This window comes from Pongo pygmaeus, chromosome 19, assembly GCF_028885625.2.
Source record: "Pongo pygmaeus isolate AG05252 chromosome 19, NHGRI_mPonPyg2-v2.0_pri, whole genome shotgun sequence".
Lineage (NCBI taxonomy): Eukaryota > Metazoa > Chordata > Mammalia > Primates > Hominidae > Pongo > Pongo pygmaeus.
The window spans coordinates 10,570,586-10,641,683 of NC_072392.2; the positions used below are offsets into that span (position 1 = coordinate 10,570,586).

General features: G+C 46.7%; 1 protein-coding gene across 1 annotated transcript; it reads right to left on the reverse strand.

The window, feature by feature from the left end:
• Positions 1-26,429: 26,429 nt before the first annotated feature.
• MYH3 (myosin heavy chain 3) lies at positions 26,430-53,761 on the reverse strand. Its single transcript, XM_054457207.2, has 39 exons — positions 53,558-53,761; positions 51,060-51,203; positions 50,128-50,284; positions 49,004-49,031; positions 48,202-48,310; positions 46,866-46,958; positions 45,671-45,734; positions 45,490-45,588; positions 44,234-44,337; positions 44,012-44,150; positions 42,873-42,991; positions 42,640-42,789; positions 41,115-41,285; positions 40,706-41,012; positions 40,529-40,599; positions 39,579-39,666; positions 39,379-39,496; positions 38,856-38,979; positions 38,627-38,763; positions 38,290-38,545; positions 37,857-38,099; positions 37,595-37,771; positions 37,341-37,486; positions 37,170-37,260; positions 36,345-36,734; positions 36,111-36,237; positions 33,641-33,759; positions 33,274-33,470; positions 32,747-32,930; positions 31,925-32,090; positions 31,499-31,623; positions 30,367-30,675; positions 29,709-29,912; positions 29,507-29,632; positions 28,185-28,355; positions 27,989-28,093; positions 27,739-27,834; positions 27,494-27,631; positions 26,430-26,575 (listed from the first exon to the last, which is right to left on the reverse strand). Exons 1-39 carry the CDS (start codon positions 53,759-53,761, stop codon positions 26,549-26,551), a joined length of 5,823 nt encoding a protein of 1,940 aa, XP_054313182.2. The 3' UTR covers positions 26,430-26,548.
• Positions 53,762-71,098: the final 17,337 nt, after the last annotated feature.

The window sequence follows — 71,098 nt, forward strand, 5'->3', positions numbered from 1 at the left end:
AATTAGCTGGGCCTGGTGGCAGGTGCCTGTAATCCCAGCTGCTCAGGAGGATGAGGCAGGAAAATCGCTTGAACCCAAGAGGCAGAGGTTGCAGTGAGCCGAGATCCTGCCATTGCACTCCAGCCTGGGCAACAAGAGCAAAACTCCGTCTCAAAACAAAAAAAACAACAAAAAAAAAACTACTGTATACATTTTTGAAATGTTTAATTTCTTCTTTCAGTGTTATGGCAGTGGATTAGAATATGGAATTATAAAATAGTAAAGATAGGGACCACTTTGTTCAAATAGAGAAACTGAGGCCAATATGGAAAAAGCGCTGCGATGCTCTCCTTCCAACAAAACCAAGACAAATCAGTTCACCCTACGAAGAGGCCAAATTTTTCCTAAACAGCAAAAAGTAGATGCTTTACAAGTGATAGTTCCTAAAGAGGATCCTCATTCTCAGCACTCTGCTGCTGTTAGCACTGCTGATGGCAGTCCAGAGCTGAATACATGTGCAGAGAACTTCCATTTGTTAACAACCAGTCAGGGAACTCAGGAGCCACCCTAACTTCAGAGCTAAGTTTTATTTTTGCCCAACAGCATTTATTAACACAACCCTGTTGTTTTTACCAATTGAATTTAAGTGTCAGGTCCATCCATGACCTGGTGGTGGCCAGAGTTTCATATTGTGTGTGCAATAATACGTAGCTGATGAAGGTGGGAAGAAGAGTTGGGATGAAATGGTAGGGTCCACACCTTCTGGCTTATCCCGTTACCACCTCACAATTACTATCTGAGTGGGCAATGCTTCAGATAGAGTTTGAGCTTAGACAGACACGTTAGTGATGGACCTAATCATTTGACACACCTGTTTGCCGATTGAATTGGAGTCCAGTTTGGGGGCTGAATTCCCCAAATATTTCCTGCTTCACAAGTCACACCCCCAAAGCACTGGCCAGTCGGTAACATCAGAGGGTCTCCTACATCCCAGGACCCATGGTCCAGATGGCTTCTACGACAGGCAACCAATGGACCGTTGTGCAACCACAGTCTGTGGTTTCTCTGGCTGGTGTAGAACCCAGTCTGGAATGAACTGAGAAGCCTCTCATAGCTACATGGGGGCACATTAGGAAGGAGTATTATTTGCCAAGCAGTTAAAATAGAACTCATTGCTATTTGATTTCTACTAATTTCCAGAATAAGTGATATCCTGTCTTTTTCACATGGTCCCAAAAAGAAATATTTGACTATTGGAAGTCAATAGATGGGGAAAGTCTCCTTAAATCCTTCTGAATAAAAATCTTCCTATTAAATCCTACGTGTCACCATAGCCAGTTTTCACGACAAACCTTCCATCTTGGACCACATAAAAATTCATAATTAGGAGTTTCCAATCTAATGCTAAATGTTTGCTCAATGCACTGACGCTGGTTTTAATTTAGCTTTCCCCGTTTATTATTTCATGCTTTGGGTAGTGTGACTCTGAGCCAATTGCTGTGAGCCATAGACTCTGCAAATTCAAACTAAATCCTATGCTACCGTTCATCTCCAAAGTCCTAATTATATTTCCTAATTAAAGCTCATTTTACACATTCACTCATACAATAGACAGGACAATAGATATTTTGAGCCTTCAAGATGCATTTAGTATGATAGGACTGGTACTTACTCACTATGAAAGTGAGTAAGATAAGGTAGACAACTGTTGCCCCCACAGAGTCTAGTGGGAAGGATTCATGAATAAAAAAAGTAGCAAACAGCAATATGTCAGGAGCTAGATTTGAGAGTGTCTCACAGTGTGGCAGGAACACAGTGGGGACACGAAAAGTAATTCTTGCAAGGGTAGGAAAGGCTTCCCTGAAGAGGAGACAACATTGCAATTTATTCTTCAGAGGGATTTGTGGACAGGGAATGGAGAAAGAGCATTCCCAGAAGGTAGAACCACATGAGCACCAGATATCACATGGAATGGTAGGAAACCTTGATAAGTCTGGAGAAGAGTCAGTGGTCCAGGGTGGCTGCTGTATAGGGTATGGCAGGGAGAGTGAACCCAGAAGAATCTGGAGAGATAGGTAGAGGTGGGAGTCAAAGGGTCTTCAGGTAATCCAGTTGTGGACACTATGAAACAGACACAACTGACTAGTAAAACCCAAAGGGCTCTCCCTCCCACTCATTGTTACGGCTATAACAACATTGAAACCCCAAGAGAGGGATGTAGGAAGGAAGAGTGTGGACCTTGGTGCTTGGAAGACTTGAGTGGCTTTCTGAGCTCCAAACCTTAATATTTGTGGTTTTAGCAAATTATTTACTCTCTCCAAACGTCAGTCCTCACTCAGGCTCATTATCTGTTAAATAGGGATAAGTATGGCACCTATGTCTTAAGTAGGAGCAAAAGGAGCAAGTTAAAGAATGTATGTGAAGGACTCAGTGTTGTGACTGGCCCACGGTAAGTAATCAGGAGATGCTGAGTTTGTAATAGTACATGATTGATAATATCTGACAAATAACGTATGATTGATAATAACATTACCTTGATCAGGGTCAGTAGAGAAACCCAGCATATCAGGTAGATCAGCTGAGGTCAGGTTTCCCCATCACTTGGTTTCTGAGAATAGCCCCGGAGGGATTTGCAAGTTCAGCCCCATCCCTTGGCCAGATTTGCAATGTCAGGAGGACATGGCTGGCAGGCTCATTCTGTCCTCAGATTTCTTACCCCATGGGGATCAAGGAGGGGGAGCCCAAGCCTTGGATTATAAAGACATTCTTGCATCTCCCTGTGTAAAATGATAATGCCAAAGGATCCTGGCACTGGGCAAGGGCACGTGGCCCCCAGCCAAGGCTCCTTGTCCCCACATCGATTACTAGGTGCCTACTGATATTAGACCCTGGGGACTGTCTTGGAAGTCCTTGTTTCTTTCCCCTTAATGTCTTTGTTTATTTAAGAGCTGCATTGTACAAGTGGGAATGGTGTGTATTTCTGTCTCCTGGCAGTGGTTGTTGACTTTAAAAAAAATGTTTTAATCCCAGCACTCTGGGAGGCCAAGGTGGGAGGATCGCTTGAGGCCAGGAGTCCAAGAGCAACCTAGGCAACATGGCGAGATCCTATCTCTACAAAAAATTTTTTTTGAAATTTAAAAATATTTTAATGCACTTTATTTTTTAGAGCAACTTTAGGTTTATAGCAAAACTTAGTGGAAAGTACAGAGATTTCCCATATACTCCCTGCCTTCACACACAGCATAGCCTCCCCAACTATCAACATCCCACACCACGTGGTAAATTTGTTATAGTCCATTGACGCATCATTATCGCCCTTTGTCCACAGTGTACACTAGGGTTCACTCTTGGTGTTGCACTTTCTATGGGAGTTGTTGACGTTTTACACTAGTAGTTGTCCTGGGGAAGCCTATCCAAATAGCTCGGGGCAAGGCTGGTGATGCTAATTTATTTCCAAATAACCTGTTTTGGAGAAGGGGTTTAAGATTGAGCAGAAGTGCAAAAGAAAGAAATAAAGGCATGGAGGAAAGAAGGAAAGAGAGAGAAGAGAAAAGACCATCCACTCACCCAGGCCAGTCCCACCCCCAGTCTCTGAAGCTCTTGGCAGGTGAAGGCTAACGCACTTCTTGCCTAAGATGTTCACACTCTTCTCCTGTTCCCTAAATCTGCCTTATCACCCTCTTTCTGGAGTAATAGTGCTGCCTTTTCATCTTTTCCTTGCAGCTTTCTCCCAGCTCACCCTCCAGGGCCGCATGGTGAGTGCCCACCCCCACCCCCAAACTGGTATAGGGTGAAGTTTTATTTTGAGATGCCAGTCTCAGGAAGGGACTGAGGCTCCTCTGGAAAGATTTTTTTCATCACCTAAGGTAACTTATTTTAATTGCTCTTGCAGTGTTCTTGTAAGGAATTCTGAGTAAGCTCCTGCTCTGACAGATGAAGCCTTCTGGGAGGTTGGCTGTCCCGGGAGCCCTGGGTGATGCTGAGATGTCCTTCCAAACAGGGACCCAAACAGCTGAAGGGCTCCAGTTACCCTAGAGGGGAGTGACACGGATACTTCCTTTGCCAGTTGGAGAAAGAGAAGGAGGAGGAGGAGGGAGGTGGTGAAGAGAAGAACAGGAGGATAGTGACAGGAGGGTGGGGGGGAGTAAGGAAAACCGAAGGGGGACATGAAGAGCCACAGCAGTCCCGCAGCCTGGCGGAAGGGAGTGGAACATCCTTTCTTGGCCTGCACCCTCTGCTGTACTCCAGGGGACCAGGGTGGCACCCTTCTTTAAACCTCAGGGTATGAGTAGTGATTTACCAACACAAATCACACCCCTTCTAAAGTGGCACCATTCTGCCTGACTCCCCTGGGGGATCATTAAGCGACTGCTGTAAATGAAGCTAGCCACCTGTGTGCTAGCAAGTGGCATATGTCCTAAGTCTTTGATTCAGGATTTAAATATGTATTTTACCCAAGCTATGAATTAAAAGGCATGCCCGTTTACATTTTTATTTTACCTTGGTTTTACTCACTTGGATTTTCTATATATTTCTATAACAACTATGAATTGCTTTGGTTATGAAAAAAATAATGATTTTTAATTATAAAAATTGAATTGGCCAGGTGCAGTGGCTCACGCCTGTAATCTCAGCACTTTGGAAGGCCAAGATGGAAAGATCGCTTGAGGCCAGGAGTTGGAGGCCAGCCTGGGCAACATAGCAAGACTCTATCTCTATAAAAAGCAGAAAAAAATTAGCCAGGCATGGTGCCTCGTGCCTTTAATCCCAACTACTCAGGAGGCCAAGGCAGGAGGATCACTTGATTCCAGGAAGTTGAGACTGCAGTGAACCCTGAATGCACCATTGCACTCCAGCCTGGATGAGAGAGTGAGACTCTGTCTAAAAAATAATAATTAATTAATAATAATTAATTATTAATTAATAATTATTAATAATAAAATAACATCAAATAAAAATTGAATTGGTTGGAAAATTTCACAAAACTATTTTAGACATTTTTATAGAGAAAGACACAAAAGGATACATGTCCAATTGTTAATCTAGGTTAACTTGGGGGTTGGGGTTGGAATTGAAATGAGAGATGCGATATAGTCTTCTTTAACTGTCTCTGTATTGCCTGACTTGTTGAATGAATACCTATTACTTTTTTAACTTTTTAAGCAAATTCAAGAAAGAAAGAAAGTTAAAAGAATTATTTTGCCATGTGTTTTTAAAAAGCAAGGCTGTTTCATTAAGTGGAATACTTTTATCTCACTATTTTTTAAATTATATAAAATTTTTAGTTGAACTTAAAAAAAAAAAAAAAAAAAACAAGGTCTCATTCTGTCACCCAGGCTGGAGTGCAGTGGTGCGATCATAGCTCACTGCAGCCTCGAACTCCTGGGCTCAAGTGATCCTCCCAGCTCGGCATCCCAAAGTGCTGGGATTACAGGCATGAGCCATTGTGTTTGGCCCTTGGGCTTTATTTTATTAACCCCTTAGCAAATTCCTTCTGCCAATTTTCTTTGTGTCCGCATCCCTAAGAAACATTGAGTTTTGCATTTGTCTCTCAATAGGACAAGGCAGGCTTTTCTGTCATAATCAGATATTTCTACCCAAGGAATTAATGTATATATTTTGACTCAGAGGCTTCAATGGCTTAAATAACTTTATTTTTCAACTATGAAGTTTCAAACTAACAGAAAAGTTTGAAAACATAATTTAACAAGTCTCCATGACCCACTGTCTAGATTTAACAAATGTCATTGTTCATATTTGCTTCAGATCTTTAAAATAATTGCAATAATAAAATACTGTACTTATCTCCTGCCTTCATCCAGGAGCAACTGTTTCCCTAAAGTTGGTGTGTATCTTCCTGCTCAATGCTTTACACTCTTATTATATGTGTTTATATCCATAAGCACTAGGCACTATTGTTTTATATTTTAAAACTATACCAAAATAGTATGGCACTATATATATATTCTTTTTTCTGCCGTTTTTCATCAATTTTTGAGACATATATAATCTTATTCATTCATTTTCATGGCTGTATAGCATTTCATATATGACTCTACCACAATTTATCTATCCTGTTTATCCAGTTGATGGACATTCAATGTACTTCTAATTTTTCTCTATTATAAAAACTTAAGCATTGAACATCTTTCTTTATGTCTTCTTGTGCACTGGAATCAGAATCCATCCAAGGTACTTTCCTAGGAGCGGAAATGCTAAGAAATTAGTTGGCTGAACAGTCTTTTTAAATATAAAAGTGAGATAGAAAAAGAGAAATGAACAAAGTCTTAGGTTTTCTTTAGATTGGTTGGTTTAGATAAGGATTCCAGGTCATCTCATAAATTCTCCAATTCCTTTCATCGCTCTTCTCCCAAATTTAAAAACTGGGAAACCTCTTATTTAAAGCCCTGATTATGGAGAATTTGTTCAAACTCAGAGAACTAACTTATCTTGAAGCTGAACTGAAACAGGCAAATATGTTGTTTTTTAATCTCCTTTCTCTCAGAATATTGAGTATCACTTTAGAATATATTAAACAACCTATCAAGATTAATGAGCTTATTCAGAAAAGAAAATAAGTTCTGGTAATTAGAATAATAAATTTAAAATTCTGAATCTTTAAACCCAGGCTGAAAGATGGCCTCTAGTGTAAGCTGCATTACTGCGCTGTGACTTTATGAGCCTTCTGTAATGGTATTTTTCCCCTCCTGCTAGATCCATTTCAGCATGTTTGCACCAGCAGATTCCAGGTGATGGATAGGCAGCTTCATTTTAATAGTCTGTTGGTACAGGGTGACCTGTAGCCTTTCCAGAAGAGGTAAAATGAATCCTCCAGTTGTCACCCCTTCCTTCCTCGCTTCAATTCCATCATTAACCCCCCTGTTTGAGGATTTGAGTGCTGCCGAGGACTGACAGACTCCATGAGGGTCAGCTGCTGCCTGGTACATGTGGTCACCTGTAGCTTCTTCAGCCCCACATGTGAGTAACTCAGGACAAAGGTCTACAATACCTGCCCTAAACCTTCCCAAGTCTTCCCAGCACTCCCAGTACCTCAGTCTTCTGTCTTTCAAAGTGTGATACATGCACAAGGCGTGATGTACAGCAGGAGCTAAGGTGGTCAACTTCGAAGTCCATCGCATCTTAATTGTTCTTAATTTTAAGGTGTATTTTACAGATTTTATTGCTGAAGACAACGCTAAACAGCATTACATTTTAAAAATCATTTTTTAAAAAAAGTACATGGAGGCCGGTCATGGTGGCTCACACTTGTAATCCCAGCACTTTGGGAGGCCAAGGTGGGTAGATCACTTGAGGTCAGGAATTCAAGAACAGCCTGGCCAACATGGTGAAACCCCATCTCCACTAAAAATACAAAAATTAGCTGGGCCTGGTGGCGCATGCCTATAATCCCAGCTACTCAGGAGGCTGAGGCAAGAGAATCACTTGAACCCCAGAGGTGGAGTTTGCAGTGAGCCGAGATCACGCCACTGCACCCTAGCCTAGGTGACAGAGTGAGACTCTATCTCAAAATAAGTAAATAAATTAATTAATTAAAAGTACATAGAGATGCATGTGACTGTGACAGTGTTGTGAAGATTGTATTCAAATGACTAGATCTAGGAGACATTGACTGAAGCAAAGCACACTCTGACTTAGGGTCCTAGATAAGTCGCTGAATTTATGTGAGTGAATATTGTCTGGGCACATTCTTTCAGTTCTCTCAGTTTAGCCCCTGGAAAATGCAGGCGTTGGACTAGATCAGGGATTCTCAGCCCTGCCTTCACCTTTGAATCACCTGGACAAATAACGAAAAATGCTGGCATCTGGGGGCCCTCTTCAAATCAATTTCATTAACAACTTGGGGTAGGGACAGGGTTAGGCCAGGCATCAGTATTTTTTTTTTTTTTTTTGAGACAGAGTTTCGCTCTTGTTGCCCAGGCTGAAGTGCAATGGTGTGGTCTTGGCTCACCGCAACCTCCACCTCCCGGGTTCAAGTGATTCTCCTGTCTCAGCCTCTTGAGTAGCTGGGATTACAGGCATGTGCCACTGTGCCCTGCTAATTTTGTATTTTTAGTAGAGACAGGGTTTCTCCATGTTCGTCAGGCTGGTCTTGAACTCCCGACCTCAGGTGATCCACCCTCCTTGGCCTCCCAAAGTGCTGGGTTTACAGGTGTGAGCCACCGCGCCCGGCCAGCATCAGTATTTTTTAAAAGCTCTTCCAGTGATTGTCATGTGTAGGTAGCATTGAGAGTCGCTAAGTAAGATGATGTCTGAGGTTCCTTTCAGATCTAAGGTTGACTGATTTTCTGATCCCATAGATAGACTGTAAATGCAAAGTAAGTTCTGATTCAGTAATAGTGACGGAGGCTCATTGTCCCTTTCAGGCTCAGCCATAACTAGCATGATGTTTACTCACACTCCAGGATTGGGTCAACACTGGTCTGGAAGCTCCCTGAGGGCAGAGGCTATGTCCTTTATCTGGCTTTTACCAGTTCCTACCATAGTGCTTGGTAGACAGTAGGTGCTCAATAAATGTTAGATGAAAGAATGACAGGTTGGAGTTCAGGAATGTGATTTATTAGGGCATCTGGAATTAATCAAGTGGTCAGAAATTGGTCCATACTAACCAAACTCGCAAGGCACTGAGTTTTCTACCAGAATTCCAGTTGATTATTAGTTTATTAAGGGAACTCTTCTGGGTCCAGGAAGTGAGACCAAACTCTGTTCCAGAACATTCTCTTTGTGGTAAACAATATCAGAAGGTCACTTGGTGAGCACAGAACAAAAGTTGGATTTTTTTTTTTTTTTTTTTTTGAGATGGAGTCTCGCTCTGTCGCCCAGGCTGGAGTGCAGTGGCTCAGCTCACAGCAACCTCCGCCTCCCGGGTTCGTGCAATTCTCCTGCCTCAGCCTCCCCAGTAGCTGGGATTACAGGCACCCGTCATCACGCCCAGCTAATTTTTGTATTTTTGTAGAGATGGGGTTTCACCATGTTGGCCAGGCTGGTCTCGAACTCCTGACCTCAGATGATCCTCTCACCTCGGCCTCCCAAAGTGCTGGGATTACAGCCATGAGCCACTGCGCCCAGCCAAAAGTTGGAGCTCCTTATGTGCAATTTCCATCAAGCTCTGAAGGTCTGATGGCTGGATCTCCTTCTCTGTAAGCCTGTTTTTATGTAAAGTGTCAGGATCAGTCATCCAGAATCATAGTGGGTGTTGGACCTCCTGGTGATATGCTGATAGATTTTCATTTTCCAACTTCCCCTTTGCAAATACTCATACGACCACTACCTTGCCATTTGCACTCTTGTTACCACAACACACAGTTTCCTAAGTGTTGGATTGTTTTGCTGCTTGCTAATGACACACTCAAGAGAAACACTTTAATCTCCTCTGCAAGGTCACTCCAAATCACTCTGCAAGACGGGTTACTTCTGGAAAGCTGCCCTGTAGACAGCTAATCCCATCCTTCTTGCAGGCTTGACTTACGGAGATGGTATTTGCTGACCTTACATTTTTAAGAGCCATCTTATTTTGAGGGCTATAGCAATTTGCCCACCATCTACAATTACCATGACTAAAAATACCTCGGAGGGTGAAGAATCTTCAAGGAGACTTTGCAAGCTGGAGACCGTATTCCTTCTATTTCGGTACCATATTTCAAGGCAATAACCTTGTTCTTGCATTGAGCTACACATTAGCTGCCAGACGAATATTTCACTTTATAGTTGATTGGAAGCCAGTCTTGAAGCGGAACCTTGTGATTATGTCAACTTTGCCCCCTCGAATGTACCCAACAGTGATTTTCTTGACAGTGATTTTCTTGACAGCGCCTTTACTGCTTAGCCACTGTACGCAGATTTAGCCACCTTCCCTGTGCACCTTGCCACGGCTGCATTTTCCCCCATGAAAATGGAAGCTTCCATCCGTGCGTGTCTGCCGCAATCCTCCACATACCATCTCTGTCTTCCACCACCACCCCCATAGTATAACTTGAGGCCTTCTACATAAACCTAGGATAGGAGAAACAGAGATGTATTTTGTTGCCTAGGAGCTGGTGTTTGTCTGGAGAAAACTGTGGAAGGTGCCGCTGCAGGTTCAAACAGAGCTGTGCGTATGGCACATCTTTTTAGGCCATTGACTCGAGCAGTGGTGTGTCACTCAGAGTCACTCATGTGCAAATAGGTTGCCAACCTCTGATTGCAGGCATAAACATGTGAGGCTCCACCACTCCCTGCCCATTTCTGAGTGTGTTTAAATAAAAGGAAGTGCTTCTACCATGTAAAAATGTTGGAGTATTGGGAGGCCGAGGCAGGCAGATCACGAGGTCAGGAGATCGAGACCATCCTGGCTAACACAGTGAAGCCCCGTCTCTACTAAAAATTAAAAAATTAGCCGGGCATGGTGGCGGGCGCCTGTAGTTCCAGCTACCCGGGAGGCTGAGGCAGGAGAATGGCGTGAACCTGGGAGGCGGAGCTTGCAGTGAGCCGAGATCGTGCCACTGCACTCTAGCCTGGGCGACAGAGCGAGACTCCGTCTCAAAAAAAAAAAAAAAATGTTAGAGTAACTCTGAGGACTTGCTCATATATTCAGGAAGCTCTTCTTTGAAATTAATTTATATATTTTTTCTCCTACACCTTCAGTCTGACTGGACTGTAGGGGAAGTGTGTGTGTGTAGGTACCTGTATGTGAATAGAACATTCATGGAAGAGCACACAAGAAACTGTAAACAGTGCTTACTTTAGGGAGGGGCATGGATGAACTGGGATACAAAAGAGACTGTTTTTATTTTCAGATATTTTGTGCTGTTTTAGACTGCTCTTTCTTCCATTAAATAAGAGATTAGATCTGAATGGCCATGTGATCTTCTGAGTCCCATCTGTAAGAATCTGCATTTCCACGGAATTGGGGGTACGTTTTATATTTTCTTTCTCTAATCTTTTTACTTTACTGAATTCAACTCTGACGATTATATAGAAACACCTCATTTTTCTAGCATTACCTGAGAATGAAATTTCCCACACTGGGAATTCTCCAAGTAAATGAATCTAATCCCTTTATGTTGTTGAGGTTTGAAGTAATTTCTAATGGGATATTTAGAAGCTGTATTACATACCCCCCTCTCCTCTTTATTTTACAGCTTGAGGAGACGCATTTCACATGCCATTAACACTCACCTATTAAAAGTTCAGTCGTTTTTAGCACAGTATATTCACTGAGATGTGCAATCATCACCGCAAGCTAATTTTAGGGCATTTCAACACCCCCAAAAGAAACTCCGTACTCATTAAGCACTCACTCCCCATTCTCCCCTTCTCTCACCTTCTGGAAACCAGTCATCTATTTCTTTCTCTGTGGATTTGCCTATTCTGAGCATTTCACATAGACTCATACAATGCGGGGTCTTTTGTGTTTCCTATCCTCTTAAACAGAGTGCAGTTAGTAGCATGTTACTTTTTCTTTACAATTTAGGATTATTATGTTTGGTGTTGTGCCAAGCTCATGGCAGCCTCAAGAAATATTTAGATAGGGCCCCTGTTTGCCTCTTATAGATTTCATGGCCCATTAATCTGCACGTGGCCCCCTCTGGGCTCTGTGGCTGGGCCACCAGGTGACTGCTGAACACTTTGTCTTCTGATCCTGAACTCTAATGTTAACCATTATTTCCTTTCCAGTCCCCCCATTTCTGCAAAGTTGGTCATAGGTACATAAATGAGATCAGGCCTCAGCCCTCACGCCTTCGCTTGACCCAGCCTCACAATGTCACTCCACTGTGAGCCTCTCTGGTGTGTTTCTGCCTTTCTCCTGGAGTGATGACACAGGCTGAAATCTTTTCTTCTTGCATTGCTATCTTCAGCATCTTATATCATTCAGTCAGCTAAATTCCATCTTTGTGATAAATCCCCCACAAATATTTTGTGATTTCTCTGATCTAAGCAGTGTTAAACCTTTTGATTCCTTGTATCCTTCCTCTCCCCTTTCTTAAAATAGTCTGTAGCGCTCATGTCAAGGACCTGCTCAGCTTCCCTTTCTCTAAAATTGCATAATCCTACAAGAATGTTTTCCCTTCTTTTCCTTGAGGAGCAAACATTCTCAAAACATTCTTAAATGCAAACCCGCAGGCACAGCATGTGTCTATCAACTCCAAGAGCATTTGGATGTTCGAAGGGAGAGGATGTTTGACATCTAACCCGTTGTGGGAAGAGGAGTCTCTGTGAGTATTTCTTTACTTCTTGGTAGGAATAGGGTGAAGGAAGAAGAGTCTGATTTAGGGTATTGTCACAGCTCTGGGTCAGACTCTTATGGGGGTTATTAGAGGTTAGATGAGTCAACTTGGCAGGGAGGGAGTGGTTACTGTTCTGAATTTGGCTAAGGGAGCATGGCAGGGTCCAACTACAGTATAGTATGGGAATTTCAGGTTGGGGGGCTTCTCATCTTATGCCTGTTGTCAGGGTAAGCCCATAAGTGTGGGGGCACCCTTGCAGAGAGTAGCCCAGGTTCATTCTGAATTTGGAGAGACCAAGAAATTTCAGTCTGTGTCAGAGAAACCGACCCTTGGTTGGGCCTGACTTGGGCTAGGGAAGGGATGTCAAGTAGAACAGTGCTTGGCACATAGAGGTACCAGAAATATCTGCTGAATGACGGTGCTGGTGATGTCACTGAGTGGTCGGTAGCCAAGGTCTGGCATGAGACGCTGAGAAGGATTCTCAGGCCAGGCTTGGCGAGAAATGCTGTAATTTATGATTGCTCTGCCACAGGTGCAGGTGAGTGAGTGGAAGGGGCGCGATGCAGGTGCAGGACCTGTGGTGGGACGTCAGAACTGGAGTCTGAAGATGTTGCAGTGACACTCCATTGCAGATGGGAACCAGGGAAGAGTCTGGGCACATCCACTTTTGGATAACCTGAAACTAAGGGACTCTGCTGAGCGTAGACCTGGGCAGATTAGCAGACAGGACACCCCCAGGTTCAACCCAAGGTGGTTAGAATTGAGGCAGCCTCCACGGCAGCTACCCTGGTGGACCTGCATTTGACAGACCATAAAGTGATTCCCCTCATAAGTGACCCAGCCCTGCCCTCTGGTGGTCATTTCCATCAACTGCACCTCGGTTTAAAAGGATTGGTGTGGGAGCTCCTTTTCCTCACCACTTAGTGGATGTCCTCAGCATTGGAGCTTTAGGACTAATTTTACTAACCCACATGAACCCAATTCTGCTTTGATGTGAGTGTAATAAGCAGGAAAAGCCAATGTACTTCAAGACTCCATCTGGTTCCACCCACTGTCTGAGACAATTCAGTTATAGTTATAACATGTGACAGGCATCATGCAGGGCCTTGAATTTGCTTCATAGCAGAAATCTTTTAGGGCAGGTACTATAATTTTTCACATGTTACAGAGAAGGAAACTGAGGCCCAGAGAGGAACTCTCACTCTTGCTGCAAGAATATGACATTCAGCTGGGCGTGATGGCTCACACCTGTAATTCCAGCACTTTGGGAAGCTGACGGGGCAGGATTTCTGGAGCCCAGGAGTTTGAGACCAGCCTGGGCAACATAGTGATACCCTGTCCATACAAATTTTTTTTTTAATTATCCAGACGTGGTGGCGAGTGCCTGTGATCCCAGCTACTGGGGAGGCTGAAGCAGGAGGAACGCTTGAGCCAGGGAGGTCTAGGCTGCAGTGAGCTGAGATGGCGCCACTGCACCACTGCACTCCAGCCTGGGTGAGAGAGTGAGACCCTGTCTCAGATAGATGGATAGGTAGGTAGGTAGATAGACAGATAGATAGATAGATAGATAGATAGATAGATAGATAGATAGATAGGAAGAATATGACATTCAGTTCTGGGTGCCACCAACCTGTTAACAATGGTACCTCCTCGCCTTACCCCAGCCCATCCTTCAGACGGTGGAATTGAGGAGAATGGACAGGGAGAGGCACTTTCTATTTTATGTTTTACAAATGTATTTTTAGTATGAGCATATATTATCTCTATAATTCTTTTTTAAATTGTAGACTAAATTCTGGGTGTCATCCCTGATGAAGGGATCTTGCCAGCCTAGGAAGGAGGAGGCAGGATACAGGAACTGGAGCTCCTTCCTTGAGAGAGCAGGGGTTCATAGGAGTATGGTGGCTGTCTAACGACCCTGGAAGATCCAAGGGAGCAGATTTATTCCGTGTGTTCGCCCAGACCCAGGGCCAGGAGGTGGAGTTCTCAAAACGGGAATTCAGCTGTGTGACAAAGCATCTTGCTAGCCAGGAGGGGCTGCCCTCTGCTGGAAAAAGTGGGATAACTTTGAAAGAGCTTAAGCTGGAAGTTACTGGGATGTTTATACAGGAGTCAGTGGTGGGGAGAAGATTGGGGTTTAAAGTATTAAAGCTATGGCAAGGTGCTGTGGCTCACACCTGTAATCCCAGCACTTTGGGAGGTTTGAGGCTGGAGGATCGTTTGGGCCCAGGAGTTCAAGACCTGCCTGGGCAAGGTAATGAGACTGTCTCTACAAAAAAATTTTAAAAAGCATGGTGGTGTGCGGCTGAGCGCGGTGGCTCACGCCTGTAATCCCAGCACTTTGGGAGGCCAAGGCGGGCAGATCACGAGGTCAGGAGATCGAGACCATCCGGGCTAACACGGTGAAACCCTGTCTCTACTAAAAATAATAATAATAAAAAAATTAGCCGGGCATGGTGGCGGGCGCCTGTAGTTCCAGCTACTTGGGAGGCTGAGACAGGAGAATGGCGTGAACCTGGGAGGCGGAGCTTACAGTAGCCGAGATCGCACCACTGCACTCCAGCCTGGGCGACAGAGAGACTCCGTCTCAAAAGAAAAACAAAGCAGAACAAACAAACAAAAAAAGCATGGTGGCGTGCGCCTGTAGTCCCAGAGACTGAGGCAGGAGGATCGCTTGAGCCTGGGAGGTTGAGGTTGCTGCGGGTCATGGTTGCGCCCTACACTCCAGCAAAGCCTTTGATATGCGGGTCTCCCAGTCTGTGATCCTACCAGTGGGCTGCAGTACCCACTCCTGCCTCTAGGTGACAGCCTTGGCTCTGTAAAACCCAGGCCTGTTTTTGGTGCCCTGGTTCCCACCGTTGGCTGGGTATTGTTTTCATCTGGAGATTTAGGGTATTGCAATCTACTGATGCCTGGAGCTGCACCTCCGGATATCCTGATTTAATTGGTCTTGGGTGGGAACTGGGAATTGGGAATTTTGAAAGCTCCTCAGGTGGCTCTAAGCCAAGGTTCAGAGTGACTGAGTGCTTAGACCCTGCCATTTCTGTGGGTTCGGTGGGCAGATTGTTTCATTTTATTTTCTTTCACTGTACTCTGCAGGGGGAGACTGGACCCATGGAGAGAAAGTAGGAGCATTAAAAGAGATGTCACCAGAAGCTACAAAACATACCAGCTCATTAAGATAGAGACAACAAAATAGGTCCCTCTAAAAACAGGAGAGAGAGAAGAAACAGGAGCTTAAACAGTGCCCATGAAGGAGTTACAGGCCTTTAACTCCCCCAGTAAGTGAATTTACTCCAGCCATGTAGAGGGCAGGGGAATGTTCCAGAAGGCAGGGTGACATGCTGGCTGGGGGCCAGAGACCTCTCTCTTTCAATAGCAGTGGCTTTAGCATGCAGCCAGGCAGTGGCAGTTCTAGAATTCAGGACTCTCTGGGGACCTGTGGGCAGGGGCTGGCAGAAGGGGCTTCACAGGGAGAATAAGGGGCCTGCGGGGAATTGGCTCCAGCCAGTGACAGTGAACTGACCCAGCCCAATGCCTCTGTCCCTAGGCATGGTGGCTGCTCTCATATCTGCCCCAGCCCAGCATTGGGATCTCACGGAGAGAAAGGGTCTTCCATAAGGGCAGAAAATAGCTATTGCCAAACTCTTCAAGATGCTGGGCCACAAACCACATTGCTGCGGCCCAAGCCAGGACTAGAGGGAGGCAAATGAGGCACCCTCTTCGGGCACAAAATCTAAGGGGACTGCAAAAAACCCTCAGTAATCAAGGCCGGGTGCGGTGGCTCATGCCTGTAATCCCAGCACTTTGCAAGGCGGAGGTGGGTGGATCAGCTGAGGTCAGGAGTTCAAGACCAGCCTGGCCAACATGGTGAAACCCAGTCTCTACTAAAAATACAAAAATTAGCTGGGCGTGGTGCCGCGCGCCTGTAATCCCAGCTACTAGGGAGGCTGAGGCAGGAGAATTGCTTGAACCTGGGAGGCGGAGCTTGCAGTGAGCCGAGATCGTGCCACTGCACTCCAGCCTGGGCAACAAACTGAGACTCTGTCTCAAAAAAACAAAACAAAACAAAACAAAACAAACTCAGTAATCAAAATGAATCATATTGTATTGCAATATTTTTTAAAATCAAGGTTAGTGCAAAAAACACCCATGATGAACAAAATTTTAAATGAAGATGGGATGGGTGTTCTTGCCTTTATGAGCCTCAATGTCTTCTTTTGCCTTTACTCCGCTGTGGCACAGCACGGTTCTGGACTTCTGTAAGGGAGTCTTCTATTTTTCGCCCACACCTTGCAGGAGCCCCCAGTCAGCTTTGGCACCTCAAGAACTTTAGCACTCAGGGTGAGGCCAGGCTAGAGACCCTGATGCCTGGCAGAGCAGCAGTGCCACCTAGTGGCTTGCGCCTATAATCCCAACACTTTGGGAGGCTCTAGTGCCAAGGCATGAAGGGTGATGCCAGACAGAGCAACAAAGAGGGCCAGGAGCTGTCCGGGAGAGAGGGTTTTCCAGAGCACAGGAGCACGGGAGCCTCCGCATGGGCAGCTGCACGGGTGGCAGCTGAGGTGGGGCAGCAGGGAGGCTGCATAAACAGATGAGGCAGGAGCAGGGAAGTGAGAGTCAGTGTCGCTGAGACTGATTTTTCCTGCAGGCAGAAAATTCCCATGCACAGTCTTAGCACTGCCACAGGCAGATGGGGTGACTTGGAAGCAGTCGCCCCTCCTTGTCCTCATCTATGAAACAGGACGGTCAGCACAGACCGTCTCTCTGTGGCTTGCATACTCTTCAGAACTTATGCCCAAGTTTCCAGTTCCAGGGACGGGTGTGAGAAATCAGCTTTCAAGCGACAAAACAGCCCCCTGTTGGCAGCTCCAGGCCACTTTTTTTTTTTTTTTTTTTTTGAGACGGAGTCTTGCTCTGTCGCCCAGGCTGGAGTGCAGTGGCGCGATCTCGGCTCACTGCAAGCTCCGTCTCCCGGGTTCACGCCATTCTCCTGCCTCAGCCTCCCGAGTAGCTGGGACTACAGGCACCCGCCACCGCGCCTGGCTTTTTGTATTTTTAGTAGAGACGGGGTTTCACCATGTAAACCAGGATGGTCTCGATCTCCTGACCTCGTGATCTGCCCGCCTCGGCCTCCCAAAGTGCTGAGATTACAGGTGTGAGCCACCATGCCCGGCCCAGGCCACTTTTTTTGTTTTTGTTTTGTTTTGTTTTGTTTTATTTGGATACAGAAAGTGGTGGGGAGATTTTTTTTTTTTTTTTTTGAGGCGGAATCTTGCTCTGTCGCCAGGCAGGAGTGTAGTGGCACGATCTCGGCTCACTGCAAGCTCTGCCTCCTGGGTTCAAGCGATTCTCCTGCCTTGGCCTCCTGAGTAGCTGGAACTACAGGCTCGTACCACCACACCCAGTTAATTTTTGTATTTTTAGTAGAGATGGGGTTTCACCATGTTGGTCAAGATGGTCTCGATCTCTTGACTTCGTGATCCACCCACCTCGGCCTCCCAAAGTGCTGGAATTACAGACATGAGCCACCGACCCCTGCCAAGATTGGGTGTTAAAGTCTTAAAGCTATGGCAGGGTGCTGTGGCTCACCTTCCTTCTTTCATTTTCTCTCTCTCTCCTTACTTCCCTCCCTCCCTCCCTTCTTTTCTTTCTTCTTTCTTTCCTTTCTCAGACAGTCTCACTCTGTCACCGAGGCTGGAGTGCAATGGCATGATCTTGGCTCACTGCAACTTCCTCCTCCCGGGTTCAAGTGATTCTCCCACCTCAGGCTCCCCAGTAGCTGGGATTACAGGCATCCACCACCATGCCCAGCTAATTGTTGTATCTTTAGTAGAGATGGGGTTTCACCATGTTGGCCAGGCTGGTCTCGAGCTCCTGATCTCAGGTGATCCACCCACCTCGGCCTCCCAAAGTGCTGGGATTATAGGCTTGAGCCGCCACGCCTGGCCTCCAGGCCACTTTTGACATGACAGTCCCAGGAGCAGCATCACCGGCCATCACATACCCAATCTGAGGGAGAGGAAGGAGGAAAGGACTTCTCCATGTGGATGTCCTCACCCAGCCTCGAGGTTGTGACTTTCTGGAAACTTTAATAACAAGTGCTGTCTGTGCCAACAGCTTAGCACTTGGTTATATTGTTAATTAATTCCCAGAATCTTAGACACTAGGGTGGCGAATAGGATTTTATGAGTGCCTGAGTGCCAGAGTAGATAAGAGGAAAAAAAAACAGAATGGAGAGGTTTCACACTTGGACATGGAGTTTTGAGAAATCCTCCAGGGCCTGGTTCTGAAAGGGTGGTCCCTGGACCACCAGCATCAGTATCATCAGGGAACTTGCTAGAACCATAAAACCTTGCGTCCCACTCCAGACCTGAGAATCAGAACCTGGAAGGTGGGGTCTGGTGAGGTGGGTTTCAGCCAACAAGCCCTGCAGAGCATTCCGAGGCATGTTCAAGTTTGAGAATCATTGATTTAGAGCCAGGCTTCTCAAACCCCTCTGTGCCTGCTGGTCACCCAGGGATCTCATTAGAATGCAGATTCTGATCCAGCCGCCTAGGGAGGGTTCTAAGACTTTGCAGTTCTGACAAGCTCCCAGGTGACACAATACTGCTGGTCTTTGGAAGACTTTGTGTAGCAGAGATCTAGGCCTGCATTTCCCAGACAAGCTTTATGATGAAAGTCACCTGGGTGCTTATTAACTGTACAAGTTACCAGGTCTCTCCCCTGGAAATTCCTGTTTTGTGGATCTGGCTTCAGGCCCAGGAATCTGCTTTTTAAAACAACTGCTCTAAGAGTTTACCTTTAGGCAGATCATTAGAATCACCAGGGAGCGTTTAAATGCAGATTCCCAAGCTCCAACCCAACCTACTGACTCAGAATCTCTGACGGTGCAGCCCTAAATTCTGAATTTTTTTTTTTTTTTTAAAGTAAACCAGGCGGCCAGGCATGGTGGCTCACGCCTATAATCCCAGCACTTTGGGAGGCCGAAGCGAATGGATAACAAGGTCAGGAGTTTGAGACCAGCCTGGCCAATATGGTGAAAACCCGTCTCTGCTAAAAACACAAAAATTAGCTGGGTATGGTGGCCTGTAGTCCCAGACACTTAGGAGGCTGAGGCAGGAGAATTGCTTGAATCCAGGAGGCGGAGGTTGCAGTGAGCCAAGATTACGCCGCCGCACTCCAGCCTGGGCGACAGGGTGAGACTCCATCTAAAAAAAAAAAAAAGAAAAGAAAAGAAACCAGGCAATGCTGATGCCCAGCTAGGTTTAGAAACCCTTGGAATAGTTCAGATCTCTCCTTTTTCAAGTAAGGAACCGGAAACCTAGAGAGTGAGATGCCAAAGATTGTGAAAGAAACTGGAAGAAAAGTGAAGACTGGAACAGAGATTTTCTCATTCCTACTTGAGTGTTCTTCCAATGACTGTGTGTGTGTAGCTTTGAAAATACAAAGTATTGGGAATAGGAACTGTGATACAAACAAAGGTAGGTAGGACAGTGTAAGTCATGACTGCTACTCAGGGAGAGTAGAGGGAGTTTTTTAAAATGCCCCTAAAAAGGCGCACAAAAGATAGGGGCGTAGCCGCTGGTGGGTGGGGAGGACCAAGACAGCCTGAGGTGTGTTAAGATTTCAAGGGGAGGTGGCCAGGCAGGAGTAGCGAAGGGGAGCCACGTCTGTGGGCACACGTGGAAGGACAGGTTGAGTATTCATCTGAGGCGGCCAGGCGTGGTGGCTCACGCCTGTAATCCCAGCACTTTGGGAGGCTGAGGTGGGCGGATCACAAGGTCAGGAGTTGGAGACCAGCCTGGCCAATATGGTGAAACTCTGTCTCTACTAAAAATACAAAAATTAGCTGGGTGTGGTGGTGGGCACTTGTAGTCCCGGCTACTAGGGAGGCTGAGGCAGGAGAATCGCTTGAACCCGGGAGGTGGAGGTTGCACTGAGCGGAGATAGCACCACTGCACTCCAGCCTGGGTGACAAAGCAAGACTCTATCACCAAAAAAAAAAAAAAAAAAAAAGAAGTATCCATCTCTGAGGCAAGCGTACTAAACTGATGGGCCGGGCGGGGGCATTCACCGTGTCTGGGCAGAGCAGTGACAGGTCAGAGCTGTGTTTCAAATAAGCCTAAGGAGGACTAAGTTGTATTAACTAACTTGAATGGACTCAGCTGTAACATTGTCTGTCTTGAACACTACACACTTTGGAGCCAAATGGCTGGTGAACCATGTGTACCCCAGATCAGCAGCTCTTCGTATCACCAGCCTTTACAAGCCAAAAAGTGGTTTCAGTTGAGTCGTGACATACAGGAAGAGACTGCCCAAAATTGCTTCTTCCTTTTCCTGTAACACTTAATATTCAAACTGTCTTTTTAACTCAGCAACACAGGATGATTTAAACTATAGACCTAGTATTAATATTTCCTTACAGAGGGGGCAACAGCCACCGAAACAAACAAAAAAGCTCATGTTCATCTCCACCCCCATATTTCAGACAGTGACATGAAGGCAATGGATTCTCAGCATTCCAAGGCAAGACAGAACTTGAAGGAAGAAGGCTGGGAGGAAACCAAGGTTGAATGAACACTGACTCTGTGCTCAGCCCTCAGCAAGCAGTGGAAATGCCCCTGGGCTGAGAGCCAGGAATTAAAATCCCAGCTTGTAGAGCTGTTCTGGGGGTTAGAAGTTTGGGGTCCTTCGTTGCTGCACTCATTCCAGGTTTGGAGCTCGTACTGCCCTTCTGACCCCTCCCTAAGGTGGACACAGGAGAAGGAGCGGGGAGGAGAAACAGGTGGCCAGAAGACACCCCATTGAGGGCTCCCTCTGCTTGCAACAGGACCTGCTGAGGTTGCAGTTGAAGTGCTGGTCTTCCCAGAGAAAATAACCCCTCATTTTCAAAGGATGAGAGTGAGCCCCATGGGGCTGCGTGCTCTTGGCCATGGGAGATCAACTGTGGCCACGTCGAGTGTAATCAGTGTGTATTTATGGCTCACTCACTACATGCAAGACCGGGACACGGCCGGGATTTACTGTAGGGCTGAAAGCAAGTCACTTAAAGAGGTAAAAATTCATGTCCTTTTAATCTACTTTTCAACAGGGAACATCATGTCTGAATGCTCGCGGCCTCTGCCTGCCTCGTGGGACGGTGCTGGAAATTATACTCGTGTTTAGACAGCATTCTCTGCAAGTGCTGCTGTTGTCCTTCCATCATCAGCACGGGCAGGTGCTGGGAGTACCCACCTTGGGGTGGGGTGGCAAGAGAGGGCCAGCTTGTATCCGCCTCGTTGTCTTCCTTCCTGACTTGACTCTCTCCTCTGTGGCCTTCTCAGGAGGGGGATGTGATTGTGAGGAGAATGTGTACTTTACCCCTCACCAGTCCAGAGAGGGGCACATAGCCCAAACCTCTCCCCTTCCCAGAAACCTACAAGTGCCCCTGGGTGCCCCTGTGTGATGAGGCAGGCTCCGAGAGCCACAGGCTGGCAGGCCACTAGGGAAGCAGTAAAGGAAGACATTGTATGATTCTAGCTGGAGATAATGAATTGAAAAGCTGGTCTCTGTTTCTGGAAATGATGCCAGGAGGCCCTCAAGATAAACACCCACCTGTCCTTCAGGTCTTAACACCTGTTGCTCTTGGGACAGAGACCCCAGGCCCAAAATAGGCACAGCTGCTGTGGATGCTTGTCTTGCCCTCCTGGAGCCGAGACTAGGCCATGTTTGGAAATACGTCTCCCTCCATCCCCTCCTCCCGTCCTCATTCGGAGCCTTAGGGCTTTAAGACATGAGCTCTTTCCTCGCTCCCCCTCCCAAGTCTTTCTTGGGTATCTCTGCTTCTCCCACCCCCTGTTCCTGGGCATGTCATAGGCAGTTGGTAAATGACAGATGAATGAATACATGTATAAGGAAACACAGATCTGAAATTTCTAGCAGCAAAGTTTGGAGCAGGAAGCTCTGGCTGGCCCTGGGCTTTTTGCTAAGGGTGTCCTGGCTTCGCATGGCAGCACCCCTCCCTGCCGGGCCTTTGCCAGGACGCTGGATCCTCTCTTTGGGCTTCTGAGCAGTGTGAATTGTGAACAGCCACGCCCACTCACCAGGCCAGGAAAACCAAGTTCATGGCCAGGATTGCTCACACACAAAAAAGAACCACTTCTGCCTTATCATTCTCTCTTTATTACCGAAATGCGGAGGCAGAAAGTCAACAGAGAAAGAATTGTTTTCCCTAAGGCCACACAGATTGCCCCAACACTTGACTTTTCCTGCTAGGAACTCAATCCAAGAGATGGGCTTTCTTTTGTTCTCTGACTATAAAAGTGTGTCACCCTGTCACCGTCTTCTATCACACAGGACCCCTATGGGCTTGGTTTGGTTTTGTTCTTTCATCATTATTATTTGGAAAGTTATATTTCCTTTACTGTCCTTGAGGTGTGAGGCTTCACCTCATCTTGTCTCCATATCCCTGAGTCACTGAGGAGTCCTATGTCAATGACACCTCTCCATATGCTTTACCTAAGCTGCCCCTTCTCTCAGCAAGTTCGCGCCAGGCTTCCCCATGAAGGCCACCTAAAGGTGTCTATCATCCCCCTCCTAAATCTCCCCAGGACTTTTGAACAAGGGCCATGTCCCGTTTAATGTCACACAAAGAAGACTCATCAAAGCCCAGGAGTTGGGAGTTGTTGCTCCTCACTGCCACGGAAAGCATGAAACATCTTAGATAAAAATAATCTGTGCCATCCCCTGACTCCGGATGGCCAGCAGTTGGGGCATGAGCGCCTCCAGAATGTCTCGGCATTGCTGAGGGTAACCGGATCACCGCTGAGATCCAGCAGGCAGCCTCAGAACCTCCCAGCCGCTGTGTTCTGGGTGGCTTACTCACCCCACATTCCTAGGCACACTTGTTTTATTAAAGCTCTCAGCTGTCGGGTGATCCAGGCGTGGAGAAATGAAAGGCCACCCTCACCAGCTGGTGGTGGACTGCAAACTGCAACCAGTTTTCCCCCATAAGGACATGTTACTCCTATTAGAAACTGTGTCCCTCACATGTCCTTAAGAAGCGGGCCATCTGCCAATCGTAAATCAAGATCTCAGCCATTCCAAATAAAGAAAGAGTCTACCCTCCTTGCTGACAGCCCTTTTATAGTTGACAGATTTTTTTTTTAATCTTGTGCTTGGCCATGTATTTCTTATGTAATTAAAAAATTATAAAAGGTAATAAAAATACAAATCCACTGCTAAGAGATTTAAGACTCAATAAAAATTTCAGAAAGCCAGAGGTTTCTGGATAGTATGAGGATTACAAGGAGAAGGTTAATAAATTCCATGCCCCAACACCAGAAAAAAAGAATAAAAGAGAAAAAACAAAGCTATTTATGAAAAGGAAAAGTAATTAGAAATGGCCCTTAATGGCTGAGTGTGGTGGCTTATATCTGTAATCCCAGCACCTTGGGAGGCCGAGGTGGGTTGATCACCTGAGGTCAGAAGTTCGAGACCATTCTGGCCAACGTGGCAAAACCCCGTCTCTACTAAAAGTACAAAAAAATTAGCCAGGCATGGTGGCGTGTGACTGTAGTCCCAGCTACCCGGGAGGCTGAGGCACGAGAATTGCTTGAAACTGGGTGGCGGAAGTTGCAATGAGCCAAGATCACACCACTGCGCTCCAGCCTGGGTGACAGAGTGAGACTCCTTCTCAATAAAAATAAAAAATATAATAAGAAATGGTCCTTAATTTGGAGAGGCTCACCCAAAAGTGTGAGCCTGAAGAGAAGGCGCCCTTCATTCTTTTGCCACCCTGTTCTGGAGCCCATATACGAAAGAGCCAGTGGATATTGCAAATGAGCTAAAGTCACCCAAGTTCCTACTGAATGGTCAAAGGTCCTGTCTTAAGAGAGGCTCTCTGAGGATGGGGTGGGCTGAGGTGGTGGACAAGAGGAGGGTTATAGAGAAACACCTGGAGGATGCTAACAGAAACAGTCAGTCATCAAAAAGAAAACGTGAAGTACGCTTTGGGTTCTATCAGCCCAGTTTCAACACAGCTTTACTCCGTGCTCCAGCTCTTTGAGGGATTTCACCTGTCTATGTGGCCAGCTGCCCCGGTAGAAGGTCAGTACTTTGTAGGGTAAAGGAGTCTTAGGATCTAGAGAGAATCCAGCTCTGCCATTTTGACCTTGAACAAATCACTCAGTGTTTCGTCTTCATCTGTAAAGCGGGGTGATAAGGTCCATCTCCTCATCGCCGAGTCTGTGTGCTGAGGGCACGAGAGAGTGCGTGCCAAGTGCACATGGGTGGAGTTCAGTAAATAGTGGCTGATCTCATCCTCCTCCTCTCCACGGTCGGAGGAGACCCCCTCCCCGGCTTTTGTGGCACAGCAGCTCCTGATTTGGAATGGAATTGGTGCTTTCATTTTTCACTTCTTAATAATACAGCTTACATTTTCTATAGTCGTGGGCATCCTTTTTTTATGGAACAAATGAATACTGGTGACTTTGGTCATAATATTCACTCTGAGAAAAGGAATCTTTTCATTTATATCCTTCACAAAATCAGAGCCTAATAGAGATAGTCATAGGTCACTTCCAGCACCAAACTCCGCACCTTCTCCTTTGTGGGAAATGTCACACTTTGCCAATAAGTGGACACAGGGGGTCCCACGGCCCCAGGTATTTTCAAGTTCAGAGGCACTCCAGTTCTGCATAAAATGCATCAGGGGCCTCTTTTATTAACTGTTTAAGTCTTAACTTCTGTAAAATAAGTTTACTTCAAATATTTCTCGCTTACTCTTCCTTTCTGGTCTGTACGTATTTTACCACTTTTTTTTTTTTTTTTTTTTTTTTTTTGACAGAGTCTCACTCTATCGCCAGGCTGGAGTGCAGCAGCGTGATCTCAGCTCACTGCAACCTCCGCCTCCCAGGTTCAAGCGATTCTCCTGCCTCAGCCTCCCGAGTAGCTGGAACTACAGGCAGGCACCACCATGCCTGGCTAATTTTTGTATTTTTAGTAGAGATGGGGTTTCACCATGTTGGCCAGGATGGTCTCAATCTCTTGACCTCATGATCCACCCACCTCGGCCTCCCAAAGTGCTGGGATTACAGGTGTGAGCCACCGCGTCCGGCCTTTACCATGTATTTTTAAAAGATAAGGACTATCTTAGAAAGCATATCACAAAATCACATTAGACCTTAAACTGAACAATAATCTCATGTCACCATCAATATCCAGTCAATATTCAAGTTTACCAGTTGGAGTGTGTGTGTGTGTGTGTGTGTGTGTGTGTGTCTGTTTTTTAACAGCGTGTTTGTACAAAGCAGTATCCTAACAAGGTCCACACAGTGCTGTCGATGGATAGGTCCACTAAGTATCTTTTAATCTACAGGTCTCTCTTCTATTTGTTTTATATTTTTTTCTTTGAAATTTATTTATTGAAAAAGCTAAATGATTTGTTGAGTTCCCCCACATCTGGAGAGAACACCCCTTGGCCTTTCATTCCCACCTGAGTCAAACAAGTTCCCCTAATCTTCTGGAATCAGACAAAGAAGGGAACTTGGCAGCTATTGCTAATAAATTTAATGATGACAATAAACAAAGGATCCCAGGCTAGAAGATGCTCTTTCTAGTAGCAAGTCAACCAGATGGTTATTTGACTTCCTGCCTTCCTTCCCTCTTAAGGTAAAGACAAGATTGTCTTGGGTCAGGGGTGGGATTTTCTGTTGTGCAGCTTTGAAATAGTGCACACTGAGCTAAGATAACAGTAGTAGATTTAGACTGAGCGCTTGAAGGGGCCAGCCTCTTTTTTATTCATTTGTGTATTTTTGATAGCACAGTGCTTACATGAACAGCTGCCCAACAAATATTTACTAGATTTCAGATGTATTTCCCCAGTAGAATGTAAAGAAGGGGAATGTGGGCCTTTGCTTTATAACCCTATTCAACTCAAGACAAGGGCTTTTCATGAGCCTACCTTTGTGTTTCCTTCATGTCATATGAAGAGATGACTCTTTTGAAAAGCTCTCCCTCCCATTCCCTACCAAAGCAAAGGTTAACCCAGAAGTTTTTTTTTTTTTTTTTTTTCTTTTTGATTTAAGCCAAAAGCCATCTCTCCCTCCGCACATGCACACACCAATTGAATTTACCGAGCTATCTGCTTACAAGGCTTTCACCTCTGAGCATACAAACCATCAAACTAGGAACCATTTCTGCATGGGGAAGAGGAAAACAAATACAGCAAAGCAGCCCCAGATTGAAACAAAGCAAAGTTTATCGCATGTGAAAAAGAGTCACATGGACATTGAGTATCAATGGTCAGGAACCAAGAAAATATACATTTTGCATATCTTCTGTCCTGCTCCAGAAGGGCTGGCTCACTCTTCACTCTCGTGGACCACCATCTACGAAGAAAGTAGGCACCTGGAGTCAAGTCGGGTGGCAGAGACACATTCCCACCCACCACTTCTGCCGGCTGGCATCAGAGAGTTGCTTGCCTACTTCAGTGGGACACAGGATATTTTTTGGACCTTGGGAAAATGCACGATTGCACACATGAAGTCACCCCATAGCCTGAGAAACTGGCCCTCCGAAAGAGCAAGCCCTGAACGCTGGACAGCCAGCGACCTACTGTCGGATGCTGTGTGTTCAGCGGGCTCTGGAGGGGGCTCCTGCAGCAGCCTTTTGTTACCAGCAGGGGGCGCGTGAAAGAGCTCAGAGGGACCCGCTGGCTCCTTTTCAGGATGGCGGTTTGTTTTGTTTTGTTGGGATACATGTGCAGAACGTGCAGGTTTGTTACACAGGTATACATATGCCATGGTGGTTTGCTGCACCTATCAACCTATCATCTAGGTTTTAAGCCCCACGTGCATTAGCTATTTGTCCTAATGCTCTCCCTCCCCTTGCTGCCTCCACCCCCCCGACAGGCCCTGGTGTGTGATGTTCCCCTCCCTGTGTCCATGTGTTCTCACTGTTCAACTCCCACTTATGAGTGAGAACATGTGGTGTTTGGTTTTCTGTTTCTGTGTTAGTTTGCTGAGAATGATGGCTTCCAGCTTCATCCATGTCCCTGCAAAGGACATGATATCATTCTTTTTTATGGCTGCATAGTATTCCATGGTGTATATGTGCAGGATGGCGGTTTTTATTGTGACTCACAGACCTGGATTCCAGCGAGGGTCCAGTCAGCTAAGTGACTTTAAGCACTTTCTCTTCCTGAGCCTGAGACTCCCCAGCTCTAAAGTAAAGGGTTCTCTGAGGTTCCTTCCAGCTAAGAAGTTTCTACAGTCCCTGGGGGGGCTCTTCCCAGCCCAGCGACTCACCCTGCTGGAGGTGAAGTCTCGAGTCTTAGCACGGAGCTTGTTCACTTGAGATTCTGCGATATCCGCACGTTCCTCGGCCTCCTCCAGCTCATGCTGAGCCTTTCGGAATTTGGTGAGATGAGCATTGGCTTGTTCATCCTAAAACCAAAGAGCCCAGGCAGGTTAGATCAGCACACGCCTCTCTCAGAACTCACCACGGGAAACAGCCCGGTCTGCCTGCAGCAGTCAGCACCTATCTCACTTACAGCCTCCTCCGCCTGCCTCTTGTAGGACTTGACTTTTACTTGCAGTTTATCCACCAGATCCTGCAATCTCAGCACATTCTTCCTGTCCTCTTCACTCTAAGAATGAGAAAGTGGGAATGTTACTGGAGAGGAGGGGGCAGATTTGCACACGGCATGGGCAGCTTTCTGGGCTAAAGTGTTTCTTCCTGTAGTTTGGTAGAGAATCTGCAAGTCACAGAGGACACGATCATGGCGTTTGCTTTCCGCTTACCTGGTACGTCAGCTCCTTGACCCTCCGCTCATACTTCCTCAGGCCCTTAACAGACTCTGTGTTCTTCTTCTGCTCCGCCTCAAGCTCAAACTCCAGCTCTCGGATCTGGGGGAGAGGGTGGGGAAATTAGTCTGGGGCTGGAGCGTGACTGGGAGACTGGAAAGCTCGGCGCAGGCGGAGTTCCTCCTGCACACACCCTGGTCTCCAGTTTCTGGATCTGCTTCTTCCCGCCCTTCAGGGCCAGCTGCTCAGCCTCATCTAGACGGTGCTGCAGGTCCTTCACCGTCTGTTCCAGGTTCTTCTTCATCCGCTCCAGGTGGGCGCTGGTGTCCTGCTCCTTCTTTAGCTCCTCCGCCATCATGGCAGCCTGAAAAGCACATGGGACTCGCTAGGATGCAGAGGAAGCTCCAGTGCCTCGGAACTGTCAAAACCTGGGGACCTCAGAGGACCAGAGACCATGCTAAAGAAAAAGGACAGGACAGACACGGTGGCTCACGCCTGTAATCCCAGCACTTTGGGAGGCCAAGGCGGGTGGATCACCTGAGGTCAGGAGTTCAAGACCAGCCTGCTCAACATGGTGAAACCCCATCTCTACTAAAAATACAAAAAATTAGCTGGGCGTGGTGGCAGGTGCCTGTATTCCCAGCTACTCCGGAGGCTGAGGCAGGAGAGTTGCTTGAACCCAGGAGGAGGAGGTTGCAGTGAGCCGAGATCTCGCCATTGCACTCCAGCCTGGTCAATAAGAGTGAAACTCCATCTCGGGGGTGGGGGAAGAAAGAAAGAAAGAAGAAGGACAACAGGTGAGACTGTGATGAAGCACACTGTGCCACCCTGGAAGAGGGCCAGAGCTACACGCAGTAGATAAAATAACCTAATCAATGAGGCAATGAGAACTTTAGGGACAGGCTGGGAAACAGTTTCTTCCCTTTCTTAAGCTGGCCTCCTTTGAAACCCTCCCCTGCCCCAGGGAAATTCTTTTTTTCATTATCACCAATATATATTTTCAAAGGAGCTTGAGACTTGGAGTAGTCTGACGGGATACCCAGCCTTATAGATTTGGGGATAGTGAGATTAAGGGAAGTGCCACTGGAGAATTAAGGCTGTACAGGGACAGCAAAATCGCTTCAAGGTAAAGTTCTCCCGCCGGGCAGCAGGTGGCGCCATGAGCGCGGTGGGCCGCTGGGAGAAAGCCTCGGAGACCCAGGGAGAAATGTGTGGGATATTGACACCTCAGGTTCTTGTTTTCATATTTGGAATAAGTCAGATGTTGAAGGAAAGACGTGCACACCTCTCCACAGGCAGAACTACTAGGATATAATCCCTTCCTGCCTTTTTTTCTTATGCCCTTCTTCTAAAGTGCAGGAGGGAACAGGGGAGTTTTGAGCGGAGATGGAAGCGCTCGGGGAGCAGAATGTGCACCAGGTGTGGCTGGGGGAGACCGCACCTGTCTAACTATGTGAGGGCTTTAATACAATGCAATCCTGGCAGCCCGAGGGCAGAAGGAAGGAGACGCCTTACGTCCGTGATGGCCTTCTTGGCCTTCTCCTCAGCGTTCCTTGCATCCCTGCTGGCATCTTCTACCTCACTCTGGAGCTGCATGAGGTCTGTCTCCAGCTTCTTCTTGGTGTGGATGAGGCTGGTGTTCTAGGGCAAGAGGAGGGCTGTTAACCAGGTGCATCTGAGGCTGGAACCTCGCCTGTGTTCCTCTCCCTGCCCTCACCTGGGTGTGCAGCAGCTGCACCCTCTCGTTGGAGTCCAGGAGCTCCTGTTCCGCCAGTTTCCGGGCCCTCTCCGTCTGCTCCAGAGTGGCCCGCAGCTCCTCCACCTCGGCCTGCAGCAGGTTGGCTCTGCGCTCCACGATCGCCAGCTGCTCCTTCAGGTCCTCCTGGCCCCGGAGGGCATCATCCAGGTGGAGCTGCGTATCCTAGCCAGAGAAAAAAGAACATTCTATTTGAAGTTGAGGCATTAGTACCACGAGCCTCATCTACATCTCTGAGTTTTTGTTTGTTTTTGTTTTGTTTTGTTTGTTTTGTTTTTGTTTTGAGACAAGGTCTTGTTCTGTCACCCAAGCTGGTGTGCAGTTGCGTGATCTCAGCTCACTGTAATCTCTGCCTCCTGGAAAGCAATCCTCCCATCTCAGCCTCCCAAGTAGCTGAGACCACAGGCTTGTGCCACCATGCCTAGCTAATTTTTAATTTTTTTGTAGAGATAAGGTTTCGCTATATTGCCCAGGCTGGTTTCAAACTCCTGGGCTCAACTGAGTCTCTTGCCTCAGTCTCCCAGAGCGCTGGGACTACAGGCGTGCACCACTGTGCCCAGCCTACATTTCTGAGTGTGTGAGGACGAGAGAGGCTTTTCCCCGATGGGTTCTCTCAAACCTTCAGCTGTCCCTGGACACTCCTGAGGTGTTTGAGGGTCTCTGCCGCCTGGCGGTTGGCGTGGCTCAGCTGGATCTCGATTTCATTCAGGTCCCCCTCCATCTTCTTCTTGAGCCGGATGGCTTCATTCCTGCTCCGCACCTCGGCGTCCAGGGCACTCTGCATGGTTTCCACTGTTCTCTGGTAGTTCCTCTTCAGCTGCTCGATCTCTTCATCCTTCTCGGCGATCTTTCTATCAATTTCTGATTTCACTTGTGTCAATTCAAGCTGGATTCGGAGGATCTTGGCTTCTTCATGCTCAAGAGCAGCCTTTAAGAAACAGAAGTAAATCAAATAGTGTCCGTGATGGGATGGAGCCGGCTCCACTTCCCTGCAAGGTAACAAAGCTTCAGTGGAATAGTCCTAAATCTAATCCTACAATATTCACAATTCACTTTTTAAAAGTTCCAAATTTGGCCGGGCGCAGTGGCTCATGCCTGTAATCCCAGCACTTTGGGAGGCCGAGGCAGGCAGATCACCTGAGGTCAGGAGTTCGAGACCAGCCTGACCAACATAGTGAAACCCTGTATCTACTAAAAATACAAAAATTAGCCAGGTATGGTGGTGCCTGCCTGTAATCCCAGCTACCTGGGAGGCTGAAGCAGGAGAATCACTTGAACCCAGGAGGCAGAGGTTGCAGTGAGCCGAGATTGCACCACTGCACTCCAGCCTGGGCAACAAGAACGAAATTCCGTCTCAAAAAAAAAAAAAAAAAAAGTCCCAGATTTATCTTCAGGGCAGAAATAAAACTATGTTTCATTGCTTTTTGGTTTTGATTATACTATCAACCAATAATAATGTTTAAATCATATTTCTTAGGGGAATAAAGCATTTTCTAGATATTTTTAATTCATCTAATATTTTGTAAAATCTCGTCTTTAGGCCTATTTAATATGACAGTCTTCTCCAATAAATTTAAGATAATTCACAGATATTATTCAGCCTCACAGTTTTGCTGTGTGACAGGAAAGCAGCAGGCATTAGGACTGTGATTTGACAAAGGCAAAAATGAAGACACAGCGCGGAGCAGCTAGCCTCTCGCCGCGGCTCACCATGGCTGCGTCTGCGCCTGCGCCTGCCTCCCAGCACTCACCTCTGCTTCCTCGAGAGCTAGCTGGATATCAGCCTTTTCCAGCTCAATCTGCTTTCTTGATTTCTCCAGTTCATGGATGGTTTTGCCATTTTCAGCAATTTGTTCTGTGAGATCTGCTATCTCCTCTGTAAAGAAGTAAGTTTCAATTGCATATGAGCGCCTCTGCGTGGGTTTCCAGACATGCAAAGCATTGACTCAATGCTTTTTACCTGGTTTATTATAATCCTAAGGTTTCCTGTTTCCTAGAGATAAGATATTGTATAGAGAGAGGCTAAAACGTAACCCGTCAGATGGTGAACACTTTCTGCATGTGCATTAACAGACATTTGTGTAGGAAACTGAGTGATGAAGCCACACCCACGGAAGCATGCTCTCGGGCAATAGAGCATGAAAGGAGGAGGTTTCAGAGGGTTTCGAATAGCTTACGCTCTAAGTTCTTATTTTCCCGTTTCACAGTTTCAAGTTGATCTAAGGCTTCCTCGTAGGCATTTTTCAGTTTGAAGAGCTCAGTGCTCAAGGAGCGGGACTCCTTCAGGGATGCCTCCAGCTCTGCTTGGCTCTCCTCACACTTCGTCTTCCACTCTGCCAACACCTGAAACACCAGACGGAAGGTCTCTCCATTTCTGAGCTCTCCTCTAGGTTTCTAACTAAATACTAAATAACTAAATTAAATGCAGAGTTAGGGCTACGCTTGGCATCACTTGCCTGGCTCCTTGTTATCGATTATTGGGCTAATCAAGATTTTGTTCCATAAATGTACTCAAGGTAATGAGTCAGGAAAAATTGCCATCTTGAAAAAGCAAATAGATCCTTCGAGAAGGAATTAGCTGGGCATAATTGCCCTTTTCCTAATGCAAAAATGGCTCCGTACTTCTGAATATTTAATTAAAGCATTGGTTCTAATCAACTTTATCTGCCATCTTGAAAGAAGGGCTTCCAGAAAGCCTCCTAATAGGACCTCAGCTTAGACAGACCAGAAGTACAGCAAGGAAAAATGCTTAGGGCTGCACGACATTGTAGAAATTGGTTTGTTTCCACGGACGACATTTGAAAGGGACCTCTACCCCCAGCCCATTCCCATTCTGTTTTGCAGATGAGGAAACTACAGCCCGGTGAAGTTCAGGGACTTGCCCAAGGCCACACTGCTGGTGAGGGCAGAGTCAGGCCCGGGATGCATTCACCTCCTTCCACGGCTGCTAGAAATCCCCTACATCATGGCATTCACCCAGCACACCGCGGACCCCACACCTTGTCAAAGTTCCTCTGCTTCTTGTCCAGAGCGGCGGCCAAAGAATTGGCTCTTTCAACATCAACCATCAGATCCTCCACCTCTCCTTGCAGCCTCTGCTTGGTCTTCTCCAGTGAAGCACATTTAGCATTCACTGCCTCAACCTGTTCCTCGGAATCTTGAAGGCGCTGAGCAAGTTTTTTCCTTAAAGAATATGAAAGAGAAGCAGCTGTTATTTAAGTTTCCATCCACTTGAACATCACTATTCATCAAGTTGGAATCACTGATCTATGTGATTCAGATACCCATGTGTTTTTATACGCCCAGGAGAACTTCCTGTCTACTCAAAATCCGGGATCAATAACTTGCCTTGTGTCTAACCAAGATCAAAGTTGTTTGTTTTAATAAAATGTGCTAATGCCAGGTCCCTCTAATGGCCCAGCACCGCATTTAAAGATACATGAGATGGGGAAACGTCTAGTAATAAAAATAAATTCATCGAATTCATTCCCAAGTAGTTCTTCTAAAAGTAAACAGAGCTGCGCACTTGGCCTCCTCCAGCTCCTCTGTGCGCTGGATGGCGTCTGTCTCATATTTGGTCCTCCACTGGGCAACCTCACTGTTGGCCTTGGACAGCGCCCTCTGCAGCTCGGCCTTGGCTTCCTGCTCCTCCTCATACTGTTCCCGCAGCAGGTCACCGTCATGGCGGGAGGACTGCAGGGCGTGCGCCAGGGCGTTCTTGGCCTGCAGAAGTTAAAAAGAGAAGAGCACCTGATATATTTAGTGCCAGGTGCATGATACAATCCAAGTGTGTCCCTTCTATCACCACCTACTGAATAAAGTTGCCTTTTATTTTTCCTCCTGCAGGTGATATTTAAAAATAAGAGCAAAGAAGCTTTCCTTCTATGATGTACCTTGTTCTCTTCCTCCAGCTGCCTCTTGAGCTCTTCTATTTGCTGGGTAAATGCTTGCTTGCTCCTGGAAAGTTGGGATACTATGCTTTCCTTTTCTTCCAGCTGACGACTCAGCTCACCTATGTCCAGAAGGAAATTGTTTCATTTCATTTATTCACTCATTCACTCACCAACTTTCTATTATGTGTAAGGCACTGTGCTAAGATCTGGGGAGAGAGAAAATGATAAGATATGGTTTCTTCTTGAGGGAGAAGGTATATTGTTCATGAAAAGGAAACTGAAAACAGAACTGATAAGGTCTTGTTGTAGGCCAGGTGCAGTGGCTCACACCTGTAATCCCAGCACTTTGGGATGCAGAGGCAGGCGGATCACAAGGTCAGGAGTTTGAGACCAGCCTGGCCAATATGGTGAAACCCCATCTCTACTAAAAATACAAAAATTAGCCGGCGTGGTGGTGCACGCCTGCAGTCCCAGCTACTTGGGAGACTGAGGCAGGAGAATCGCTGGAACCTGGGAGGTGGAGGTTGCAGTGAGCCAAGATCGCGCCACTGCACTCCAGCCTGAGCGACAGAGCGAGACTCCATCTCAAAAACAAAAACAAAAACAAAAACAAAGATATTGTTGTAAACTACTGGAAGGTGGGATTGACATCTGTCAAAAAAAAAAATCCATTGAGAAGAACTGAAAATGTAAATGTTACCAGGAGCACCTAATAACTCCCATCAGACCTCCCCAGTGGCAGGTGTTTCCAGCTGTTTGTTGATTTGTTATCAACAAATATGTAGAGAAATACTTAGAGCTTTATATCTCTAGTTAGACTCTTGGGTGAATAGGGTAAGTTCAACTTTATATGCTTACATAGAGGTAAGAGAAAAACATGGAATGGGACTTTATGACTCCAGACGTGAATCCCCCAACAGGAGTGTAAAAGTGGCCACCATAGGCCGGGTGCAGTGGCTCACGCCTGTAATCCCAGCACTTTGGGAGGCCGAGGCAGGTGGATCACAAGGTCAGGAGTTCGAGACCAGCCTGGCCAACACAGTGAAACCCTGTCTCTACTAAAAATACAAAAATTAGCCGTGTGTGGTGGCATGCATCTGTAGTCCCAGCTACTCGGGAGGCTGAGGCAAGAGAATCGCTTGAACCCGGGAGGCGGAGTTTGCAGTGAGCCGAGATCACGCCATTGCACTCCAGCCTGGGTGACAGAGAGTGAGACTCCGTCTAAAAAAAAAAAAAAAAAAAAAAAGTGGCTCCCAAACTTCTTTTCTTCATTGTCTTGGCTGTGACTGCCAGCCAAGGATGGATTCACCTGTGAGGATGCACCAGGGCTGGGTGAAGCCACATTTTCTAGGCGAAAATTCCATATAACATTCCCTTAAACTTTTTTTTTTTTTTTTGAGACGGAGTTTCATTCTTGTTGCCCAGGCTGGAGTGCAATGGCACAATCTCGGCTCACTGCAACCTCCGCCTCCTGGGTTCAAGTGATTCTCCTGCCTCAGCCTCCCAAGTAGCTGGGATTACAGGCACCCGCTACCACGCCTCGCTAATTTTTGTATTTTTAGTAGAGAAGGGGTTTCACCATGTCAGCCAGGCTGGTCTCGAACTCCTGACCTGAGGTGATCCACCCACCTTGGCCTCCCAAAGTGCTGAGTTGACAGGCGTGAGCTACCACACCCGGCCTCCCTTGTATTTTTATTATACACCAGGATCTTTAAACACTGGCCATGTTTCTCTCTTTATACTCAAAAACTTGGATGCAGACAATGAATATCTGAGTTAATGTGCAGAAAGAAGTAGCAAGGCCCTGGCTCTTAGTTTCTAGTCTCATTTCTGCCCATCAGAGTCTGTTTGATGCAAGTTTATATTAATTTTGAAAGAGTTTGAGATGTATTTTGTTTTGTTTTGGTTTTTTTGAGACGGAGTCTCGCTCTGTCACCCAGGCTGGAGTGCAGTGGCGCAATCTCGGCTCACTGCAAGCTCCGCCTCCCGGGTTCACGCCATTTTCCTGCCTCAGCCTCCCGAGTAGCTGGGACTACACGCACCCATCATCATGCCTGGCTAATTTTTTGTATTTTTAGTAGGGACAGGGTTTCACCGTGTTGGCCAGGATGGTTTTGATCTCCTGACCTCATGATCCACCCGCCTCAGCCTCCCAAAGTGCTGGGATTACAGGCGTGAGCCACCACGCCCAGCCCCTGAGATGATATTTTGATATCTCAGTTTGAATGAGATGATATTTCTCATTGTGGTCTACTTCTCTTTCTCTGTTATTCTTACTGAACTCTCAATGTTCTCTCCCTTCAGGCTATTTCAAATGGCTCTTTCTATGAGTTATTTCAATTTCTTCTCGCCTGAAAAGATGCTTCCCTAGAGATTCTCCCCCAAACACACCCTGCCCTTGGTTTTGGCCAGCTGCGCCCATTGGGTGCCAGGAGGTTTTGGCCCCACGGGTTTTCTGCACGTGGCTCACCAGCCTCGGTCTGCAAACGAGACTTCTGTGTGGTCAGCTCGCTCAGGCTCCTCTGAATTTCCTCATTCTTGCCTCTGGCCTCACTTAACTGATCCTCCAGGGTTCGGCAGATTTTTTCCAGATTTGCCTGAAGGATTCAGAAAGGGGAGCAAAGTCAGTCGGCAAAGTCAGGTTTCAATGACCACGGAATCTGTCTGATGGAAAGCCTTGAGCCGCCCCCACCCCGCGCAGCACCTTAGATTTCGACACACTCTCCATGCTGCTGGAGAGGTCATCAATCTCCAGCTTGAACTCGCTCTTCTCCTTCTCCAGCTTCTGCTTGACCCGCTGCAGGTTGTCAATCTGCTCCCCAAGCTCGGCCACACTATCCGCATGCTTCTTCCTCAGCGTGGCCACCATGGCTTCGTGCTGCAGGGTGGCCTCCTCCAGGTCCCTGCGCAGCTTCAGGAACTCCGCCTCCCGCTTCTTGTTGAGCTCTATCTGCGTGGAGGTGACGCCTCCCGCCTCCTCCAGCCGCTCACTCAGCTCCTCTAGCTCCCGGGCATAGTCGCTGCGCTGTTTCTCTGTCTTCGCGCGGGTCGCCCTCTCCGCCTCTATCTCCTCTTCCAGCTCCTCAATTCGAGCCTGTGGAGGGCAGCCATTCACCCCGTGGGCAGTCGGTTCCCCACGGGGACTCTGATTGTCAAGAACAGGCCTGGTTTCCCTTCCCATTAGACAAACTGAGTCTTAGACTCCCCTCCAATGAATATTGCGAATTTCCTTTCACATGAATTTTTTTCTGCCCCAACATGGTAATTACTCCTGCAGTGACCAAATCTGAACATTTTCCGCTCAACTATATGTTAACTTTTAGTTGTTAACTTAAATACTTTAATTATGGATTTTGTCAGATGTTTTGGGAAAACGGTTCATCATGGCCAGGCCAGCCTAGCAGAAAGGGAACCATGAGGCAGGTGGCCCCACAGTCGTGCCCACTTTCTCTAAATGACTTATAGCAGACAGCACCCAGCTCACTGTAAGTGGCCTCACATGGAAGAGAGAAACGCAGAGGGCTCCTACCTGCAACTCTTTGATTTTCTTCTGAAACTGGAGGCCCAGTGTCTGCTCATCTTCCACTTTGCTTTGAAGTTGACAATATTCAAAATCTTTCCTGTGAAGAGAAATGTAGAATGCATGAAGACAAAATACACAGTAACTTGCAAAATGGAAGCCAGTGGTTGAAGGGCATACTTCTTGAGCCTTTCGTCCAGCTGTTGCTTGTCATTCTCCAGATCTAATATGGACTCTTGAGCAAGCTTCAAGTCTCCTTCCAATTTCCTTTTGTTCCTTTCCAGGTCTACGCGGAGCTTCTTTTCTTGTTCTAGGGAGCTTTCCAGCTGAAAAAGGCACCATTTCCTTTTGGGAACAAATGCTTTGCAAGAGGACCCTTGAGGGCTCTTCCAACCCTGGAGTTCTAGGACTCCCGATGAGCATTATTTACTTACGTCTTCCACTTGCTGTTCCAGTTTGCTCTTGGTTTTGTTCAAAGAATTGACTTTGTCTTCTTCAGCTTGGAGGTCATCCAAGGCCTGCTGGTGGGCCTCTTGGAGGGCCTTCTTCTCTCTGGTTAACTTTGCAATTGTTTCATCTAACCCGGAGAGTTCCTCAGTAAGGTTTTTAACCTAAGAAGAATCCGCAAACAATTATAAGCTTAAAGTTTAGTTTGCAATGACTATATCAAGCTAGACACACCTACAATAAGAATACCTTGTTCTCTGTGGCATGCTTCTCCTTCTCAACCTTGGCCAGGGTCAACTCAAGGTCATCAATGTCTTTCTTGAGCTCTGAACATTCATCCTCTAGTTTCCTCTTCTTGGCTGTCAGCTCAGCATTGATCTCTTCCTCATCTTCAGCTCTCTCTGTCACCTCCTTGATCTTGGCCTCGAGCTGGAATTTGGCTTTGATCAGCTGATCGCATCTTTCCTCAGCATCCAACAAATTTTCGCTTTCCTTAAAAAAAAAAATAATACCTTCGTTGAATGATATAAGGTTTGTGACATTCCAGTATTTTGCTATATATGAAGTTCTTTATGAAGCATTTCAACTAAAAAGCAAAAATCCCCACCAATAACCCAATTTTTCTAAATAAATAATCAAATCTAGAAGAGTTAAAAAAAAAAAAAGGTTGCTAAACACATACAGCTTGTACTTGGAGCTGCAGGTCATTCTTCTCTTGGACAAGAGTCACCAGTTTTTCCTCTAGCTCCTTCCTTTTTGCCTCCGACTTGGCGAGTTCATCTTTGGTTTTCTGGAAGTCTTCCTTCATGGTGGCCATCTCTTTCTCGGTCTCTGCACTCTTGAGGAGGGGCTTGATCTTGAAGAAGAGTTTCATCCAGGGCCAGTGCTTGACGTTCATGAATGAGCGAATGTTGTACTGGATGCAGAAGATGGACTCCCTGAAAACAAGACATTGCTTATTTCTGAGAGAGACTCCCCTTCCCCAAAGAGCTCATGTTTGAACAAAAACCCTGCTGGACCTCCTCTGCACCATCTTCTGGAATTCCACACGCATGAGGAACCCTCTGCACACAGCTTGTGTCCGGGTGATTAGTTTGGCCAGGCGGTCATCCCGCATCTCTTCCAGGGTTCCCAGCAAGCCAGCCTTGAAGAACACCTTATGGGGCAGAAGGGTGACACAAGTCAGTTTCCTGAAGAAGCTGCATCAAGAGGACGAAAGGCAAGCATCTGTCAGGACTGATGCATTACCTTGGTATGTCCAAATTTGTACTGAGTGTGGTCAATATCGATGGATGCCAGAAGCTTTTCACAGGCTTTCTTGCTGTCAATGAATTGTCCCTCAGGGATTGCACTGGCATTCAGCACTCGGTATCTGCATTGTAGACATGGAAATCATCACAGACTGTTGGCAAAAACACAAACCTTGGAGAGCATGCAGTTCAGGCCACTCTTCCTATAGGCAGAAGGCCAAGGTCCCAGGAGATGAGGGAACTAGCTCGGAGTCACACTGCTAGAGAGCAGTCTAGAATCTAGATCTCTTGACTCTTCGGCCAGAGCTTTTCCTGCCATTTTATATATCAGATAAATTCCAGAGAAAAACATGGAAGAAACAAATATATATAACTTGGCCAAATGGTAGGTTGTTCAGTTTACATGGAGGTCCATAACTGTTCTTTTGAAATGGGTCTTTTCATTACCAATATTTCTCCCTCTCAAATTCCAGTGTTCGTACATCTCATCCCCAAGCATATAGAACATGTTTATTACACACCTTTGTTTAAAATCCCCATAGAGAATCCTGTTTGGGAACCCTTTCCTGCAGATGCGGATGCCCTCCAGGACACCATTACACCGCAGCTGGTGCAGGACAAGGCTGTGTTCCATAGCCCCTGGGAACAGAAGCGAGATATCAGACTTACACAGAATTTCTTAAAAACTGAGCACCACCTAGCAAGCCAGCAGGTGTCTCACCTGGAGTTTTGGTTTCATTGGGAATTATACAACGCACAAAGTGAGGGTGAGTAGTTCTTAAATTTGACATCAGCTTGTTCAGGTTTTCCTAAGAGAAAAAAAAATGACATTTGCCAGCCTACTGTAGGTTTTTATGAAGACAGAGATCCATTGTAATGAAAATAAGGTCTATGTTTAAAATTTATCATAAGTCCTTTAGAACTCATGATAACTTAGATTTAACTCTGTCTTTTTTTTGTTTTTGAGACAGAGTCTCGCTCTGTTGCCCATGCTGGAGTTCAGTGGCTCGATCTCGGCTCACTGCAACCTCCACCTCCTGTGTTCAAGCAATTCTCCTGCCTCAGCCTCCTGAGTAGCTGGGACTACAGGCACGTACCACCAAGCCCGGCTAATTTTTTGTATTTTTAATGGAGACGGGGTTTCACCGTGTTAGCCAGGATGGTCTTGATCTTCTGACCTTGTGATCTGCCCGCCTCGGCCTCCCAAAGTGCTGGGATTACAGGAGTGAGCCACTGTGCCCGGCCTAACTCAGGCTTTTAATGGTCCTATGGCTGGAGGTGTAGGCTGGTAACTGATACAATTGTCTTTTGTCTCCCAGTGAGCCAGAGGCTTGCCAAGTACAAAATGCTTTCTGAAATCAACTCAGGTGATGGATCCACTGGGAGCGTGAGGTCTATTGCTGGTGTCCTTTAGGAAAATTGGAGAGTTTGTGCTGGAAACTCAGACCAGCCAACTCAGCTATCTTTGGTATAAGATAATAGTGATATTCTCATCCCACATTGGTTAGACTGTATTTATTATATTTTATCATCTGTCACTTCACCTCAGTAAGTGACAGTAATCAGATTAAGACAACACTACTACTCTCAAATCAAGTTTAGAATCTCAACATTGCTCATTTTGATATGACTTAAACCAATCATAAGCAAATAAACTTGTATTTTTCTTACCCTGAAAAGGGCAGAGACAGTTTGGAAGGAAGAACCCTTCTTCTTGGCAACTTTCTTCTTTCCACTGTCAGCTGAAAGCAATAAAGGAGGGCACGTGCTGTAGGTGCATCTAAAAGGTTTTTTGTTACTGTGGAACAAATGGAGGGAAATCACATGAACACAAAACACTCCTCTTACCATCCGCCGTGGCAAACGTGGCATAGAGGTGTGCCAGGAGCCTGTTGGAGGACTTCTGGTACAGCCCGACCACGGTCTCATTCAGAGGGTCCTTGTTCTTCTCCAGCCAACCTGAGACACTGTAGTCCACGGTGCCCGCATAGTGGATCAATGAGAAGTGGGCCTCAGCCCTGCCTTTGACCACCTTGGGCTTCTGGAAGTTGTTGGACTTTCCAAGATGCTGGTCATACAGCTTGTTCTTGAAGGAGGTGTCTGTTGCCTTGGGGAACATGCACTCCTCTTCCAGGATGGAGAAGATGCCCATAGGCTGGATTGAAGGCAAGGCAAAGTGCAGAGAGGTAAATATGAGCTGCAGTGACGAGCAGAAGAGTCTATGAGAAGAGCTTACAGTGGGGATGGAACTGGATACCTTCTCAATGAGCTCGATGCAGGCAGCCAGGTCCATCCCGAAGTCGATGAATGTCCACTCGATGCCTTCCTTCTTGTACTCCTCCTGCTCCAACACGAACATGTGGTGGTTGAAAAACTGTTGCAGTTTCTCGTTGGTGAAGTTGATGCACAGCTGCTCCAGGCTGTTATACTAACAACAAAATATAATGTTCATGAGAAAAGTTAGACTTCTTTCAAAATCAAAGACCATCAACATTCCTCCTCATTGCCCCAGGTTCTTGTCAAACACATTAATACTTTCAAATACAGTCACAATCTTCAAGGCCTGCCTCAGACCACATCTCCTCCTTGGAGTCTTCTGTAAACTTCCAATTAAAAGGTGTTTCTCCCTCTCCTGAGTTCCCAAGGTCTGGGCATCTCTTGTGTACTTTATTTTGTAGTTACTCTTCAATGTGCCATATAGACTTCTATTTCTTCTCTACTAGACTACAAGCTCATCTGTTTTTTTCACCTGTATGTCTTGTACCTGGGAAACCTAAATATACACTTTGATGAGTGGCTATGCACTTTTTTTTTTTTTTTTTTTGAGACGGAGTCTTGCTCTGTCACCAGGCTGGAGTGCAGTGGCACCATCTTGGCTCACTGCAACCTCTGCCTCCCAGGTTCAAATGATTCTCCTGCCTCAGCCTCCAGAGTGGCTGGAACTACAGGCACACGCCACCACCCCCATCTAATTTTTGTATTTTTAATAGAGACAGGGTTTCACCATGTTGGCCAGGATGGTCTTGATCTCTTGACCTTGCAATCTGCCTGCCTCAGCCTCCCAAAGTACTGGGATTACAGGCATGAGCCACCATGCCCAGCCGCGGCTATGCACGGTCTAACACAGAACCAGTGGGATATTTATAGAAAATAGTGCGTGATTAACTTATCAAATTCTCTGTATCTCTTTTATGGCAGTCCCTAAATCAGTGATTGCATTTTTTTTTTCTTTTATCCATTTGAAAATGTCCTTTAAAATTCCACTTGATAGACATCTTCTCCTCTTTTAAAATAATACAAACCCAGCCAGGTGCAGTGGCTCATGCCTGTAATCCCAACACTTTTGGAGGCCGAGGCGGATGGATCACTTGAGGTCAGGAGTTCAAGACCAGCCTAGCCAACATGGTGAAACCCCATCTCTTACTAAAAATACAAAAATTAGCCAGCCATGGTGGCACACGCCTATAATCCCAGCTACTCAGGAGGCTGAGGCAGGAGGTTCACTTGAACTCAGGAAGTGGAGGTTGCAGTGAGCAGAGGTGGTGCCACTGCACTCTGGCCTGAGTGACAGGGTGAAACTCAGTCTCAAAAAAAAAAAAAAAAAACAACAACCCTAATACAAACCCTTCTGATAAGTACCGCTCCTCTATTCCATCCACTCTCCGTCTAGTTTCTTACAGGAAACTAAGACAGCCGCCACCTTGCTATCTTCCCTTTAGGATCATGAAACCAATTTCCCTCATATGAAGCCATATGAAAATATGAATATAAGTAACACAAACCTCAAAGATTTCAAAGCCTGCGATGTCCAAAACACCAATGAAGTGTTGTCTTGGAAGCTTCGTATCCAGTTGCTGGTTAATGCGAGTGACCATCCACAAGAACAACTTTTCATAAACTGATTTTGAAAGAGCATTCACAGCATGGTGAACCTATCAGGGGAAAGATCAGCTAGTGGGTATAAAGGCAGTGGCCAGCAGGGTCCTGCACCCTTTCCTGGCCTCGAAGCAGTTACCTGATCCACAGTTTGACCTTTGGTAACGTACTCATTCCCAACTTTCACTCTAGGAAAGCACAAAGCTTTCAGGAGGTCCGAAGAGTTCAGTCCCATCAGATAGGCTGTTTTGTCAGCCACTGGCAAGAAAACAAGGACAGTGCTTAGAAAAGTAGAAGAGCTGCTTTGAAAATCATCCAGAAGTTTCAAAGGTTGGCTAAGTTCATCTTGGTACGTTGTGCATTCCCTGTGGCTAAACTGCATGTACATGGCCAGTGGAAGCTAAGTCACTCAGAGAATATAACAGACTTTAAGAAAAGGCAGGGCTGGGTCTCAGAAAGCCCTGGTCATCCCTCACTGCATCTGAAACAAGACTATTCGAGTGATTCAACAAAAGCGAGTGGTAACAATAGCTATGGGCATCTGAGGCCCAGAAAGGGTCATTCACTTCTCCGGATGGAAGGATTAATCGCTTCCATCCATTTTGTTTTGTTTTGTTTTGTTTTTGAGACAGTCTCACTGTGTTGCCCAGGCTGGAGTGCAGTGGCGCGATCTCAGTGCACTGCAACCTCTGCCTCCTGGGTTCAAGAAACTCTCGTGCCAGCAGGGCACAGTGGCTCACACCCATAATCCCAGCACTTTGGGATGCCAAGGCAGGCAAATCATTTGAAGTCAGGAGTTTGAGTCTGGCCAACATGGTGAAACCCCGTCTCTACTAAAAATACAAAAAAGTTAGCCAGGCGCGGTGGTGTGTGCCTGTAATCCCAGCTACTCGGGAGGCTGAGGCAGGAGAATCGCTTGAACCCAGGCGGCAGAGGTTGCAGTGAGCCGAGATCATGCCACTGCACTCTAGCCTGGGCGGCAGAGCAAAACTCTGTCTGACTCTCGTGCCTCAGCCTCCTGAGTAGCTGGGATTACAGGCGTGCTCCAGCATGCCCAGCTAATTTTTTTTAGTAGATATGGGGTTTCACCATGTTGGCCATGCTGGTCTCGAACTCCCGACCTCAGGTGATCTGGCCCCCTCAGCCTCCCAAAGTGCTGGGATTACAGGTGTGAGCCACTGTGCCTGGCTGGATTAATTGCTTTCAAAAGCAGCACCAAGTGACCTCAGCGGATCAGCCACCCGCTCTGGTTTGTGGCCTGTCACACTGATTTTGTACCTTCTGTGCCATCTGGCTCAGCCTGCTCCTCTCGCTGCTTCTGCTTGAACTTCATGTTCCCATAGTGCATCACGGCTCCCGTCAGCTTGTAGAGCCCAGATTTCTCTTCTGGGGTGAAGCCCAGGATGTCAATGGCGCTCTGGCATGGAAAGGGCAGCACATCAGTCAGTTGGCCCCGGTGATGGAAGAGGAACACCCACCCCTTCTGTTGGTTCCACTTACATCTGTAGCCAGCAGCTCCTCCGCATCATCTATGCTGGCCACCAGGATCTCCCCCTGGCTAATGAACGGGTAGTCGTAAGGGTTGGTCGTAATAAGCAGCAGCTCTGAAATGACAAATAGTTCCAGGAGGTCATGCAGATGCAAAGAAAAAACCCACCCAGTGGACTTGAGCTCCTGCACCCTGGGCTGGAACTTTTACCGCTGGATCCTAAATTGAACTTAGAATTAAAAATCTTTTAGACAGCTCCATAATACTCAGGCTGTCATGGAAAATATAGTCCAGGCAAGACTTTTCAGTCTCCCACACAATGGAGATGAAGGACCCTAGAGAGAACCTTTAAATTCCCTTGCCTTGCACGCTAATGGTGCATATCAGTGTCGGCTGGGAGAAGTTAATAGGGAAAACCAGCTGAGCGTGGGTCAGGACAAGAGCCAACCCAGGTGGTTTGGTATAATCATAGCCTTTTCTAAAATCTGTTGAAAAGCTGCAGCCTGTTGCCAAGCTGGAGACCAGAAGGCTGAGCAAATACAGCCAAAGAGCAAAGAGACCTCTGTGTGCATGGAGACCTCTGTGAGGGGCAGACAAGGGGCAGCGTGCAGTGCCTGCTTGGGCTTGATTATTGTGTTTGCTTTGGCGTCGCATTTGGCCATAGGTTGTTTCTGTGCCAGAACACAAGGGGGCGCCAAAGGACAGTTAGGTGTTCAGTTGCTCAGAAGGTTTTTATAAACCAGAGCTGGTCTGGAGTGGTCTAATCTTGTTGCCCTCTATTTGATTAGGTTTTTCAAATTGGCATGTCACTGCCCAGATAGTCACATCCCATTTCTAAAATAAACTTTTCCTGGCAAGGTGCAGTGGCTCACGCCTATAATCCCAGAACTTTGGGAGGCCAAGTCGGGCAAATTGCTTGAGCCCAGGAGTTCAAGACCAGCCTGAGCAACATGGTGAAAACTCATCTCTACAAAAAACACAAAAAGTAGCCGGGTATGGGGGCATGTGCCTGTAGTTGCAGCCACTCAGGAGGCTGAGGCTGGAGTATTGCTTGAATCCGGCAAGGTCAAGATTGCAAGTGAGCTGTGATCGTGCCACTGCGCTCCAGCCTGGGCATCAGAGTGAGACCCCATCTCAAAATAAATAAATAAAATAAAATAAACTTTCCCTGTTGACTGTAGAGTCACTATACGTAGATACAACTCTCCTCGGTCTAGTGATCAGAGTCAAACTGCCTAAAGGCCAGCCCCACTGGTGACTTCCTCACCTATGAGCTCAGGCTTCTTGTTAGAAAGAATCTGGTAGAAGATGTGGTAGCTTCTTTCAGCCTTCAGCTGGAAAGTGACTCTTGATTTTTCCAGCAGATCTGGAACACAAACACAGGACTCTCTTTCAAACTGTTCCCAGTTAACTCTGAGATGCCATCGAATCCCCATGGATCTACTTACAAGTTTCAATATCTGCAGAGGCCAGCTTCCCAGTGGTTCCAAAATGGATTCGGATGAACTTGCCCTGTATGGGGCGGGATTCAGGGGGAGACCAGATTCTACCATGGACCAATAGTTCCTATTCATCTCATGGGTAATGTGAATAGGAGCCTATTCCCCCTAAAATTTTTGTTTTGTTTTGTTATGTTATGTTTTTGAGATGGAATCTCACTCCGTCGTCAGGCTGGAGTGCAGTGGCGCGATCTCGGCTCACTGCAACCTCTGCCTCTCGGGTTCAAGTGATTCTCCTGCCTCAGCCTCCCGAGTAGCTGGGACTACAGGCATGTGCCACCACGCCTGGCTAATTTTTGTATTTTTAGTAGAGACGGGGTTTCACCATGTTGGCCAGGATGGTCTCGATCTCTTGACCTCGTGATCCACCCGCCTCGGCCTCCCAAAGTGCTGGGATTACAGGCGTGAGCCACCACGCCCAGCACCCCCTACAGTTTGAAATTAGAGATGTCCTTCCTCTTCTCCCTTCTTCTTCTTCTTCCAGTTTGGGGTTTCTCCTTATTTCCTTTTGTTTATCCCTTTTATTCTATGCTCCTCCCCCACCTCAACATATCTAGTCAACAAAGCAACTAGAGTGATTGTTTCAAGGTGTAAATCAAACCATATCACTCCCTGGCTTATAGAATCCTTCAGTAGCTTCCTGTTACACTTCGAAAGGAATCCAAACTCCTTCTCATGGCATATGGCTCCCACATGAGCAGGTCTCTGTCTCTGTACCACCTCATCTCATGGAACTGGCCCCCCTGCCCTCCTCCCTACACCCACACAGACCCTCTGTAGGTGCCCTGACTGCACCAGGCCCTTCCCCACGTCAGGGACTGCCCTTGCCCTTCCTTCATCCCCCCTCCTTCCTGTCATTTCAAATTGGGCTCCTTCTCATGCTGCAGCTCTCAGCTCCGGTGCCAGCCCCGCAGAGAGACCTTCCCTACCCACCCTGCGTAAAGCAAGCCTGGCTCCCAGTTCCTCTCTTACATACGCTGTTCATTGAACTTGGCCTGAATTTATCTTTATGTGAAATGGTCTCCTTGGGTTGTTTTGTTTTTCTTCATCTGTCACCTCTGGTCTCTACACTCTTTGAGGACAGGGCTCTTGCCTATTTTCTGAAGCACAAAGCAAATTCCATCTTAACCAAACTCAGACTCACAAAACGGGAGGAGTTGTCATTCCTCACAGTCTTGGCATTCCCGAAGGCCTCCAGCAGGGGATTGGCACTGATGATTTGATCTTCCAGAGTCCCCTAATGTAAGAAATTGAGGGAAGAAGAGGAAACTTTTTTTTTTGAGACGGAGTTACACTCTTGTTGACCAGGCTGCAGTGCAATGGCACGATCTTGGCTCACTGCAATCTCTGCCTTCCGGGTTTAAGCAATTTTCCTGTCTCAGCCTCCCAAGTAGCTGGGACTCCAGGCATGCGCTACCATGCCTGGCTAATTTTGTATTTTTATTAGTGATGGGGTTTCTCCATGTTGGTCAGGCTGGTCTCGAACTCCTGACCTCAGGTGACCCGCCTGCCTCGGCCTCCCAAAGTGCTGGGATTACAGGCGTAAGCCACTACGCTCAGCCTGAGGAAACATATGTATCTATATTTTTTCTGAACGGAGTTTCACTCTTGTTGCCCAGGCTGGAGTGCAATGGCACAATCTTGGCTCACCACAACCTCCGCCTCCCGGGTTCAAGTGATTCTCCTGCCTCAGCCTCCCGAGTACCTGGGACTACAGGCATTGTGCTACCATGCCCGGCTAATTTTGTATTTTTAGTAGAGACGGGGTTTCGCCATGTTGGTCAGGCTGTTCTTGAACTCCCTCCCTACCTCAGGTGATCCACCCGCCTCGGCCTCCCAAAGCGCTGGGATTGCAGGCGTGAGCCACCGAGCCCAGCCTGAGGAAACATGTTTTTAAGCCACAAAATGACCGTAAAAAATGCTCACCCACTCTGTGACTCTGGCTTGCCCTGATAAAGCCCCACCCTCCTTGACTTTCCAATCCAAGGACCAACCAAATCAGCAGCACGTCTTACTCAAAACACTTTTGCCATTTTGTTATATTTGGCGCTACAGTTGGGGATCTCTTGACTGAACATTCCTTTAACACTTCAATCCCTTGATTCTCCAGTCAGTTGTCCGTATTCATTTCATGCTGCTATAATACATTTGTTTCAAAAGCCCAGGATATGCTGTGAGTCACTCACATTGGTATATGTGATTCTGCCATAAAAGAACAAGCTCTCTGAGCCGTCTGCAGATTGACCTTTAACGTTTAGCCCTAGAGCCTTGTCTTCTAAGAAATCCCGGGATCTAGTCCTACAAGACCAACTCGACACTGCGTTGTCTAAGGTGACTGGCTGTCCTTCAAGATAGTAAATCCTAGCCTGTTCTCCATTCTCTGAAGAGGGGGGAATGTGAGGACATTTGGCCCCCTCATTCTGAGGTTAAGACCACGGTTAAAAGTGGAAGCAAAGCAAGCCTTCCTCTCCCATCTATACCTTCATTTTGGAGTCCTTCTTCTTGGCCAGGTCCCCAGTAGCTGCAATTGTTGCAAAGTACTGGATGACCCGTTTGGTGTTCACAGTCTTTCCTGCCCCGGATTCTCCGCTGTGCAGAGTGATCAAAAGAGAGAGAAAGAAACAAGTCTGTTAGTATAAACAGGCTTTCCAGGATGTCCTACTGAGGCCTGGGCATGGTCTGAGCCACCTCTGACACACACCCACCACACTAATGTGATAGACCACTTGAGAAGGCAGAGGCCCAGGGCACAGGTGCTACAGCCACTTGCTCAGTTGACCCAAGGATGGGTAATTCCATTTTTCTGAGGCCTTATGTAGACCTTCCTCCCCATCCCCAAATCGATCTTTTAATTTTATTTTTATTTTTTTCTTTCTTTCTTTCTTTTTTTTTTTTTTTATTTTGAGATGGAGTCTCGCTCTGTCACCCAGGCTGGAGTGCAGTGGCGCTATCTCGGCTCACTGCAAGCTCTGGCTCCTGGGTTCACGCCATTCTCCTGCCTCAGCCTCCTGAGTAGCTGTGACTACAGGTGCCCGCCACCACACCCGGCTAATTTTTTTGTATATTTTTAGTAGAGACGGTGTTTCACCGTGTTAGCCAGGATGGTCTTGATCTCCTGACCTCGTGATCCACCCGTCTCGGCCTCCCAAAGTGCTGGGATTACAGGCGTGAGCCACCGTGCCCAGCCTGGTCTTTTTATTATAGACTGTGCTCCAAACACTTTCTAATGAACAGAATAGAGTCAGTGGAGCTATGAAACCACTCTATGCCATGGGTACTTACGTGATCAGAATGGACTGGTTTTCACGATCTGCCAGAGGAAAAAATAAAATAGAGTTGATGGCAATAGAAAAAGAGCTTCCCGATTCTACCCAACTCTCAAGTAGCCAGCACAATTCCTCTTCCTTTACATTTTTTGTTTAGACTTTAGGTGGGAATCTGAAGAGCCTCCATCTGCTTTTTATTTTATTTTATTTTTAATTGACAAACAATATTTGTATATATTTATAGGGTACAACGTGATGATTTGATATATGTTTATATGGCAGAATGATTAAATCAAGCTAATTAACAAATCTGTCACCTCACATACTTATTTTTTTGTGGAGAAAACATTTAAAACATACTATTTTAGCCATTTTGAAATATACAATGCATTATTACTTATCGGAGTCACCATTCTGTGGGACAGATCACCAGTACTGATTTCTCCTGTCCAGCTGTACCCTTGGGTCAATATCAAAAACCTCCTTGAGACTGAGACTCAGAGAGGTCAAGTCTCTACTCAGAATCAGCCAGTGGCAGCCGGGTGTGGTGGCTCATGCCTGTAATCCCAGCACTTTGGGAGGCTGAGGCAGGCAGATCACGAGGTCAGGAGTTTGAGACCAACCTGGCCAACATAGTGACCCCCGTCTCTATTAAAAATATAAAAAATAGCTGGACATGGTGGTGCATACCTGTAGTCCCAGCTACTCAGGAGGCTGAGGCAGGAGAATTGCTTGAACCCAGGAGGCGGAGGTTGTGGTGAGCCGAGATCACACCACTGCACTCCAGCCTAGTCAACATAGCAAGACTCCATCTCAAAAAAAAAAAACAACCAGCCAGTGGCTTCTCATCGTTCTTGTTGTATTAGGCTGAACTATATAAAATGATCAGTCTTTGGTTTTGACCCATGAAAACATCCATATCCGTTTTGCATGTTCTAACTTGCATTAAATCCAAACTCGTCACCTTGGCATGTGAGACCCTACATGATATGGCCCCTTTCTGCCTCTTTTGACTCCTTCTTCCTCCTTTCCATGTGCTATAAACACCAGATGTGGTCCGGCCTGGGACTAAGGGGCAGCTGCCGCTCGCCTCATGCAGTGCCTTCTCCAGCACCCCATGCTTCCTCCTGGGAGACTCACCAGTCAGCATGAACTGATAGGCATTGTCAGAGATGGAGAAGATGTGGGGCGGGGCCTCCTGGCGCTTTTTGCCTCGGTAGCCCTCCACCACCTCGGGGTTGTACACCGGCAGCCACTTGTAGGGGTTGACGGTGACACAGAAGAGGCCCGAGTAGGTCTGTGGGAGGAAAAACATATATGTGTGTATATGTATGTATGTGCATATGGAAAACCCCTTGCCTTTATTATTATTATTATTATTGTTATTTTATTTATTTTTATTTATTTATTTTTTTGAGACGTAGTCTCGCTCTGTCACCAGGCTGGAGTGCAGTGGCTCAATCTTGGCTCACTGCAACCTCCACTTCCCGAGTTCAAGTGATTCTCCTGCCTCAGCCCCCCGAGTAGCTGGTACTACAGGTACACGCCATCACACCTGGCTAATTTTTGTATTTTAGTAGAGACAGGGCTTCACCATGTTGGCCAGAATGGTCTCGACCTCTTGACCTCATGACCCACCCGCCTTACCCTCCCAAAGTGCTGGGATTATAGGCGTAAGCCACCATGCCCGGCCGCCTTTATTATTATCTCATGTTTCTTTGGGATAAACTTATAAAGGGGGGAAGCTATCATTCCTATTTATAGTGAGGCACTGAGACTCAAAAAGGGGAGTAGCGACCCTCCCACAGTTGGTAAGTCACAGAGCCCCGTGACCAAGCCTGGCCCCAGCTTCCCTGCTCTCCGGCTCCTGGTCCTCCTTCCCACCTTCCTTCTTCCTGCCGCATCCACCTCTTGCTTTCTTGCCTTCTTTCTCCTCCCTCTTTGTCTTTTGTTCATCAGCTAGGCAAGCACTCATCTTCCAGAATCCCACGGCCCACACACATACCTCTGCCTCCCTCCCCCGCCCGCATATCTAATGCCCCAGGGAAACGACGGCGAAAGCCCTCGCTGACATAGATCATCCAGGATGTGTAACGGTCCTTCAGGTTGTATAGCACGGCTGGCTCATTCAGGTGCGTCAGCATAGCCATGTCTTCGATCCTGTCGAACTTGGGGGGGTTCATGGCATACACCTCCTCTGGTTTGACCACCAGGGTCTAAAAAGGAAGAGGCACAGTGCTTCACTAAGATTGTCTGCACGTCTTTTTTTTTTTTTTTTTTTGAGACGGAGTCTTGCTTTGTCGCCCAGGCTGGAGTGCAGTGGCGCAATCTCGGCTTACTGCAAGCTCCGCCTCCCGGGTTCACACCACTCTCCTGCCTCAGCCTCCCAAGTAGCTGGGACTACAGGCACCTGCCACCACGCCCAGCTAATTTTTTGTATTTTTAGTAGAGACGGGATTTCACTGTGTTAGCCAGGATGGTCTCGATCTCCTGACCTCGTGATCTGCCCACCTCGGCCTCCCAAAGTGCTGGGATTACAGGCGTGAGCCACTACGCCCGGCCTGTCTGCACGTCTTGTCTGCTGCCCCCACCAAGAGACCAAGAGACTCGAGCTGAGATGGAAGGGCCGAACCCTAGAACAAGCCCAGCTCACAGTGAAAGGAGGAAAGGCTATGGGGCGGCTTGTGGTGGTGCTGATGGAATGGGGTTTGTTTCTGTTACTCAGGGTGGCTTTTTCCTCCCCAGTGGGCCTGAGGTGAGAGACGGATGTCAGAAATGAGAAAAGAGGATCTGTGTGGGTGGATATGGGTGATGGTGGCTGGGAACGGGGCCAGCAGGAACCTTTCAGCTCAGTCAGTAACACTGCCTGGACCAAAATCCAGCTCCAGCAGCTGACTCCAGCAGCTGGCTCTTTCCTGTCTACTGAGAGAAAATGACACGTATGTCCCCTGCAGTCGTGAGGCAGGGACCGAAGAGAATGAGGGAGGGGCATTGGATTGCCAGGCTGGTGCCCACAGACTGCCAAGATTCTGAGCTCTCTGAAAGCAGCTGTCCAGCCCCCGGCCCACCTCTTCCCCCTTCACCACCCAGCCCCAGCATGCTTAGGAAAGGGCCCCTCAGCTGCCCTCCCCACCCCTTTCCTGCCCTTTCTGGGGTCAGAGTGTTATAAGCCAGGCAAAAGGCACCATGAGGCAGAGCAGTGGTTCCGAGCACCTGCACTTCTCTCAGCAGGAGAAACCCCCACAACCTCGGGAAGCTGGAGGACCTCAGGCACAGGGGGTGGGGAACTTGTCTTCCCCTCCCCTGCCATGTCCTCACCTCCTTTTTCTCTGTAACCTCCTCTGAAATGGTCAGTTTTCCTGGTTCTGTCTCTGGGCAGTGTGGATGGGAAACCCGCCTTTTCCCTGCCTTCAAGCAGGGATTCATTCAAACCATCCCGGCCAATGGGCCCTGGTTGTCTATGATGGTTTCTTAGGTTCGTCTTAGATTATCATTCACTGTATCTAGCTTCCTCCTTCCCTAACGTGTTAGGAGCCCATTCTTAGCTCCTTATCTGAAATACACAGACAGCCACCTTCTCGGAGCTCCAATGCTTGGTAGCACTGAAGGGCGGTTCTGTTTTTTTTTTTGTTTGTTTGTTGAGACCAAGTCTTGCTCTGTCGCCCAGGCTGGAGTGCAGTGGCGCGATCTAGGCTCACTGCAAGCTCCGCCTCCCGGGTTCACGTGCAGGGCGGTTTTTAATGCCTTTTTTCCTTTATGCCCAACCCAATGATACTATTTCCTTTACTTGTCTCTTTTCTTTTCTTTTCTTTTCTTTCTTTCTTTCTTTCTTTCTTTCTTTCTTTCTTTCTTTCTTTCTTTCTTTCTTTCTTTCTTTCTTTCTTTCTTTCTTTCCTTCCTTCCTTCTTTCCCTCCCTCCCTCCATCCCTCTTTCTCTCTTTCTTTCTTTCTTCTTCCCTTTTTTTTGCTTGTTACTTTTCTTGGGACATTTCCAGATCCTCCTGATCTGGACTTTAGAAACTAGTGAGGTCCAGAATTCCTCGCAGCATCCCCACAATGGCTTGGGCCAGAATGTAGTGGGCTGCAGTGCTCATCCCCTTCATGATACAAGGAGGCTGCTATTTCACTGAGCTTGTGGTCCCCTAGGATCCCTAACACATTTTCCTTACTTCCTTGGTTAGATGGCCATGGCTAGAAGAATTTGGGACAAATCTAGGCTACCAAAGGAGAGTGTTCTGAAACAGCACTCATTCGTGTTGAACTCCCAACTCCACACCCTTGGGACATGTGGAGCTGGGCCCCTCTGGCCTACAGTGAACATGGACAAAAATACCTGAAAACTAATTGTTTTAATCAGCCACAGCCAGATTCTGTTCCCACCCTGGAACCTGAGGCCAGTATTCACTCTGCTTTCTCTGAGGACACCTGGGAAGCCCCAGGCTACATGGTATGCGGCATTCCAGTGCTGGAGCCACATCTGGAAGTGGCTGGGGTTGGGCAGATGCATACCCCAGGCAAGCACAAGGACCAGGTGGAGGGCCAGCAGCCTGTGGAGGGTACAGAGTCTTACCCTGTTGTCCTCGGTTTCCACGGTGACCTTCCCATCCTGAGAACTCTTGATTTTCCCCTTGGCATATTCTTCCTTTGAGTCCACCACAAAGCAATACGTCTTGGCATCAAAGGGCTGGTTCTGAGCCTCGATCCGCTCCTTTTCTGACTTCCGGAGGAAAGGAGCGGCTATGCCAAACACTTCCATTTCAGTGTCACTACTCATGGTGTCAGCTGGAAGGCAAACCCACCCGGTGAGCTCAGCTGCCCCCTTGCCAGGCATCCAGCAGCTCCAGGCCTGTCTCAGCCTCCGCCCTGCCCTCCTTCGACTGCAGGAGCCCTCAGAGTCAGGGCCCCAAGAACCAGGCTGTCCTCATGCCTGGAGAAGCTCCACCCAAAGGGCTTCAGTGCTGGGAAATCACACAGGTGCATATTTATTGAGGGGCTTCTTATGCGACAGGCTTACAGCCTGTTTAACCCAAGCTCCTGAAGCATCTGAGGCTTGAATTGGCAATAAGGGGCTTGGAAGTGAGCACCACTCTTGGGACCACCTTCTCTGCTTCTATGACACCCAGGTGTTGCTGAGGGAACATTTAAAAATAAACACCATTAAAAAATAAACACCGTCTTCAAAGAGAGTGTGCTAATGGCAAAGAGCATAGATATTTTTGAACCATTTCAATCAACGTGGCTACATGCTCGCATGCGGGAACGTGCCTTTTGCTTCCTTGGGTTGCTACGAACAAAAGCAAGCATCTGACATCAGCATCTGTTTGACAGTCCCCCAAATGCCACCTCCTCTCCCGCTTGACCTGTCCTTGTCTTTTTCTTTTTGAGACGGAGTCTCGCTCTGCACAGGCTGGAGTGCAGTGGCGCGATCTCCGCTCACTGCAACTTCTGCCTTCCGGGTTCAAGTGATACTCCTGCCTCAGTCTCTTGAGTAGCTGAGATTACAGGCACTTGCCACCATGTCCTGCTAATATTTGTATTTTTAGTAGAGACGGGGTTTCATCATGTAGGTCAGGCTGGTCTCGAACTCTTGACCGCGTGATCCGCCCGCCTCAGCCTCCCAAAGTGCTGGGATTACAGGTGTGAGCCACTGTACCCAGCCATGACCTGTCCTTGTGTAAACGTGCTAGTTCCCCTGTACCTCTGTGCCCTTATGGCCGGTGGGAGGAGGGAGGAAGGAACTGGCAAGCTTGGATTGCCTGGAGACCTCCAACAGCCAAGGGACAGGGCCCAACTTCTCACCTGAGAGTCCCACCTGCAGGATGAGAGCAGAAGAGAGCAGCAGCCAGGAGATCCCAGACCTGGAATAATACGCCCAAACACAACTTAGCGGCACTTGGGGTGGCTGCGTCCATGTAGAATCAGCTTCTGATGAGTTAACTAAAAAGGATAAAGGGGCCCGGCGCCGTGGCTCACGCCTGTAATCCCAACACTTTGGGAAGCCAAGGCGGGCAGATGGCCTGAGGTCAGGAGTTTGAGACCAGTCTGGCCAACACGGTGAAACCCCGTCTCTACTAAAAATAAAAAATAAATTAAAAAAATAGCTGGGCGTGGTGGCAGGTGCCTGTGATCCCAGCTACTCTGGAGGCTTAGGCAGGAGAATCGCTTGAACCCGGGAGGCGGAGGTTGCAGTGAGCCGAGATTGTGCCATTGCACTCCAGCCTGGGCAACAAGAGCAAAACTCCGTCTCAAAACAAACAAACAAACAAACAAAAAATACTAATACTTTAAAGAAGCAGGCTGGAAGAGCAGATGGGAGGTGACCCACAGGAAGCCAGGCAGGGAGGAAAAACCCTCAGCTGTGCAGAAATCTGGTTTCTCCCAGCCTGCACTGGCACCTTCTTCAGTATTCCTGACTCCCGTTTGGAATCGGACAGCAGGGGCCGCATCCCTGCTTAAAGCCAACAGTTTGAGGGCAGGGGCAGGTCTCCTTGTCTGTGAACAGACGATATCTCTGAGATTAATTCATACGCAATGCCCACAGCCAGTGTGGTCTTGAGAGGACAAGACACCTGGCAAATGTACAGCCCAGGTAGGGAAGGTAAGGGGAGGGTGAGGCCCCCAGTCCTGTTGACCCTTCATGGTTCACAGAGGCAATGGGAGAAGGTCAAGCCATGGCAGCTGGGCTCACAGGGCATCCAAAAGGATCCTGCCCAAGAGGACACTTGGAGAGGAGTACAGGGGAGAGTGAGAGGAGGAGAGAGAACCTGCAGGGCTCCTGCTTGGGGGAGGTGCTGGAGCCAGAGGGTGCTGGGTGTTTGGGCCCAGGGAAACCTCGCTCTCTACACCTCGCTTATCCTAAGAAAACTCAGAGAGGCATGAGGCGCCACCTCACCAGAGCCAGGCAGGGCCAGGGAGCCATGCACGGGGCTCCTCACCAGAGCCAGGCAGGGCCGGGGCGCCACGCACGGGGTGTGGATGTGCTCACCGGGTGGGTGTGCTCCAAGCAGCTGAGACCTAGAAGAGGAGCCTGTGACTTACCTCCACCCACAAGCGAGCCACAGAGGGCTGGCCGCTCCCCGGGGCTTTTATAGGCCATTGGTAACCCCCATGGCTCATTCCTTCTCTATATTTGGAAAGAGGATGAGTGGCCCCCCAAGCTGAGAACCAGCTTCTTCCACATGTATTTTTGTCGTTGCCAAGGGAAAGGTATAATTAGAAATGAGCAGGATCCATCACCATTTTCCGACCGCAGAATGTCAGGAGCTTGGGATGCCTTTCTCTGAACTTGGGGCCGGTGCTCCCTCACCTGATGGGATGGGATGGCCTCACTCTGGGGGGAAGTGAGGGGGGGCAGCCGCCTCCGTTCTTAGGTGCTCATCACACCCTGAAGGCAGCGTGAGCCCCTAGCTATTGGGCACCAAAGACTGAAGTCGGACGGCTTACTTAGAAATCTCATCATATGGAAAAGTGAATAAGACTGAAGGTGAAAAGTTGAAATCCTTTTTGAATTTTGAGCAAGATTTTGTCACAACCTTGGGTTGTGATTGCAAAACCTGTGCCAGGAATAATTAATAATAATAATAATAATTAATAGTAATAATTCCCCTCCCCCCTTGCCCTCTTCTCCCTTTTCCTCCTTCTATTCCTCTCCTTCTTTCTCTTCTTTTCTCCTATGCAACGTTCTGTCTCATTAGTATCATTATTAACTTAGTTATTTCTTAAGCTCTAATAAGACCAGCAAGTTAAGTTAGTGACGTGGAGCTATGCCGCCAGCTCGTATTCCCAGCGACAGCTGCCTGAGGACCCGTGGCTATTAAGATAGATTACCAATTAGGAAAGACCAGCTGCTGGCTGGGATGGGGTAGGGGGAACGGTGGTGGCCTGCAGAGAAAGGGCGGACAAGGGGGGGCTGTCTAACAAATGTGGTCATCTCTAAATCAGGAGTGGAAAAATAAAGCCTCAAGAGAAGAGTAAAGTGTGTCGGACGCTTTTGCCCATTCTCGTTCTACTTTTTTTTTCTTGACAAATCTTTGGGAGGATGGCTGGGTGGGCATCCTGTGGTTGCTTATTCTAAATAGAACTGTTTGTCCATGTTTCCCATAGAAACTGCCCCTTCCATACACAGCAGTACCAAGCCCCAATGTGGAGGCCACTCCATGAGGTGTGCGTGGGACCGGGGAGGCAGGGCTGCGGTTTCAGGGCAAAGGCACCTGTATGAAACATCCACTGTGCTCTGGCCCGTACACACAGTGCTTCGAGAAGACGCAGAGGAGACAGAAGACGCAGCCTTTACCCTTAAGGGTTTGTATTCTAAATGATGAGTCCCGTGGATGCTACAGACGCATTTACAAAATTGAGGTGATTTCACATCGAAGCAACACATGTTTATGAAGCTCCTGTTCCGTGAATGCCAGGCAAGGCCAGCGGCCGCCAAGGGAGTCAGTTGGGCAGGGCTCACTCACCCCTTGCCTGCCCACCAGCCACTGAGCGTTGCTCCCGCCCACCGCCCCTCTCCCTCCAGGTGAGACTGACATGTCCATCCTTGGAGCCCCTCCTCATCCAAGGAGAGGGTAACTGTCACTCCTAAAGTGTCCATCCATGTCGTGAAGGGAGTGGTCCCCTGGGGCTCTGCCCTATTGGCCCAGTGATGCAGTGGCAGAGGCTGCTGTGCGATTGGTGGGCTGTCTCCTTGGGAGTCCCGGTCAGGACAGCCACGGACAGGTAAATATCACCGAGGGGAGCAGCAGTGTTAACAAGCTCCGTGCAGGGGACAGGGCGAGCGGTCCTGGCTACATCTCCAGCAGTGGTGTATGCAGGGCAGGCTGTGGGTGGGGCGGGGGTAGGTATGGGAACTTGCAGTTCCTATGTCAACACCCAGACCTGTTGACAGGAGGAACTGTGTGGAAATGAAATAGGGGGCAATTTTGCTTTTTCTCTTTTGCAGTGACCAATGTACTCATCTATCTATGTAACTACATCCATACTCACCTCCAGGAGACAGAAAAGAAATATTCCCTTCAACATTTCTTTTAGTTCCTTTAAGAGAGCACCCATATCACGTTAGGACCTAATACAAGCTTTAAAATGCTGATGGCTTCTTGCCTGGCTTTCCGCACTGTCCTTGCTTCCTTCCTTGTCTTCATCAGAATTCTTCATCTTGAGCAAACAAATATAAGTGAATCTAGGAGAAAACGTCACAGACTCCTAGAGTGTTCAGCTGTGAGATCTTGGCAGTTTCTTTTAGTCTGGATCATTCCTCCTATCTTATGTATTTATTTTTCAGTAATATAGACATCACTGGACACTTTCTATGTGTCAGGCACAGAACCCAGAACTTCCAGGGTGATCCACATGGAGATGGCCTGGTCCCTGCCTTCAAAGAGGCGTTCGTCTCTAGGGGTGAGAAGAGGAGGACACATTCTCCCAGATGAACTGTGTGGTAGAAGAGCAAAGGTGTTGAGTAGACCAGAAAGGCACCCATGCTGATGGCGTTTGAATGAGGGAGAAAGAACATCCTGCTGAACCGTCTCCTTGGCTGAACTGTCTCCTTTTCAGATGAGGAAACCGAAGGCAGGAGCCACAGGAAGCTTGCTGGAGGCCGTGAGAAGAGGGCCAGCATCAGGGATGGAGGTCAGCTCTCCAGGAGAAATCCCGCAGTGGCTGGAAGGGAGGGCACCCACGGCAATCTGGAGAGCAGTTGAAAAGCTGGATATCAGGAATCACAAAGCCTGGTCATTTGGAAACGTATCTTTAGGAGAGGTGAGAACTGCGTGTACTTCCACAGCAGCAGGTTGGAGCAGGAGGAGCATGGAGCTGAGAGTCCTACAGGCCTGGGTGTGGATCCTGGCTTGCCTGCTCGCACACCACGTGATGGCAGGCAGTGTGCTTCTTTGAGCCTTTGTCTTCTCCTCTGTAAAATGGGGGTGACATACCTGCCTCCCAGACTAGTTATGTGCATTCAGCGGGCTAACCCAACATTGCACACACCATGCCTCGCGCTGTGTTTGGTACGTTGCAGGTGTTTGCCAGGTGTAAGTTTTCTTCTCTACCTGCAGATTATGGCACAGTATGACTGGTTTTCTTAATGAGAACCCTGAGTAAATTACACTGAATGTATGTCTTATTGAGATGGGGAGGGAGAAAGAGACATATGTAATATTAAAAAAAAGTTTCTGGCCAGACGTGGTGGCTCACGCCTGTAATTCCAGCACTTTGGGAGGCTGAGGCAGGCAGATCATGAGGTCAGGAGATCGAGACCATCCTGGCTAACACAGTGAAACCCCGTCTCTACTAAAAATACAAAAAAAAAATTAGCCTGGTGTGGTGGCAGGTGCCTGTAGTCCCAGCTACTTGGGAGGCTGAGGCAGGAGAATGGTGTGAATCTGGGAGGCGGAGCTTGCAGTGAGCTGAGATCACACCACTGCACTCCAGGCTGGGCGACAGAGTGAGACTCAGACTCAAAAAAAAAAAAAAAAAATTCTATCCAGCCGGGTGTGGTTGCTCACGCCTGTAATCCCAGCACTTCGGGAGGCCAAGGCGGATGGATCACTCGAGGTCAGGAGTTTGAGACCAGCCTAGCTAACATGGTGAAACCCTGTCTCTACTAAAAAAAACACAAAAATTAGCTGAGTGTGGTGGTGGGTGCCTGGAATCCCAGCTATTCGAGAGGCCGAGGCAGGAGAATTGCTTGAACCCAGGAGGCAGACGTGCAGTAAGCCAATATTGTGCCACTGCACTCCAGCCTGGGCAACAGAGTGAGACTTCTTATTTTTTTATTTTTATTTTTTTTGAGACAGAGTTTCACTCTTGTTGCCCAGGCTGGAGTGCGATGGCGCTATCTTAGCTCACCGTAACCTCCACCTCCCAGGTTCAAGCAATTCTCCTGCCTCAGCCTCCCGAGTAGCTGGGACTACAGGCATATGCCACCACGCCTGGCTAATTTTTGTATTTTTGGTAAAGATGGGTTTTCACCATGCTAGTCAGGCTGGTCTCGAACTCCTGACCTCAGGTGACCCACCTGCCTCGGCCTCCCAAAGTGCTAGGATTACAGGTGTGAGCCACTGCACCCAGCCTGAGACTCCATCTAAAAAACAAAACAAAACAAAAAAAACAAAATTCCATCCAAAGAGAAAAATCTTAAAGAAGAGAGTCTCTTGCTGCTTCAAGAGATAGCTTCAGGAGTGAACTGGATCCTCTCTTGGAATTCCTCCTCTCATGAACAGGGGACAGATGACTTAGTGGTATATTATTAGCCGGCTTTTGGGAACAGAAGGAGCCCTTATTCTTTCAGCCATCACACAGCCAGGGATAATCCCCACAGCCAGGGCAGAGCTGCATTTATCCCTTGATGGGCTGGAAAATATATGTATTGTGTCTCAAGAATGCAGGCCGGCTCAGCAGGCAATGACCAGGCGGCTGCCCCCTCCTTCACGATGCTCGGTCACTTCCTGCCCAGCTATTTTCTCCACCGCCGCCATTTGATGTTCAGTCCTGAGAACGGACACTGGGGCTCCCAGCCTCGCAGCAGCATGCCCAGGACCGCTGTCTGCCAGAGCATGAAGTCAGCCTTGGAGAGCACATGGCTCCTGGATCAAAAGCCTTCTCCATGCCCCCACTGTGGTGGGGATTAGGTGTCACTAGAAATGAGGAACCCGGTTATCCTGAGCCAAGACCATTCCCTGGCACTGAGGTGAAGGGTGGGGGTCCTAAGCCAAAATGCCCAGAGTCCCAAGAAGAAATTCAAGAAGAGAGAGGCATAAATCTCCTTTTAGTTCAATTCAACTATATGCACCTTCCCCAGCTTTCTTTCTTTCTTTTTTTCCTTTTTTTTTTTTTTTTTTTTGAGACAGGGTCTCACTCTGTCACCCAGGCTGGAGTACAGTGGCGTGATCTTGGCTCACTACAACCTCGGCCTCCCAGGTTCAAGTGATTCTTGTGCCTCAGCCTCCCAAGTAGCTGGGATTACAGGGAGGCGCCCCCATGCCAGGCTAATTTTTGTATTTTGAGTAGAGACCAGGTTTTCCTACGTTGTTCAGGCTGGTCTCAAATTCCTGTCCTCAAATGATCCACCCGCCTTGGTCTCCCAAAGTCCTGGGATTACAGGCAGGAGCCACCACGGCTGGCCCCCAACTTTCTATCATGAAAAATGTCAAGCATATAGGTAAGTACAAAGCATAATAAATGAACACCCATATCTAAATGCGACCACTGTTAACACTTTGCCAGTTTGCTTTCTCCCTCTCGCCCTTCTCTTTCTTTCTCTGTAGCTAAGTCTTACTTTGCTGTGCCATTTGAAAGTAGTAGACATTATGCAAATTCACCCTTAAATATTCAGTATATATCTCCTAAGAAAAAGGACAATCTCCAAAATGCCATTGTTTTACCCAATAAAATTAGTAATAATTCTATATCATGTCTTAGGCAGTTCGCATGTAAATTTTTCCAGTTCTTCCAACAATGGTATAGCTGGGTTCTCCCCAACCCCCGAGTAAAGATGGAATCTTTTTTTAGGCATTACACTTGATGATTACATCTCTTTAGTTTCTTTTAGTCTGGATCATTCCTCCTACCTTATTTATTTTTCTGTAATATAAACATTAACGGGGCTGGGTGCAGTGGCTCACGCCTGTAACCCCAGCACTTTGGGAGGCTGAGGTGGGTGGATCACCTGAGGTAAGGAATTCAAGACCAGCCTGGATAACATGTTGAAACCCTGTATCTGCTAAAAACACAAAAATTAGCCGGGTGTGGTGGTGGGTGCCTGTAATCCCAGCTACTCAGGAGGCTGAGGCAGGAGAATCACTTGAACCTGGGAGGCAGAGGTTGCAGTTAGCCAAGATCACACCACTGCACTCCAGCCTGGGTGAGAGAGTGAGACTCCATCTCAAAATAAAATAAAGTAAAACAAAGTAAACTGAAATAAAATAAAATAATAAAATAAAATAAAATAAAATAAATCTTATTGGACATTTTACATGCCAGACACAGAACCCAGCCCTTCCAGGGAGATACAGATGGAGACAGCCTGGTCTCTGTCTTCAAGAAGGCGTTCATCTCTAAGAGTGAGAAGAGGCAGACATATTCCTCCAAATGAACTGTATGGTACAAGATCAAAAGTGTTGAGGGGATCAAAAAGGCACACATGCTGATGGTGTTCGAATGAGGGAGAAAGAACGTCTCGTGGAACAAGGTGGCCCCAGGGAGGGAATGCTAGGGCACTCTGTGAAGAGGCATTCATGTGGGGCCCTGTGGAGCAGGAAGAGGGTTTGAGAAGTCAAGGGTGCAAGAAGGCCTCCTCAGCAAGGGGACAGGAGGGCCAAAGGCAGAAGTGGGAAAGCTCACAGGGGCCCAGGAAATGAAGGCTCCTGGAAAGCTGTGGTACAGCGAAAGCCAAATCGACAGACATCAGACATTGATGGATTTCTCGAAGGGTCCTTTCCTCTGGGAAGGGAAATGGGTGGCTGAGGGGACACAGGACAGGAGGGGGACTTTCTTTTGGCTTTTTACTATTTACCTTTCTGTAACTTTTGAATTATGTGCTTGGTATATGTATTACCTATTCCAAAAACTAACTAACACTTAAAAAAAGGTCTAATACGGCCAGGTGCAGTGGCTCACGCCTGTAATCCCAGCACTTTGGGAGGCCGAGGCAGGTGGATCACCTGAGATCAGGAGTTCGAGACCAGCCTGACCAACATGGTGAAACGCCGTCTTTACTAAAAATACAAAAATCAGCCGGGTGTGGTGGCGTGCACCTGTAGTCCCAGCTACTCAGGAGGCTGAGGCAGGAGAATCGCTTGAACCTGGGAGGCAGAGGTTGCAGTGAGCTGAGATCGCACCATTGCACTCCAGCCTGGGAGACAGAGTGAGACTCCATCTAAAAAAAAAAACAAACAAAAAACAAAACAAAACAAAAAAAGTCTAGTATGAAAAATGCTTCCCACCTTGCAAATACAATAAAAATAAATATTATGCCTGCTTTCAAGAAGGTTATGTAGCATCTTATAAAAACTCACTGTTAATGCAGGAGTCAAAATTGCTAGCACATTTTCATCTCTGCTCTGCTAAAGATATTGTGAGCATTGGTTCATCTAATGCTCACATAAACTCTGCGAGGGAGGCACTATGATTAGCTATGAATCCCAGAAGAGGAAACCAAGGCAGGAGACAGGTAGAAAAACTTGCTTGGGGTAGGTAGCTAGTGAGTGACTGGCCAGGATTATAATGGAGTCTCCGGTTTGATGTCAGAGCCTTGCAGTGAACCACCTCCCTAACTATTAATATATGAGAAGAGATTAGGGGATGGACGGTTCAGGAATTATGACATAAGCTGGAAAGTTTGCAAAGTTAATCAGAGTAAATTTCCTGAATATGTCAAACCTCAATCTGTGAGTGAAAGGGAGAGCTGGTGCTGAAAGATGAACAAGTAAGGAGTTGACGGGGAAACCTAAGCCACGGGGAAACTTAAGGAGAGGACTCAAGATGAGAGTCAGGTCCAAGATACTCGGCTGGCAAAAAGGAGACGACCTCATATCTATGGTGGGGCAGGTGGCGGCTACCGTCGCAGGCTGCATTGAACTCAGATGATTGACGGGACCCTTGTGGTAGGGAGCACAGAGCAACATGATTGAAGCCGAGAAGAATGATTTGAGCAGAACAGGTGAAGACAGATTCCAAGGGCAAAAAAAGGAGGCAGGCATGGCTCAGGACCTTGCCAGGGGATTTGGAGAAAGGAATTAAAAGTAATGGATGGGCCTGAACAATGACATAGACAAGGAAGCAGATAAATTAGTCTGCCAGCTATATATCAGGCATGGAAGGGAAAGATCGAAGATCACTGTGAGGTTACCAAAGGGATGAAATCGGGAACAAATGGCACCATGATAATAGAAAATATGGAAGAAAGGTGGCCAATTTGGGAGGTAGGGGTTGGTTAAAATGTAAGCCATAACCTTTATTTATTCATTTATTTTTATTTTTTATTTTTTTATTTTTGAGATGGAGTCTTGATCTGTCACCCAGGCTGGAGTACAGTGGCACGATCTTGGCTCACTGGAACCTCCGCCTCCCGGGTTCAAGTGATTCTCCTGCCTCAGCCTCCCTAGTAGCTGGAATTACAGGCACCCACCACCACGCCCAGCTAGTTTTTGTATTTTTAGTAGAGATGAGGTTTCACCATGTTGGTCAGGGTGGTCTTGAACTCCTGACCTCCAGTAATCCGCCTGCCTCAGCCTCTCAAAGTGCTGGGATTACAGGTGTGAGCCACCGCACCCAGCCTATAACCTTTAATTTAACACTGAATTTTCATTTAAAGCAGTGATTTCAAACCTGGCTATCCCTTAGAATCACCTGAGGAGCTATCTGTACAATCAATTGATTCTGGAAGAAAAGAGTCTACAGCAACGGATAGGATAAAATACTTAAGAATAAACTTAACAGGAGATGTGCAAAACTTTAAACTGCTGAAGGACACAAAAGTAGATGTTCCTTGCTTTGGATAGGGTGATTCACCGTCATAAAGATGTCTATTATCCCCAAGCTAATATATAAATGTAATTCAGTCCCAATAAAAATACCAACACTTCCTTTTTCTGGAGCTAGAAAATTGAATTTAAATTTTGTGGATGTATGGTAAAGAAAATACTGAAAAAAGAAAAGCCACAGGAGGACATTCTGCCAGATACTAAAACATACAGTCTGAAGTCTACATAATGAAGAGGGCAGTGCTGTGCATGAAGAGACAGACTGACCAGCAGAACAGCATAGAGAGTCCAAAAGGAGGCCCGGATACTTATGGAAATGTGATACCTGAAAGGCATCTCAAGTCAGTGGGCCAAAGATGGACTCTTTAATAAGTGGTGATGAGACAACCAGATGGCTATTTGGAAAAAAATGAATCTGGATCCATACCTCGCACATACACCAGATTAAATAACAAATAGATCAAATCAAAATGCAAAGCAAGGAAACAGGCCTAAACTAGATCATGGTAGATTCTTTTATAATCTGGAAATGGGGAAGGCCCACCATGACTCAAAAGCAGTAAAATAAAAAACAATAGATAAATCCAACATCATAACAATTAAAAATCTTTACAGGAAAATTAAAATAGAGCCAAAAGACATGACAGGCTAGGCACAGTGGCTCATGCCTGTAATCACAACACTTTGGCCAGCTGAGGCGGGGGAATTGCTTGAGCCCAGGAGTTCTGGACCAGCGTGGGCAACAGAGTGAGAGCTAGTCTCCACAAAAAAAAAAAAAACTTAAAAAACTAGCCAGGCATGGTGGTGCATGCCTGCAGTCTCAGCTACTTGGGAGGCTGAGGTGGGAGGATTGCTTGAGCCCATGAGGCTGAGGCCACAGTGAGCTACAATCACGCCACTGCAGTCTAGCCCTGGCAACAGAGCAAGACAAAAACAAAAACAAAACAAAACGACATGATAAAATGGAAGAAAATATTTGTAATTTACATCACAAAGGGCCAACTTCCTTAATGCATAAAAATTCTTAGAAGTTACAAAGAAAAAGACAAGCAAAACAACAAAACCCCGCAGATAGCAACAAGCAGACGGTTTATAGAAAATGTTACACAGAAGGGCTTTAAACATACGAAAAATGCTTACCTTTCCTTATTTTACAAAAATGCATATTGAAAACACACTTTCTAACCAATCACATTGGAGAAAATCCAAATGCTGGGCAAGACATTCTGTTGACAAAGCTGTAATAACACACACACTCACACTTTTCTGGTGGGTGGAAAATTGTGCAACTGCTACGGAGAATTTAGAAAAACAAACTAGCAAAATGCTATGTGCAATTTCCCTTCTATTGGGAAAACCACTTCTAGGAACCTACCGTAAGAGATATTTTCACAAATACTAAAATACTGTGAGCATAACGATATTTATTCTGGCACTGTTTATAATAGTAAAAGATTGGAAACAGCCTATGTTTATTGACAGGAGGCTAATTGAATAAATTATGTTATATCCACATGATACAATGTTACGCACCCTTAAAAAAGAATTAGAGGCCGGGTTGCAGTGGCTCAAACCTGTAATCCCAGCACTTTGGAAGGCTAAGACAGATGGATCACTTGAGGATAGGAGTTTGAGACCAGCCTGGCCAACGTGGTAAAACCTCATCTATACCAAAATACAAAAATTGGCCGGGTGTTGTGACAGGCGCCTGTAGTCCCAGCTACTTGGGAGGCTGAGGCAGGGGAATTGCTTGAATCCAGGAGACAGAGGTTTGCAGTGAGCCGAGATTGTGCCACTGCACTCCAGCCTGGGTGACAGAGCAAGATTCTGTCTAAAAAAAAAAAAAAAAAAGAATTAGAAAGGTCTCTATGAGCTGAAATAGGTTAATTTCCAGGATATAGCATTAAAAAAAAAACAAACAAAAAAAAACCAGTGTTCTGGAATGTAATATTTTGAGACAAGAACATCTAACATAGGAAGGATAAATCAGACACAATTGGAAATGATTACTTATAGAGGGTGAATGGGACCCAGGAGAGGAGTGCCTTCTCATATGATTTTGACTTTTGAACCGTGTAAATGCTTTACAGATTCAAAAATAAATGTAAATATAAAGGAAGGAAAAAGCAAATCCTGAAATAGAATATGAACAGAACATTAATAAATCTAACTTATATCAAACTAATAACATAACTACACTTACAAAAGACTTAATTCCTGTCAATTTTGAAAAGTACTCTGTACATTCTTAGTGATATATATTCAAAGCATAAAAAGAACTGCAGTGGCTGGGTGCGGTGGCTCTCGCCTATAATCCTAGCACTTTGGGAGGCCAAGGCAGGTGGATCACCTGAGGTCAGGAGTTTGAGACCAGCCTGACAAACATGGCGAAATCCCGTCTCTACTAAAAATACAAAAATTAGCTGGGCATGGTGGCACGTGCCTGTAGTCCCAACTACTGAGGAGGCTGAGGCAGGAGAATCGCTTGAACACGGAAGGCGGAGGTTGCAGTGGGCCGAGATCACACCACTGTACTCCAGCCTGGGGGACAGAGGGACACTCTTCTATCTACCTATCTTTCTGTCTATTCAAATCTACAGCCTATTTTAGGTTGAAAGAGATCAAAGAGATAGAACAAAATGTAATACTACATGAACCTTGGTGAGGTCCTAGATTGAAAAGAAATAAGGAAAAAAGGAAAGGAAAAAAAGAACAATCTGATGAGACATTTGGGGGACAAATTGAAGAAATTTGAACATAAACTGGATATGAAATGATATTCATGGAATTTGTTAATTTTCTTAGGTGTGTAAATAGCATTACAGTTACATAGGAAAATGTTGCTTATTTATAGGAGTTTTAGACTGAAATATTTGGAGAAAGATAACTAATACAACACACTTCAAACAAAAAAGAAAATAAAGAAGTTTACATCAGTAATTTTGTGATGCTTTAGTTTGTTTTCTTTTATCACAAGTGAGGTTGAACCTCAGCTTACACACTTGCTGGTCATTTGTAGTTCTGTGAATAGTCTTCATATCCTTTGCCCTTTTTCTCTTAAGATGTTAATGTTTTTCTATTTTAAGAACTTTCACATAGCAAAGATTTTAGTAATCACTGTGTATATTGCAAATATTTTCCCCATTTGTTTCTTATCTTCTCTGAACCTCTCAACAATCCCAGGGGTTAGGCAGAGCAGGTGGAATTATCCCCACTTGATTGGTGGGGAAACTATGACTCAGTGGGGAATGTTTGCCCAGGGCAACAGGGCTGCGGGAAGACCTCATGTCCCAGGATGTCCTGCTGCCCTGCAGGGATGTGAGCCCTAATAGCATCTTTTAGGATTACGGGACAAATAATTTTCCCTATACAAATTAAAATTTCTTAAATATTTGGGCCTCAATTTCCTCCTCTCTTACCAAAAAAGTGGAGTTGAGGCCGGGCGCGGTGGCTTACACTTGTAATCCCAGAACTTTGGGAGGCCAAGGCAGGCAGATCACTTGAGGTCAGGAGTTCGAGACCAGCCTGGCCAACATGGTGAAACCCCGTCTCTACTAAAAATACAAAAATTAGCCAGGCATAGTGGCCGGTGCCTGTAATCCCAGCTACTCAGGAGGCTGAGGCAGGAAGGCTGAGGCAGGAGAATCGCTTGAAACTGGGAGGTGGAGGTTGTACTGAGCCGAGACCACACCATTGCACTCCAGTCTGGGCGACAGAGCGAGACTCCATCTCAAAAAAAAAAAAAAGAGGAGTTGAACTAAGTGACCTCTTAAGTCATGTTCAGGTTGGGCACGGTGGCTCATGCCTGTAATCCCAACACTTTGGGAGGCTGAGATGGGAGGGTCTCTTGAGCCCAGGAATTTAAGACCAGCCCTGGCAACATAGCCAGACCCCATCTCTACAAAAAATAAAAGACAAAAAAATCAGCTGGGTGTGGTGGTATGTGCCTGTAGTCCCAGCTACTCCAGATGCTGAGGTGAGAGGATTGCTTGAGCCTGGGAATTTGAGGCTGCAGTGAGCCACGATTGCACCACTGCACTCCAGCCTGGGTGACAGACTGAGACCCTGTCTCAAAAGGAATAAAGAAAATAAAATAAAAAGTCGTCTTCAGCTCTGCTATCTTTTGATTCTGTGATTTAAGGCACAAGAGAGATTTACTTGGACCAAAGCACTGTCTTTATCTCAAAGCTTGTATGTATGTTGAAGGTGGGGAGGGGGAGGCAGCTGGGTTATCAGTCCCACGTATGACATTCTCCAGGGGGAATGTCCATGACAGTATGTTACCAACAACATTTCCTTCATAGGCTTGAGTCCCGAAATGCCTCTCTCCAACCGAAAGCAATCTATTTCATGGCCGAAGAGTAGTAGATTAAGGGAGATACTATTTTTTCCCACAACCCCTGCAGGCATCATCAGTGGATCACAGCACACAACATTTGAGCCTGGCCACGGCTTCATAATCATACTTAGTGCTGTATTTTAGGAAGCAAATGACTTGACTGAAATTGACCCAGGGATAAACTATCTTCCTGGCACTGGACTATTTTTCCTAATGATCTTTTTTTTCACTTTCAGTTTCTCCAAGTGAAATTTACGGTTTTTGTGTGTTTGTTTGTTTGTTTGAGATGGGGGTCTCACTGTGTTGCCCAGGCTTGTTTTGAACTCCTGGGCTCAAGCAGTCCTCCTAGTTCAGCTTCCCGAGTAGCTGGGATTACAAGCACATGCCACAGTGCCCAATTAATAATGACTCTTTCTTACTGCAAAATTAATATATGTTCATTTAGGAGGGTTTGGAAAATAAAAATCATCCACAAACACACCACCATTATTAACCATTATTAAGGTTTGGGTATTTTTTGTGCTTATGCAAACAATGGGATCAAACTTTTATGGCTTACTTGCTCACTGAAAGTATATATTGGATATCTTTTCGGATCATTAAATATTAATCAATAGCTCTATTTTAATGGTTCTATGGTACCCCACTTATGAATGTACCAGTTTTATCTGCTGTAGTTGTTTTTGTTTGCTTATTTTCTGAGATGGAGTCTTCCTCTGTCACCCAGGCTGGAGTGCAGTGGCGTGATCTTGGCTCACTGCAACCTCCACCCCCTGGATTCAAGTGATTCTTCTGCCTCAGCTTCCCTGAGTAGCTGGGACTACAGGCACGCACCACCACGCCCAGCTAATTTTTTTTGTATTTTTAGTAGAGACAGAGTTTCACCATGTTGGCCAAACTGGTCTTGAAATCCTGACCTCAGGTGATCTGCCCGCCTTGGCTCCCAAAGTGCTGGGATTACACGGGTGAGACACCGTGCCCGGCCTCTGCTGTATCTTATGGATGCCCTAGAGTTGGGCATCTAGGTTGTTTTCCATTATTTACTATTTCCATGATTATTACAAAAATACTGCAGTGAACAAATTCTTATGCATATCTGTGATTCTGTTAATAAATGCATAAAGATGGAATAGCTGGCTTGCTGTATATCAACAAATTGCTACCCAGAAAGACTGCCACACTTCGCATTCCACCGCTTTCCATGTGAGGGTCCATTTCACCCCCATCCTCAATGAGTAACATCATTCTTTTAGTGTTTTGTCGAACTGAGACAAAAATTCCACTGTTTGAATTAAATTATTAACTATTTGTATTCCTCTTTTCTGAAGCTGTTTGTGTCCTTTGCCCTGCTTTTTCTCAGGGTTTTTTTTTTTTTTTTTTTTTTTTGAGACGGAGTCTTGCTCTATTGCCCAGGCTGGAGTGCAGTGACGCGATCTCGGCTTACTGCAAGCTCTGCCTCCTGGGTTCACGCCATTCTCCTGCCTCAGCCTCCCGAGTAGCTGGGACTACAGGCACCTGCCACCGCGCCCAGCTAATTTTTTGTATTTTTAGTAGAGATGGGGTTTCACTGTGTTAGCCAGGATGGTGTCGATCTCCTGACCTCGTGATCCGCCCGCCTCGGCCTCCCAGAGTGCTGGGATTACAGGCATGAGCCACCGCACCTGGCCAGAGTGTTCATCTTTTATTCCCTTATGAATTTGTAAACATTGCTTATATATTGGTGATAGTAACTCTTTGTTATATATTTTTGATCAAGCCTAGTTTACTTTATGCTTTCTGCGTTTGCTGTCATGCTTACAAAAACCATCCCTATTATTTTAGTCTGACTCTGGTGGTTACAAAAACAGGCTCATTCTGAACCTCCAGAGAAAGAAGGGGAGGAGGCAGTGGGCATTGTAAAACTCATGTTCGTTTTAAAGGAGGACACAGACTAAGAACCTAACTTGTTTCATTTCATTAATCATTGTTCCAATATTTTTAATAATCTTGGTCAGTATACTATCTTTGTTACATAGTAACGTTTTACATAACATGGATCTATTCCATACTTTTATTTCCAACTGTATCTTTCTGTTAAATGCTACATAAGTACTACACTTTAAAAAAAGTATTATGGTTCAGCAATGTAGATTACTATTGATAAGGCAGGTCCTTCCTCCTTGGTCTTATTTTTCACATTTATTTTTCCAAATTTCAGAATCTTTTTGTTGAGCTACAAAAAAAAAAAAAAAAGACACTAATTTTTAAGTAAGGTTTATTGAGGTATGTCTATTACAATTCACCCTTTTAA

What these genes read in the sequence shown, in the direction of transcription:
- MYH3 (XM_054457207.2), bottom strand. Translation starts at nt 53,761, where the DNA reads ATGAGTAGTGACACTGAAATGGAAGTGTTTGGCATAGCCGCTCCTTTC. An exon ending in CTCTGCAGATATTGAAACTT is followed by an intron (nt 45,589 to 45,670) that starts GTAAGTAGATCC and finishes TTTGTGTTCCAG; the next exon opens with ATCTGCTGGAAAAATCAAGA. An exon ending in GAGACTTCACCTCCAGCAGG is followed by an intron (nt 26,576 to 27,493) that starts GTGAGTCGCTGG and finishes CTTTCTTCGTAG; the next exon opens with ATGGTGGTCCACGAGAGTGA.